We start from the raw sequence: 72,089 nt of genomic DNA on the forward strand, positions 1-72,089 counted from the left end.
AATTTGTATCCTGGTTTTCCTAGGTGGCTTACTCTTTTTCTGCCATTATACAACGGCGTTATATGCTGGCTTAAGCCAGTACTGCATGAGGCAACACATTGGATAGGCTCCGACAGCAGAGAGGCTGGCAATATACAGTAAGAGAACCCTGACGGATGTCTTCCAACATCGGAGCTGTAGAGCCTTAAATCGTAATGTCTTCACAGGTCAGACAATGGATTGCAAAGGGTTAATCATTACTTTGACTAAACTGAAAATAATCTAATTGGGGACTTGTTATTTGTATAGCGTCAACTTATTCTGCAGCGCTATTGGAATTTTTATGAGCGCAGTTCAATATGAAAAAAAATTAGATTTGCAGTAATATATTTATATACAAAATGCAGATATTAAACAATTAATTTGTGAAAAAGAACCTTATAATAAACTTAGGGTATGAGTAGAAGTTTAGTCGCATTCTTCAAGTTGTGATTGCAGGTTGAGACAAGAAGACAGCTGATTCAATACTTTGCTATAAGGCATGATGTCAATAGGTTGACACTCTCTAAAGTTTCATGACAAGATGGCTAAAGGAGTTGTGCCAAGATATAAAGTTATCCCATATCTACAGGATGGGGATGAACTGTATGATCAGTGGGGGTCTGACCTCTGGGACCCGCACCAATCCTGGGAAGTGGGGTCTGGTTGGTCGCCGGGTGAATGGAACAGAGAATATGCAAGTGCGCTGCCATTCCATTCACTTAAATTACAATGCGCAGATAGGGCTGGATGATGTGGCCTAAAAATAACATTTCAATATATGGCCACAGGTGCAGCGGTGCTACAGAATCTTTCAAAATACATTTAGTTTAATCATTAAACTATAGAATAGATAGGTTTCTGCCAGATTACTTGTAAAGTGAGCCATTAAAAACTTATCTGCAGCCCTAAGAGATTTGCCGATTTTAATTTTGGCACCTACCTACTGCCAAGATCTGCAGGCCTGATAGAGAGTGATATAGATAATGGGTAAAAATAGGGGTGTGTAAAAGAACTGACACGAGGGGCTGTATTGTGAATTGGCTTGATATACGTTGTGCAAGTATTCCTTTTGCCATGACTCTTGCTCTGTTCTACAACTTTACCCCTGTCTACGACTTTACGAAAAACCTGACCAACTGCCTCAGCTGCCTTTTAACTGAGTCTATTTCTAGGGTAATGGTCTGGAGGTTCCTACAGATACTGATTGGTGGGTTAAGGTATGGGAACCCCAGATGCTGCCCTTTGATCTGGCCCCAAGTCAGCTCTGAGGCACAGTGGATTCACATTCTCTGCTGTGACAGTATGCACCATGTTAAATATTAGTTTACTTAAATTGTGATGCTGCTATTCAACAAATATTAAAATCTCTATAACTCCCAAAGAGAAAATCTCGAAGGCAGATCACTATATGCAGAAGATTATTACAAATTGAAGAAAGGGTAAAGGAGCACTTAAGGCTCATTTTGCAAATGACAACATGACCATAAATGCCAGGGCATGCGTGAATAGTAATGGAAGCAAAGCTAAGCATAAGGAACAATGAACAGAACTGATGATTGAAAGGAGAAGCGCTTACAGCTGAGAGAAGATATTGTATTATTTCAAACCAAAGTTTCAAAATATCAGCACTCGTGTCGGACAGAATAATCCTCAGCTTGCTTCTTTATGTATCCACATAAGTGAATTTCCTCAAAAGATGCTTTCACTGATTTACACACCTGTGCTGGAGATACCGAGAGCAAGCACCATTATGGCTAGAAGTGTATGGCCATTAAGAAAGAACATAAGGCGGTGACAGTTATCTGCTGTAAAACACCTTTCAACTTTAAAAGGCTCTATACAGCCAATTCACATGAATGACATCCATTCTGAACATTAAAGGGAGTTTTATGGAAAAACAGTGCATGGTAAATACTTCCCAGAGAGTTGACAGATCATTCATCCAGACTGTTTGATGAGTGTTCAGAAAGTCAAAAGCCTGTACTTTATTTAACCTTCTGATGGAAGATTTTCGAAGCATCTAGAAGAATTCATGACTTGGCACTTTCACAGGATTCCCAAAAGTAGCTTCTCGCTTACTTGTATGAATAAAATAGCCGGCAAATTGCAAGTTTTGGCACTTTTTACATTTAGATGTTTAGTTCATCTTGATTGAGACTTTATAATATTTCTATTGGCTTAAAGTTGAGAAGATACATAATCCTATATCCAGGGTGATGTCAGCAGCCCCAAGGTCAGGCAGATGCCGGGATTCACTGTTGGATGGAGGCCCCACTGCTGCTCCAGCCTTATGAAACTTCATTTATCATGCTGATACAACATATCCGCACCAAGTGCATACCTGTCTGCCTTCTCCTGCTGTGGTTTGCTCTTCAGAGCACCTTAATATACAAAATGGAGATGTGGAGAGGAGTGCTAGATAAAGGAAGAAGAATCTGTTAATGCAGTGCTGTTATGCATGGCTCTAGACAGGGTTTTGGGGAACGGCGGTTATAGGGGCTAACAGAGTTGCCACAATTACACTGTAGGAAGCAAGAGAGGGGACACAAATACTTTCTGGGGGGACTGATAATTTGTAGGGGGAATCACACAGCGGTCACATTTTGCAGGGGAGAACACAGTTATGTTTGAAGTGGGGGCACAGAGAGAACAAGTAATCTGTTGGGGCCCACAAAGTAGTCACAATAGAGGGGCCCACTGTGACTTGATTACCGAAGGGCCTACCTAATCCTGGTGCCAGCCCTTCTTATTTCTACTCACATTCTGGAGAGAGTTTTTGATCACCAATAGCATTGCTAAGAAGGGAGGGGGGGGACCCCATTGTTTTTGGTTACCACTCACAGTACTGTTGAAAGAAAATTCAGGAGATTGCATTTACATAAAGAAAATCTAGGTCTCAACACCAGAGGAGTCTGCTATGCTGTCCATGGAAGAAGGGAATATTTCAAACTACAGTAAGTGACACTGGCACCTGAACTTTGCCCATCTTGTCTCTCACTTCACATTAATGCAGCAAGTCCAGCTTCTTATACTCACGCAAATAGCTGAGAGAAGATGCTGATGGAGAAATGTAGTATTATATGTGATTATTGAAATGGACGGCCAATGATGTAATATATTGAAATCTTAAAGCTGCCTGAGTGAGAGTTGCACTTTTGTTAACTATTGGCTGTAGTTGAAAGAGATGGTTCAGGAATGCAGAATCCTCCTCCATAATGTCCATATGTATTAAATGCAACTTAAACCAACTTGTGAACCAATTTTTTTTTTTTTTAATTTTAGCTCAACCTTTGTACTATAATTACACTGTAAACAATCTTATAGAACTAGAAATAATTAGGGGCTCAGTGCAAGAATGGCATATGCAAACCCCTGGCCAAAAGTGAGATTTCATCAATAAGGTACTCTTTCATCATCTACGAAGGTATTCTGTAACGATCAGTGATTTGGGATATGCCAAAGCTGTCCTACGCTCACCTTTACACAGGGTGGCCCCCGAAAAAAATTATCCCAGCACCACACTCTTATGAAAGCTGTATAAAAAAAAAAATTGCCTTTGTTTCTCGTAGCAACCAATCAGAGCACAGCTTTCATTTTGCATCAGCAATATAAAAGCCTCAGTTGGTCATTTTGGCATCATTGACTATGTTTGTCATTCATTATGTCTTGAGCAGTGGGTGAGTTGGTTAAGAGGGCCAGAATAAGAAAACTCTTTCATGTTATTTACATGATTCATGAAGGCATAAACCCGGAACCTAAAATCATTGGGTTTAAAAGAAACCTGTCATATCCCTACAGCACCATTAACTAAGTTGTGGTGCTGTTTTAGGATGTGACAGGGGAACGGGTGATGCATTTTTTTATACTTACCCGCTCCTGCAATCCAGCGCTGTCGCCCTCTGAAGATTGTGTGGCGTAGAAAATCTGGCTTTTTTCAGAGTCTCATGCCTGCACTCTCCGATACAAGTCTATGGGAGAAGTGTGCACATGGAACTCTTTTCCAGCCCTCCAGATCTCCCCCACCGTCGACCCCCGAATCTTTTGAGACGAGCGGGCATGTACTCGAAAATTGCAACACTCGCTCAAGTCATTTGCCTTAGTGAGTATGCTCGCTCATCTCTATTAGGGATCATTAAAGGGGTTGTCCCGCGCCGAAACGGGTTTTTTTTTTTTTCAACCCCCCCCCCCCCCGGTCGGCGCGAGACAACCTCGATGCAGGGAGGTAAAGAAAGCTTACCGGAGCGCTTACCTTAATCCCCGCGCTCCGGTGACTTCAATACTTACCGCTGAAGATGGCCGCCGGGATCCTCTGTCTCCGTGGACCGCAGCTCTTCTGTGCGGTCCATTGCCGATTCCAGCCTCCTGATTGGCTGGAATCGGCACGTGACGGGGCGGAGCTACACGGAGCCTGCATTCTGCACGAGCGGCTCCATAGAAGACTGCAGAAGACCCGGACTGCGCAAGCGCGGCTAATTTGGCCATCGGAGGGCGAAAATTAGTCGGCACCATGGAGACGAGGACGCCAGCAACGGAGCAGGTAAGTATAAAACTTTTTATAACTTCTGTATGGCTCATAATTAATGCACAATGTACATTACAAAGTGCATTAATATGGCCATACAGAAGTGTATAGACCCACTTGCTGCCGCGGGAAACCCCTTTAAGTGTTTGGTGGAGTACCACTTTCAGGGTTCTTTCACAAACAATGTTTCTTTGGATACCACCACTGCAGTTTTAATGCAGTTCTTTCGAGTCAAAGCCAAAAGTGGTTCAAGCGGGAAGGCAAAGTATAGATCCTACCATTATATTTCTTACTCTTTTTGAATCAGTATCTGTCTTTGGCTCAAAAACTGCTACAAAAACAGCATATTTTTCCCAAAAAGCTGTGTGTGAAATCATCCTAAGAGACAAGTTTGCAATCATATTTGTTGCACAGCAAATCCTTACTTGTGATTACTTTGATGGCAACTCAATGATTTTCTGAAGTGAACATATCAATTATATTTCTTTTACTAATTAAAACCAGAGAGTGAAACGCATTCTGTTTTTCAAATGTGTTTTTATTTTCCAATTGTAGATTTTTTAATTCCATTGTCTGTGCATGTCTGTGGGAGCGGCAATTGTGCCTGAGGTGCTTTTAACAGAATTTACAGATGCTTTACAGCTAGCGATGAGCATCAAACAAAGACAAAAAAGTGTCTGGAAAGTGCTTTGGGGAGTGTATTTTGTGTGCAATATGGTAGCAATAACATGGGAGTATCTTACTAATGATGAGATAACTTTAAATAGTCTGGGTCTACCGGTCCGTCGAACTTTTGCTGAAAGATCACTTCGGTCTGAATTAGTTTGACCCAAACCAGAATTCACCAAAACCCCTAAAACTGCTGTACAACACTGTTGAAGAGCCGTAAAATGCTGTATAAGACTCTGAGAGCGTTTATAGCTCTTACACTGTGTTATACACCAGTATCCAGGACTAGTGTTGGGTGAACCAAACCTGTAGAACCGTGCTTCAGGTAAAACATTACTAAAAGCTCACTTTGGGTTCATGCCAAAATGAGCTTTTTACACTATTTCCAACAGAAATCATGGGCCATTAACACAATGGACAGAAGGGGATGTATTGACTTCTATGCTCTGTGACCTGTGCAGACATCAGTATACAGGAAGGGGGAGGAGGTGAGCTGTGGACACATTTATTGAGAATGGTAAATCCTGTGTTATCTATATGCACCAGTTTACCTCTCATTGTTATCCTGCCTGTGATGATAATGAGATGGCTGCAGCAAAGCTTTCCTCACAGAACAGGAAGTATTAAGGCACATTTACATGTAATGATTATTGCTCAAAATTCATTCAAACAATCGAAAAGGCGTGATAAATTAATCATTACATGTAAACTCAGGCATCGTACGGTTTTCATTTGAACAATGATTTTAAGGTGAACTTAAAATCCTTCATTCAGACACTGAGAGATAAAGTGTCTCTCGATAGACAACATGCAGTTATCTCCACGGGAGGCGGCAGACAACATTGTATTCTGTAATCACATGCTGGGCTCTGCAAACAGCTCCCGGAGGCCATTTTTACAAGCAAATGAAGATGATAAAGTGTTAATGGCCATTGATAGCCATTAACACTTTATGCAAATAGATCGCAAAATCTTTCATTCTTTTGAAAGATTATCTCTACGTGTAAATGGGTTTTTAAATTATTATCAGACTTAGGGGGCAGTGTGAAAAATGTTGAATTTTAGGATTTTTTAAGGACAGATACTGAGATTGAAAATGTAAAAAAAAATCTTTAAAAATATGTTTAACATAAAACCTTGATTTATAAAATAGGTCATTTTCTGATGACACCTTTCCTCTAAATCTTTTGCATTTCACCATACAATGTTTAGAACCATTAGACTAACACAATTTGTCACCGTGAATAATTTCCCACCCTGTAAAGTAACTCTGCTATCCCTATTTTATTGCAGGGAGAGCCTGAGTGTTAATTGCCCTCTCTGAAATGACCTGACATAAGCATCATTATCGGTACTGAATTTTCAAACACTGAGGCCTTGTCGTTCATAGGTACAAAGTTCTTCCCCTCTGTGTCATTTTCACAGTGAAGCTGCCTTGATGCTTATCCACCCTGCAGTTTCTCCTCACTTCATCTCCCAATAAATAAAAGTTTAACTTGCTTATTGAATTGTATAAGAAACCAGCCTTCACCCTCCTGCTGCTCTGGTGAAGCATTGCAAAACCTCCCCATAGATTTACCTCCGTTTCTTCCAGCTGTATGTTAGTACCTTTTTATATGCAATTTTTACTTCATTTAGTCTTTAAGGTTGTGCCTGGGGTTAGTTTAAAAGGTTAGTTAAATGTTAATGGATGTTAATGCTGCAATTAAATTGTTAAATCAATTGAAAACTGTGGCTCTATCTCTGTCTCTGTTAGTGCCGGCCTGAGCTACATCGGCGTATAAATTAAAAGCTGTAAATCTACTGAAGTCTAATTAGAGACCACATTTCTCATTTATCTTATTTTCACAGGACTGTAAGCACTGATAGATAATCAACTGAGGGCTAAAAGTTTTTTACATTAAAAAACTATTTTATCTATTTTAGGATTCAGGTGACTGATTATAATTCAGATCCAATTACTGTGAAAGGTTACGTGTGCAGGGATGTTCCTAGAGACACAAGTTTTATTCTGTAAGTTAGTATACAAGTCGATTCTGCCTTCCGCTATAAGAAAAAATGGATATGTTTCTGGTTTGCTTTGTGTAAATTAGTACTTGAAGTAGGTGGCCATTTTGGGTGAGGAGGGGGGGGGTGCACTTTATTGATTTAGAAAAAAATTAGCGCAATTCTCGGCCTTTACATTCCTATGTAAAATCAATTGTCACTGTATCAGACTTATTGATAGTGAACTTCAAGGAAGGGTAATGGACTTGTTTTTTGTATAGCGCCAACTTATTCCACAGCGCTCTCAGCTGGGTGCTCGGAAGGATGGAAGGATGAGTTAACCTTGAGTTGGCTACCTGAACCATGTAGGTATTGAACTCACAACCTTCAGGTCACGAGTAAGAGATTAGGACTGCATTCTGCTGCCTTAACACTCTGTGCTACAGAGGTCAAGAGTGGGTGGTGCAATCTGATACCTCTGCCTTGGGCACTAAGAGACCTTGTTCTGCATCTGGTGCCACCCTCCACACTTAAATTTGACAATAGAAATGCATCTTCAACATACATGGAGTTCACCTCGGTGTTGATGCTGTTCCTCCATTCTAGTCCCTGGTTCCACTCTTGACAAGATGGCTTCCACTGTCTCAGAGTTCCCGTTGCGGAGAGCTGGAGGAGTGTTCACTGCCCTTAGTTGGACCATCTCTTCTGTGTCTTCCCCTGCAAGTCCCATTACGTGGATTCCAGCTGCAAAAGGTCCATCTGAGAACAGTAGAAGGGGGTGCAGATCCTAAACTCCATTTACATGTTGGTCTTGTTGGTCGCTCAGTTTCATCCACCATTAAAATCATTCCCGGCTCGGACACATTGTGCTATTTAAACACTGTGCATTTAGTGTTTCACATAAGAATGTGAAACACTAAAGATAAGTGCCCGAGGACTGAATTGCGCAGTTTAAATGGGCTGCCTTAGCAGGAACGGGCAGGTCATGATGTCAACACCTCATTCCGTCGGGCAAGAGAGAATCGTGAGATTCTTGGCCTGTGTAAAAGGGCCATTTGACTTACATGAGGAAGTCTGAGGAGGTTTGTGTTATCTTTTGAACTGTGGCATAAAGGGAGAAAACATCGACACTGATGAGGGCACTGGATATGTTGACTAAACAGTATTGTGCAAAAGTCTTAGGCAGATATCGAAAAATGTTGCAAAATGAGAATGTGTTAATAGTTTATTTTTGTCAATTACAAAGTGCAATGTGAATGAACAAAAGAGAAGTCTAAATCAAATCAATATTTGGTGTGACCGCCCTTTGCCTTCAAAACAGCATAAATACTTGCACACAGTTTTTGAAGGAGCTCAGCAGGAAGGTTGTTCCAAACATCTTGGAGAACTAACCACAGTACTACAGCAGTGTTATACGGTACTATGTATTTGCAATGTATAGCAAACGTTGGGATTTAAACTGGAGGGTTATTTTAGGGACTCCTTCAGACGTATTTGCGCCCTGCATTGCGCGCTGAATCCTAGCGTGTGATACGCCGAGAATAGAACCCATTGATGTCAATGGGTTCATTCTTATTAACAATTTTCTTGCGCTCATTTTGTGCACGCGAAAAAAAATAGAACCTGCTCTATTTTCCTGCGCATTGGCGGACCAAGAGTCCCCATATAGGTCTATGGGAGGTGCACAAATGCGTGCACAATGCACAAGGGGATGCGTTATATGCTGCACAACCCTGCCAGGAGAAGACGCATAGGGACCTCATTAACATTTACAGCCATTTAAATCAGGGAAACAACCCCACCCATGCAAACATGCCGTGCCTGCGCAAATACGTACAGTAAATTATGGAAGCACATGCGCAAACAAGCCTTGTTCACTGCGCAAATGTGTTGAGCTGAGGTGTGTGTATTGCTGCATATGCTTGCCTGAAGGAGGCATCAGTTGGCTATAATATGGCTTTATGGGGATAACTATCAGCGGAGGCAGACAAACCGTTTGTGTTGGTGGTGCAGGTGTAGAGGAGGCCACTGTCTACTTCTGTAGAGCTGATGAGGCATATGTCCTATATGGGAGTGGTGTATATGTGGCATGTGGCCAGCATGTGAGTGGCGTATATGTGGTATCTCCCCAGAATGTGAATGGCACATTGTTTTCCCATTATTCATGCACTGCAGTATCATTATATCGCCCCTGTGCTGTAAGAACATTATGTGCATCACACTGGGATGTTCTGCGATTTTTCCCCTTGCTATGATTTTGCCGTGTGCATGGTTACTATTTTGAGTGCAACATTCCTGTTCTATGATATCAATGTGTGCATTATATCTATACTGTCACATTACTGCAGGCAGTATTCTTGTAATGTGTCATTCCCAGGCTTCTGGAAAAAATTATCCAAATGGATCATATAAAGAGCATAAATGATACTTCTGCCGCTCGTGATACTGATATGAATGCTTTAGTAGCATTTGCTATGAACTGTAAAATCATGGTAATTGCAAAAAAAAATCATGGACGCATCTTTTTTTTGTTTTACAAACATTGAAAAAAGTGTCCCATTTTTATGGACTGTCCAGGAATTTACAATTGGCAACCTTGGTTATCCCAAACTTCATTGTTTCATTGCCAACTGTCTTGGCCGGAGTATTTACTGTAGATACAGGTCGAAGGTATTGAACTCAACCTTTGCCCAAGGTTACAGAAAACCTGCTCCCATATATTGCTTCAACTCCAGTGCTGCAGCAAGTGTTGTAGTAAAAAATACTATCAGCATGTGTATTATTGGGGCTTTCCAGACAAAAAACTGTTGACGACCTATCCTCAGGATAGGTCATCAATAGTTAATCGCCAGGGACCCGCTACTCAGGATTTCCGGCAATGAGCTGATCGCTTGGCTTGCTGTCAGTGCAGTCAGACTGGACATCATCATAGGGTAGAGGAGCATCAGGTCTCTGGTGATTAACTATTGATGAGGATAGGTCATCAATAGTTTTTGCCTGGAAAACCCATTTAAATGTGCCTCACATATTCAGCTTTACACAAATCTATGAAGATCTGGATGTGTCACTTTTTTGTGGTCTTCTTCATTGATCAGGAACAGCCTAAACATATTCAGATCTTTACTTGCCAAACAGTAGGGCCAAACAACTATTGCTTTCAGAGTTTTTTTAAATAATAGAGTGATGTCTAGTTCCAGAGAATGCAATACATTCCTATACAATCACACATCCTACAGCATCCTACAACATCCTAAATTGTGCTGCATACAGTTGCAAAGCAAATTTTCATACATGATCTAGCCCCTTGGTATAATATGATGCATTTCCTGTGCTACATGAAAATTTGTTTGTAGCCCCTTAGACCACCCTAGAGTATTATAGTACACACACACTAGGGTACTATGTGATCACTGTCTCCTCCCTCAGTGGTAACATCATCACAGGTCCTGGAAGCTGATGTCAGCTCTGCCAGTGGGGGTCTGTGTGAGACAGCTGTGACGTGAATGATAGCAGCGGCTGTGCTCTCCTCTCCAGGATGACTGGGGGGATCTTCTGCCGGCATCCCTTCCTCCTCCCCGCAACAGCTACACACTGGTGGTGACCAGCCAGCCAAGCACTCAGCGTGCAATCTCTATATCGCGGGGGCCGCTGGGTCCCCTGACCGCAGGGGCCCTTGCTCCCCCTAGCGGTACGCCTGTGGATGTGTTGTTTGAACGTTTATACACAGGATGGCCTCCTCCAGTTGGAAAAGTTGTTTCAATCACCCAAATGTATTTTGCTACATCTGTGGAGAATAAACCCTACAAGAAAATAGAAAACCTATATCAGACTTCGTGAAACAGGTCTACCATGCATACTTTGGCGTAAAGCTTGCTGATCCAGACAAAAGTTGGGCTCCACATGCTGTATGCAAACTGTGTGTTGAACACTCAAGACAGTTGAGTAATGGGAAAAGAAGAAGCTTAAAATTCGGTGTGCCGATGGTGTGGAGGGAACAAGCAAACAACATTGATGACTGTTATTTTTGTAAAGTGAGTATTACTGGACTGAATCAAAGGAATCGCAGCAAGTGGACATATTATGATTTACCCTCTGCAAGACGCCCTCTCCCACACTCAGATGACGTGCCAATTCCTACTTTTCATGAGTTACCAGATCTTTCAGAGGATGAACTGACTACTTCAGATGTTCATTACGATACAGAACATGGCAGGAACAGTGACTATGTCCAACTTTCGGCATGTCCCCAACGTTTTAATCAAAGTGAATTGAGTGACTTAATAAGAGACCTTCACCTTTTAAAAGAAGCTGCTGAATTACTTGCTTCTCGATTGAACGACAAGAATGTACTTTAACGTGGAACAAAAATAACATTCTACTGTACGAGGGAAAAAGATTTGCTACCATTTTTCTGCAAAGAAAACAATCTTGCATTTTGTAAAGATATTAAAAGACTCATAATAAACATGAGACATCCTCAATATGTTCCCGACGATTGGCATCTATTTATTGACAGTTCAAAGCGCAGTTTGAAATGTGTTCTTTTGAACAATAGAAACATATATGGGTCAATACCAATTGCCCACACCACCAAAATGAAAGAAGAATAGGAAACCATAGCTTTGGTCTTGGAGAAGATACACTACCATGAGCATCAATGGGATATATGTGTTGATATAAAAATGGTCAATTTCCTATTAGGCCAACAAAGTAGGTACACAAAATATCCATGTTTTATGTGCCTCTGGGACTCTAGGGCCAAACAAGACCACTGGGTGAAATGACAGTGGCCTGTGAGGGAGAACATGGTTGTCGGTGAAAAGAATATGTATGTGAGAACCAATGGTTGAAAGAGACAAAATAATCCTGCCCCCACTTCACATAAAGCTAGGCCTGATGAAGCAGTTTGTGAAGGCTCTTGATTATGATGGACGATGCTTTCAATATATATGTGGGAAAGTGCTTGGCCTAAGTACAGAAGAATTAAAAGCTGGCATTTTCGATGGTCCACAAATCAGACAATTTATAAATGATAGTGGCTTCGTCGACTCCATGAGTAATGTTTAGTGGAGTGCATGGATGTCATTCGTTCAGGTTGCTAAAAACTTTTTGGGCAACCACAAATTATGCTGAGCTAGTAAACAATATGCTTAATACTTACAGAGATCTTGGATGTAATATGAGCATTAAGGTTCACTACCTTCACAGCCACTTTGATCATTTTCCAGATAATTTGGGTGACTTCAGCAAAGAACAAGGTGAAAGATTTCACCAAGACATTAGAACCATGGAAGATCATTTTTAGAGACGATGGGAAAAACATATAATAGCTGATTACTGCTGGAATTTGCAAAGAGACTCTCCTACCAAAGTTCATTCACGAAAGTCCCATAAAAGACGTTTCCTAAACTAATGTCCGTTTCATTTATGGTTTAATTTTCATTATTTGGAATAATAAATTGTTACATGGTCCGCTTTGTTTTGTTCCTTGCATCATAATATTGTAGAAAATAACACTAATTTGTACGGTACACGTATTTGTTTAATTCTATCGATCATATGTGTAATATGGAATAGGGTAATAAAATTCAGTCGGTGCCTATATCACAGAAACTAGTGCTGATAGGGGGAAATGGATGGCATATTTGAAATCAGACCACGAAATATACCTTCTATCAGCTATCAAACGCTTTGCACCAAAATACGTGTTGGCCAGTGATATGAATGGCTATATTTGCTTAATGCCTGAAATAATGAGGACTGAATGGTCAAAATTGCTCCCCCCCATCCCCCCATACTCTTTTTTAGCATGCTGTTCCCATTCGGTCCTTCCACTTTGCAAACTTGCTCCTGAAATGTGTGTTGGTTGTGTGCAGTGTAGAGATGAGCGAACGTGTCCGTAACGGACACATCCGCACCCGGACACCGGCTTTAGCGAACACTGGAGTGTTCGCGCGTAAGTGTCCGGGTGCCGCCGGGGGGCGGGGAGATGCGCGGCGGCGCGGGCGGCAGTAGCGGGGAACAGGGGGGAGCCCTCTCTCTCTCCCTCTCCCCCCCGCTCCCCGCCGCACCCCCCCCGCGCTGCCACGGCGGCCCCCGAACTTTTTCGCCCGAACACCGAGGTGTTCGCAAAGTTCGGTGTTCGGGCGAAAAAGGGGCGGGGCCGAACGTGTTCGCTCATCTCTAGTGCAGTGTGATATTGAGATACTCTCCCACAATTCTGCTCCCCTAGCCTGTGTGTTATAGCATGCTGATCAGCTAGTTTAAAGTATAGAGAGTGACAGTGGTGCTCACACATACACAGAAGCTTAGGAAGTTCAGAAAGAACAGAGGAAAGAATCCAAACTATGCATGCAAGACCAACTAAGAAGATTGGGAAGGGTGGATGCTACTAATGGCAACTAGATTAATATCTTTCCAACAATACAATATCAAAAATGTATGTAAATTAGAAACATGCTTATTTTTACATTATGCATCACTTTAACATTATAGTATGCAACTTAATGAGGAACCCCTTTAAAGAGAACCTGTCATCATGTTGGAGACCCATAAACTACATAATGGTGCTGAAAGGTGATGGAACAGGGAGTCCGGGAGCTGTGTTTCTTACTCTTCAAGCATCCTGTCCTGGCACTGTGTCACCGCAGCTTGACTCTTTTTTCATGCGCATCTCCCATTTATCTCTATGGGAGATGCACACACAGAAAGAGTAAAGCTGCTGGAATGCACAAACTTTGCAGGAATGCAAAGCTGGAATGGGATGCCCAGTGTGAAACAGAGTTTCCTGGACTTTGCGTTACATTACCTTTGAGCCCCATAATGTAGTTGTCACGTCTCTTTCATCCGTGAACTGCATAAATGCAAACGTGAAGCATGGACAGATATAAAACAACATCTGGCAAATGCTCAAGGCACTCACCATACATACCTGTACACATAACAGATAGAATTGCTGTAGAATGTATGAAGTATTAGTTCGTGAATTGGACAAAACACTTAAGCCCGCGAGCCCGCTTCAAGAGTCCTTGTTGTCTCACGGGTCCCTACTCTAACGAGACAACTTCCACATTTAACATGCCTGCATGTGGAGCAATCGTCCCAACAGGGACGGTCCCACATTGGAACCTAGGGACCTAGAGACCTACCTCATCCTAGATGATAAACGATCCACAGCAGGACACAGTTCACACCAACACGTCTGGGATTTGCACGCAAAACAGAACAGAACTATACATACACCTTGTCTAGCCACCTGCACAGACCCAATGAACACATCACTGTTCACACACAGAGCAGACTGTTCACACCTCATGTCTGGCCACCTGCACAGACATACAGAACATGTCGCTGTTCACACAAGACACAGAACAGGACTGTTCATACACATACTCTGGCCACCTGCACAGACCCACAGAACATGATACTGTTCACACAAATACACACCAACACCATGCATGGAGCAAATACCAGGGTGTTGGTATATATATATATATATATATATATATATCAGAGGAGCATATATATATGGTCTGCTGTAAATATATATATATATATATATATATATATATATATATATATATATATATATATATATATATATATATTTACAGCAGACCATTGGGAATTGGCGAGCTGGAGAAACTAAACTCCCAGCCAGTTTAATTATCCCACATCTGTGAAGGTGTGCTCTTGGAAACCAATAGAACAACAGTTACCAACATCACAACCTAACAGTAGTTGATTCCCATTCATTGGAATAGGAATATGTGCCATTGTTTATACAGCACTGATTCTTCCATGCACAGATTTGACGTCTGCATTGTGAAAAAAAAGATATGACCTATCACTTCTTGATTCGAATTCCCTACAGAATCTATATCATTATATATGCACATGATTAGCCCCATTGAAGCATCTATAAATGCAAACCTGTAACAGAAATCCGAGGCTCGGCCGATTTCTGCCCCAAATTATGTGGCAGATCCATGTCGGAAGCAGATTATGCTGTCTGAATGTGTGCAAACAGTATGCAAGAAGAAATTAAGAGGCCTGGAAGGGGGTACATACTTTTTTACAGTATGTTTCTGTTTTTGATAAGGTTCGTTAAAAATTCAATAGAGATATGAAACTGTACGGCGGCATCACAATTTTTTAGCCAATGCAAAATACTATTTTAATTGTTGTTTAGCTGCATAATGGTTGCAAACAAGAGAATGGAGTTTGGTGTATCGAGCTTGTGGTCTGAGAGGAAGTCACAAACACTGGAACTGATATTTTGACTATTTTGAAACAAAACTCTCTACAGTCTTTCCAGCTGGGACTAATAGCGCAACGAAAGGGGAAAAAAGCTTCCTGGGCCTGCAGGTTTCAGACAGGAAGACTCAAGGGGAAACAAGAGAAACCCATTAACTAACCACAGTATTATCCTGATCCTCTCAGAAAAACGAGTGAGGGACGGCTAATGAACTAACCTTAACGTTTCAAACTGAATGCACCTCAGGGAGCTCTGAAAGAACAAACAGTGTGACAGATCAATGCCTGATTCCTATATCAAGAGAAAAGGTTATTTGCTCCTCTAAGGAATAATGGGATTGGTACTCCTCTATGATAGCATCTCTATCCTTTCAAATACAGCTGGCCTTGTTATATCCTTATGTTGTACCTCCTCATATCAAAGCTCATTAGCGTGAACATTGACAGCAACATTATTGTTAGAACTGGGCATCAGGTTTGGCAAGGCTCAGGACTCCGACACTCTTCTTAAAATTCTAAATCCCGTGGTCAGCTGGAACTTTGTAAAATGCAAACTTGATATTTGTCAGTGCCCTTCTATGGGAGCAATGATTGACAATTCCAAACGAACGGTCTTCAAGGTGAAAGCGAGACAGGTGATAAAAAATATCGAGGTGTTAAGTTAGTTACACAAAGGTGTGAATTACATTTTGTTTAAGCATTTCGAGGGCTTTCTTTTATCTTGATGTGTTGTGATTTATTTCCCAGTCAAGTTAATTAAAATTCTGGAAAAAATATTTTGATGTCTTCTTGGAATTACCTGATTGAGAAGATGAATGCAACTGGACTGCAGACCAATGCAGGAATGTTTAAGATGTTATATTGTCTACCATAAGCATATGCAATAATATATTAGACTCTAGGGAATTAAAGCGGTTAGGCCACTTTCAGTTGTTTTACGGCAGGAAGTAGACAGCTCCGTACATTGAACACTGGCCTGGGTTGGCACTGCAGGCTAAGTTCTATTGAAGTAATATTGGACTCAGCCTGCAATATCAACCTGGTCTACTGCACAATGTATGGATCTGTTTACTTCCTGCAGCAAAAGAGCTAGAAGTGAGACAAGAGCTTTAATGTGTTTTTTTTTCTACCAAGACAAAATGTTACCATTGCTTTGGTAATGGATGGTTAAGACTAATGTATGTAATGTATAATGTCTTACTGCAGTGGAAGGATTTGGAGGTAGCAGGGGAGTTTCTGGCAGTACCTTCATTCTAGGGTTTCCCCCAAACCACTTATTCCTTCTTCAAATGTTATCTTTTAGGATTATGGCAATGGTAACTTGACTAAATAAAGCAAAATATCAATAGAAGATGTTATGGTTTTAAAGAACTCACTGGAAAATGATATGATCTAATGAAAATCTCTCCAAACCTTGAGTCATGGTGGAAAAACTGCTACTTATTTTAATTTCTTGATACATACTCATTAGTCCCAAGCCTTGCAACAATCTTACATGAAGATGTTAAGTTCCCGAGGTGATGGTCAGATGAAACCTTATTTATTAATAAGTTGACATTCTTGCATATATTGATGTTCTATATGAGAATCCTACATTATAGCTATACTTATTTACTTATTTCCTTAATATTGCTTTTTCTCTTTCATTGCCATTGAAGTGCCTTGAAGGATGGATTTGATCAAATCGTGCTCCAAGAACCTTGCATTTTTATGCGGTTAGTACAAAATAATTATTATGCATTTGTTTGCAGTTATTAAGTGTGTTGGGTGCTGAAGCTTGCATTTTTTACTGTATGTCTTGCAACCATGGCTTATTGTGCTCGTTCACACTTGATTCATTTGTTGGATGTGCAGACATTTATTTCCTTTATGTAATTCATTTCTGTAGGACTGGCTGCCCGCACTTTTGTCATACACTCCATTTTCCCATCTGTTTCAGATGGCTCAGTGATAGCATATAAGCCAAGTACCCAGCTTTCTCATTTATGTGAAGGCTTTTTAGTCTAAAGAGAGAAGCTAGCTATAGAGCTAGGTACCCATCCATTAAGGTTCGCCTTGACGTGGCAGATGGGCATACACGGATTTGATCAAATCATGCACCAAGAACTTTGCATTTCTATGCGTTCAGTACAAACAATCATGCATTCGTTTGCAGATATTAAGTGTGTTCCGTGCTGAAGCACATGTTTGTTCCTTTTATGCACTTAACCTTTTGTTCTCTTTACCACCTAAAAGCTCCACTCTTAAAAGAACACTGTCACTTTAACTCTGCCCACATAACTCCACATATACTTGACCTTGTTACAATATACTGTATTTGTTTATTAATGATCCATTTGGATTATGTATCCATTCATCCATTCATCTACTATTATGTTACACTGTGTAATAATTTTTATTGAGTTTTTGCAACAATAAATACAATATACTAAACAAATAAATTCTGGTAACAAGGAGGTCCCACACCTCAAGACCAACACACATGATACTATACAGTTGCAACACCACCTTTAGTAAAGGTATCACAATGCAAGAAAACCATTACCTTGGTGCATTTAATAAAGAAGAAGAAGACTATAGAGGGAGACCTGATAGATATATGTATATATATATATATATATATATATATATATATATATATATATATATATATATATATATATATATATATATATATATATATAAATAGATAGATATGAGACATAGATAGATAGATAGATAGATAGATAGATAGATAGATAGATAGATAGATAGATAGATGAGTAATAGGTAGGTAGGTAGTTTTCCTATACATGTTTGAAGTAGCAATAAAACACGAGTGTATTTGCTTGAACGCAAAGCATAGACCAACTAAGAGAAGCTTAAAAGTTTTCCGATAATTTGCAAGCGCTTTAACCAGAGAAAACACTGTCTTGAAACTGTCTATTTATAAAGCCATCGTGGTAGAGAATGATTAATGAATTCAATTGGGCAGTGAGAAATTCAGTTCACTGACCTATGTTTTCAGCACAGGTATTGATGTGAAGCTAATGAGAAATATGCTGGTGAAAATTTGAATGTTTATTCCAATTACTGAACGACATATTTAAATGGTAGAATCGCTATGTAACCTTAACCTCCCTTTTATATTTTACAACACACAGCTGCTGCATCCACCTTAGCAGATCAAATATGTTACATGCAAAAATTCCACTTAGAGACGTTTCATATCCGCCCCATCTTTACTAAGGTTTTACCTTTCCGTTTAGTCTGAATTCCACCCATTGTTGCATGTGAATTCCGAATTCTACTGCTAGTAAACGCCAACCTTCATTAAAGGATAACGGACTTCTTAGAAAGAGTCTACCAAAACATAATCTAGCTTCATGGGAATATTAGTGTCCAGCATTAAGCTACATTATTCTATGTATACTATGGATACACACATGCATTCATCATTTTCAAAATTGTAATAGGTCTATTTCAAAAATATACAAAGCTGGTAACTCAAATTTGATGAAAGTATGGGTTAAAAATAAAAATATGCACTCATTGAAAAAAAAAATAAATAAATAATGCACCAAGAAGGATTTATTGGAATTCGATGAAACTTTGTATGTGTCAATGAAGTGATATAAGTAAGCGAGTATACTCGCTAAGGCACTTTACTCGAGCGAGTAGTGCCTTAGCCGAGTATCTCCCCGCTCGTCTCTAAAGATTCGGGGGCCGCCGCGGGTGACAGGTGAGTTGCGGCGGGGAGCAGGTGGGAGCGGGAGAGAGAGATCTCCCCTCCATACCTCCCCGCTCTCCCCCGCTGCTCCCCGCCCCCCGAATCTTTAGAGGCGAGCCGGGAGATACTCGGCTAAGGCACTACTCACTTGGGTAAAGTGCCTTAGAGAGTATACTAGCTCATCACTAATTATAATGTTAGGGTGAAAAGATACGTTTATTGGAAAAACTTTACAACTCGAAAGGAGAGTCGAGTACCTTGTTGGAGCAACTCTAGCCTAATCATATAAGACCTGAAGCAAGCAGTTAATGGACGGAAACCAATGACTTTGGATGGCAGGCATCGCCAACCTCATCATGTATAGTCCAGAAGAACAAAATCCAAGTCCCCTCCGAAGGTTGCTTATCAAAGGGTAAGGCAATCTGAGCCAAAATGTTGCTGTTTTGGGTGGGATATGTGCCATTTAATCATATTTTGAATATGTATTTTAGATACTCATCCTCCCTCTATGCAAAGACTTGAAATGTGAATAATGGGGATATATATATATATATATATATATATATATCATTTGTATACCTAGAAAGAAATAGTTAAAAACATACTCATTTGATAGATTGTTCTTAATCTGCTATATCAAAGAAGAGGGAAAACTATTCCAAACTAATGCTTACATCAGTAACACTGACCATACATACAGTATGCAGCAAAAACTGTCGATTCTTGATTTGTTATGACTAGCACTAGAATGTATTCAGAGACCGTCTTGAGCTGCCACTGGTGAGTATTTCTCTGATCGCCGACTGCCTTTTTATATATTGTGAACCCTCTGAATGTATTTCACAGTCAGCTTTGTGTGACCTTCAGCAAGTCACTTTGTCATGTGAATTAGCATAAATTAGGAACTGCTGAGTTGTGGATCTGTCAATTGTCTCTATGGCTAAACTCCTACTAATATATGCTAATCCACTCTCTACTCAACAGTACCTGAAGACCTTTGTGCTCATAATCTCTCCCCTAATACACTCCTCGGGTATATATGCTTAGCTGCTTAGCTATTTATTATCACAAGAAAAAGGCCTCTATGTATATATGTGTCTACAATGTATTCCTAGGCATCAATAGAAGAATAGACGGCACAAATACAATGCAGTGAATGTACAATGCGGCAATGAAGAGAACACAAACAGTAATGGTGTAACAGTAAATTACAGCATCTGATCTAAAGACTTTCTATACAATAGTCTTATATTGGTTACTTTGATTATTATTAGGATGTTTGGCATCATAACAATCATTAGGGTAATTTTGAAAATAAATTGTGGGCTGGTCTGTGTGCCTGAAATTAAAACAACTGAGCATCAGAATGAAATATTAATTTGTGGTTGGATATCACGGTAAAGAGTGTTAAGACTTCCTGCTCCAAGCCCCCATTGGCAGCCACGACTCCAGACACCTCCTTCACGTCTTTTTCTTCTGCTGTGGCCCTGTCATATTGGGCCACTTCTTTTCTCCCCTACTTGATCAGTGGTGTCAGGTTGCAAAGGCATACGGTGCTCTAAGATCAAGGCAGGTCCTGTTGGCCATGTTCAAAGGGGACTCCACCTCTTGCACCTTGTCTGAAGATCAAGATACTTCTCTGTATAGCTATTTTTCCTGTTTCCTGTTGACTTTTTCCATAACTCCATCCTGATACTAGCCTTGACCTTGGCCTTCCACCTAAACTATGCTTCTCTTTTGATGTCCTAGCTACATTCCTGACCTCTGTACAAGTTCCTCATTACAGTACACCCACTGTCAGTCAGTGACTATTCTGGGGACCATGACATAAGAATCTATCAGGAAAATCCATACCTTGTGGCAGGGGCTTAGGATGAAGAACAGGAAGATTCCTTAGACACAGTACCCTAGTTTAGCTAGCGCCAAACCAATTGTGGCTTAAAGGATCCACTTGTCCAATGAGAAATGTAATACTTATATATGACAACAAATGTCAGTTTCTTTGGTACCTGAGAGCTAAAATCACACTTGCCTTCTTCTTGGTGCCTTAAAATTGTCAATAGTGAACTGAAATGATATGTAGGACTTCCACTCTCGAATGTTGAAGTAGCAGGACTGCCATGCTGAACTATATGCACAATTATAATGTATTATGTAATAATGCTCTTCTTGCATACACTTCAGTCGCCAAAAAGCAATACAACTGTATGTAATATCAAATTTACTAGTGAACGAGCCATCGATATGCCTCTGTGGATGTTTTTACTGGCATATTCTTGACACACTTGCTGTGACATTTGCATTGTATGCAGTCTTGATATAAATCTTTTCTATACTATTATTCCCAGTAAAGAAAATCTTATGTTTCTACAAGTCTATATTTACCCTTTTTTCATTATTTTCTCATACGGATAGGCAAACTCGACTTCTTAACGTGCCCTCCAATCTCTACCTGTAACCTTAATGTAACTGACTGTTAGATTTTATATAAATATTTTAAAGCCAAAAAAATATTGTCCACTTCACGTTAATGCTCAAAATACAGTTTTTGTCCCTAAAATTTATTTGCCGATTCCAAAGGAATACTCTAAAGTATAATGACCCGATGCCTATATATGTCTCACACTTTCATGGTCAGAGAGTTCATATCTCAGTGGAGTCTGGCCCGCATGACAGCAGTCATGCGGAACCAGTTTACTGGCTTTCAAATGCGCTCTGCAAAGGACGTTCCTCGTGACATTCCCGGCCTTGCGTCTACGGTACTCTGCTGGGGATATGTGAAAGGGTCTCGCTTGTTTGGTCTGATGAAGGTTGCTGTTCGGAGATAGCACAGCGTGACACTGATTTCACCTCCTCGGTTGGCCACACGCAAGTCTTTCCTCTTGGGATGATGGAAAGTTTGCTTCTGCAACTAGAACAAAGAGATTTTCCCAACAATGCAACCATGTAGTTTGCAATATAACCGTACATTAGGAAAAGAGGTATTCCAGAGGAATAAAATACAGGGGAAATGTGTTCTTTCTCCTTCTAAGCATACTAAAATAAGGGGAGCCCATATATATCTATTATCTATTAATCTTGTCCAAACTCTCTAACACATTACCAGTCTTTACCCCCTGGATGGTGTTGGCCAGACCCAGAAATCTACTGGCAAGATAACTGCCAATATCATCAAGGCATTCAAGCAAATAGCTACACCGATTAATAACCAATTAGTGTATGTTATATCTTGACAATAAGTACTGTCTCCCAGGTTTTTCCTAATGGCTATAGCAGCCATTCATCCTAGTTAGCTAATATTTCAATGTCCAAATTTCTAAAAAATATACATTTTTTAAATTTATCTGTGAAATCTACACAAAACTACTATAGTTAACGAATAAAAACTCCTCAGTGCTCCAGACCCTTGTTTTCACCTAATATTGAACAAAGATAAACAAGAATAAGCTGTAATTATTGTGTATCTTTATGTGCCATCTTCAAGAACACTACATTAGAATCACTGAAATGGTAATTCCAGTAAAAGTACCAAAGCTTTGAGTCTAGCATATCCAGTAATGACCAAGCCAGCATGAATCCTTTCTACACATCTATGGGAAAATTGTATTATTTTGTTCTAGTTTGCTTTCGGAAGTCTGTGGCCTCCAGTCTTGGCTTATCAGTAAGTTGTGTATTTGGAACAGGGCCAGATCAATACTGTATTCTCTCATACATCTCTGAACCCAGCGGGGAAGGTAATCACAGTGATACAGAACTCTGCACCTACTGGAACAGATCAATACTCTGACAGAGTTTGGCTTTGTTCCTTCACTAGCTTTGAGATGTTCTGCATGCTCTACATGATTGCTTAAAGGTTTGTTTTCGCCTTGTCCTATAAGACAACACAGCTCCCTCCCCGGTCTCACCTAATAACATCACTGTAATTGTCTTGACATGAAATAGCTGCACAAAACACAAAGCATTTTTTTTCCTCGCCACTAACAGCCATTGATATAGCTTAAATAGGTAGTCAAAGCCTTAATGTGTATTCTTGCTTATTCAACCAGGCTCAGCTAAGCTCCCCAAAATGATTTTACCTGTGGGAGATGCTCTGGTGAAAAGAAATGTAGTCCAATTTAAGCATTGGGAAATTAGTATAGGTCTGATGGTCTTTGGATCTTCTTGCTTGACTTGGTTTTCTACTGTATGTCACATTATTAATGGTTCTGTATTCTCTGGGCTGTAGGTAATCTTTTCCCAACACAGACAAATCCATACTGCTGTGTTTTTTTTAACATACGTAGTTGGTTAAATGAAAAATGCAGAGATATATTGTCCTTTATTTTACTCAGTCTTTTAAGATCAATACCAAGAGTAGGATACATAAAAAGAGAATAACTCCAGTAGCGTATACCCTATCATTAACTTATATTGATCGGACGCTTTCCGTTTAGATACGGTTATTTTCCACACCACTTGAATTCCTTTTTTGGGTTGAGAAGGACTCATTATATGAGTACAGGAAATTGCATTTCTATGCTTTATGTAACAATTCATAGAAGGCGCAAATATTGGAGAATACAAGCATATTAGTCAATGAACTCTACCGCTACCCGTAAGAAAAATCAAGGCAACACCATTTGTATTTTGTGTATAGATTGTTTCCAGTGTCTTTTTTTTGTAACTGTTGATTCATTTAGCACAAAAGAGTGGAATTTCCCTTTCCAATAAACTCATCTGAAGCATAGGTCAATGTTTCCTGTTAGAGAATCGAGGCCTTGAAAAGTAACTGGTGTTTCTTACTTCTTAAAGCAAAAGAAGATACGGACTCCAAAATTATACTGCTTCAAACTGACTACCTGGCCTTTAAATACTACTACATTAGGCAGTCTATGGTAGACTTACAGTTAATCCACTCATGTATTATCACATGCTCCGGATGATTCACTGTTCTTATATAAGTAAAGCTGCAGCTTTATCACAGATTGACTGCTTTGTATGAGCATAAATAGTAAGGCAAATGAGTCGCTGTAAGGGAAGAAGCCTTAAAATCAGCCTTAAGGCCTTTTACACAAAATGACTATTGCTCAAAAAATTGTACAAACGAGCAAAAGTGAACGATAATTGTTCAGTTTAGATGCAGCCGGGACTAAAAATGATTGTTGGGTCGTTTACTAATCATTTTTTTAAATAGTGATCATTCATTCGTTTTCATTCACTAAATACAGTGAATGAGAATGACTGAATGATTTCTTGTTTGAATGTATCTGTCTGTATAAACCCGTTTAAGGGTCCGTTTACACCAGAGGTTCCCAAACATTTTTGCTCTGTAGACCACTTGCAGATTTTCTTCGTTCCTGTAGACCCCCTGCCTGCCTAATATTGAATTTTCCTTAACTTATTAAAGTCAGTTGACCCAGTGATGCTCACTTAGATAAAGTATTTTGTAGAGTGGACAATTGTAAAAAAAAGAAAAACATGAACAATTTTTATTCAGATCTTTATTGAAAAGACACCAAATATAAGTAAATATTTGGATTTAGGAGGAAACAAATCAGAACCTAGTAAAATTCTTCCATTAAATGACTCCACAAATAATGCTGTTAATGGGAGGGATGAGCCGGACGCTCTGATAGCGATTGGTCAATATTTGGCTTCACATTAGTGAGGTAGAGTCTCACATCTCCACGTCCAGTGATTTGCAATCAATTTCTTTTTTTCGTAAGAAGATTGGCGACCGCGCTAAAACCCCTTTCCACGAGGTATGAAGATGGAAAAGCTATTAAAAATGTTCTTGTGATAGTCCCTAATGCAGGATAAGCCACAGGTACGGCGCAATGCGTAGCTGCCGGTATAAAAACTTGTAAATACTTGCACATGAACATAGCAGACCGCAAAGCAGATGGGTATAGTTCACGCAAAACTTCTTGGACTCTGGCAGATTACGTGAAAATGATGCGCAGTAGAAACTTCATAGGTAAATCAGCTGCTGCGCAGGTCTGTTTTGTCTATCGCCAGAGCCCAAGAAGTTTTGCACAATAGACAAAATAGACAATTTATGAAATATCAAAGAGGTAAGTAGTTTCTATGTCTATTATTATGTACACAATCTGTGTAAGATGTATTATGTCATTTACAGAATGCCTAAATGTTGATGATGAACTGTCTAAATGGAGTCGGCTCACCTGAACCTTCATTTACATCTTGTGCACCCACAATTTTTTTTTCTTGCTGATCTGCACCCCAAGTAAGTCCAAATTGAGCCCTGGGGGTCCATATAGACCACTTTGGGAACCTCTGGTTTACACCAACCAATTTATCATTTGAATGAGCGAACAATGTCAGAGTTTGCGTATTCACTTATTCAAACAATAAATCGTTTGGTGTAAACAGATCTTTAAATGGGTTTTTGTACCAAAAAATGATCACCTATTCACCCATGCATGTGTGATCAGTAAGGTCCTACTGTTGGGTCTCCCACTAGTCACTAGAAAGGAGGTTCATGATCTCCTTATGCCTTCTTGCCTGCATAACTATGAAGTTTGAATGGGGCAGCAGTCAAGTACAACGACTGCCATTCCATTTCAAAGTTGTTTTGAGGGTGACATGGAATGGGAGATTAGTTACCCTAGAATTCTAGTGATCGTCAGGGTCCCAGCAGCAGGTAATAATAGGTGATAATTGTATTTAGTGGGAGAAACACTTTATATTACAGGTACAGAAAACAAAAAGAAATATGTGAATCACTGAAGAGAAATTATTAGTAGTTTTCATAAGCAAAACTTAAAATTTAAAAAAGGTATTCAGAAAGGTTGGCACAATTAGTCAAAATTATTAGGATTTACACTTTACAAAAAAGACCTGCTAGAGAGAAGAGCAGAGGCCTGACCCATGTATGACAAAAAGAGCCTTGAGGTTGGGTTTGGGAGCTACGGTTTTAGGTTCCGGTAAACATAAGTGAAAAATTAGAATTTCAGTAAATTAATAGCTGCTTTAACTCTGTGTGAACCCATAACAAAAATGTGAAATGATGCAGCTCTTTATTCTAAAATAATGGTTATTTAAATAGACTCAGAATCTGCAAACAATAGTCCAGTACAGCCTACATCTGATAAAAGCAAACAGCAATCTGTCACCAAAATTGGCTGCCATAGCAACCATGGCATCAACACCAGCGAACACGGTAATTATTTTATCTTAGCAATCACACCTTCCGATATAGCAGACTACAAGTTCCTTCTGTATAATTTTATAATATTCATTTATTAACCAAATGATAAAAGGAGTTAAGAAGATTCCTGGATATAAAAAATGGAAAGCATTATCAGAGCTATCAAATAACAAAGACACAAGTATTTACAGTGATAGAAACAAATAGTAATAGGAAAAAACTGTAAACAAATTATATATATATATTTACGTATACACACATAGGGTGGCTTCACACGAGCGTGTGTTTGTGCATACATAGGTGCGTACATATGTGCACACCCCTGTACGTGCAAAAACACGCATGTATGCATGTGCGCATTGCGCATTGAAGACAATGGTCTGCTGGCACCCCGTAATTGTTTTCCAGGGAAGGGCTTTAAATATAAGCCCTTCCATGAAAAACAAGGCATACTAGTTTAAAAAATAAAAAAAAAACGCATACTCACCTTCCTTCAGCTGCCTGGGCTCAGCTGCGTCCTCTCTGCGCTGACCCCAGCTGTGCAATGCAGTTCTTTGAGCAGGCGGGGAATTAAAATCACCGCCTGCTGAAAGAGCTGCTTCTGATTGGCTGGGGCGCTCAGCAAATCACAGGCAGCTCTCGCTGAATGAATGACAGGCAGCGCCTCAGCCAATGAGAAGCAGCCCCGTCAGCAGCCAGGGATTTTATTTCTCCGCACACACTCACATTTTTTCAACTGATCCACTTTTATTAAAAACAGAAGGGAAATGGAAAGAATCTGTACAACTTACATTCATTTACATCATTTACAACGTCATGGTGGCGCCTCTACAATGACTGTGGCTTAGCAGTTAGCACTGTTGCCCTGCAATGTTGGGGTCTTAGGTTCATGTCTCATCAAGGACATCATCAACTTTGAAAAACTCCATACAGCCAGCAAGAAGAATAAACACAAGGAGGACATAAAAAGCAGTTCTAACATGTAAGCCACCACACCTTGTATCACTAGGGTTGTAGGTTCATGTCTGACTACACACACCATCTGCATGGAGGTTGTATGTTCTCATTGTGTTCATTCTTCCCAGGCATGGTAGCTCAGTCATTATCGCTGTGGCCTTGCAGTCCTGGAATTTTTATGTTCTCTTTGTGTTTATCCTTCCTGCTATTTTTTTCTCTGGCAATGAAAGGACAAGTGTGGTGGCTCAGTCATTAGTGCTGCTACCTTGCAGTACTAGAGTTGTAGGATCAGATCCAACCAAGGATGATGACTGAATGAAGTTTTTCAACGTTGATGTTGCCCTTGATGAGCTTTGAACCTAGAACCCCAGCATTGCAAGGCAACAGTGCTAACATGATAGTGGATACATAGGAATCCGGACACGTTGAATGATTTTTCTTTGCTTTATTTTCTTCTTAAAGGGGTTGTCCCGCGGCAGCAAGTGGGTCTATACACTTCTCTATGGCCATATTAATGCACTTTGTAATGTACATTGTGCATTAATTATGAGCCATACAGAAGTTATAAGAAGTTTTTCACTTACCTGCTCCGTTGCTAGCGTCCTCGTTCCCATGGAGCCGACTAATTTTGGCCGTCTAATGGCCAAATTAGCCGCGCTTGCGCAGTCCGGGTCTTCTTCTTTCTTCAATGGGGCCGCTCGTGCAGAATGCCGGCTCCGTGTAGCTCCGCCCCGTCACGTGCCGATTCCAGCCAATCAGGAGGCTGGAATCGGCAATGGACCGCACAGAAGCCCTGCGGTCCACCGAGAGAGAAGATCCCGGCGGCCATCTTCAGCAGGTAAGTATAGAAGTCACCGGAGCGCGGGATTCAGGTAAGCGCTGTGCGGTTTTTTTTTTAAGTCCCTGCATCGGGGTTGTCTCGCGCCGAACGGGGGGGGGGGTTGAAAAAAAAAAAAAAACGTTTCGGCACGGGACAACCCCTTTAAGCTTGTGTAATCAGGTACATGGTACAACAAGAACGCGTTTCGGCGTAATGCCTTGTTCACCAACAGTGCTAACCACTGAGCCACATTCATTGAAGAGGTACCACCACAAATCTGGAAATGAAAAACAGATGGTCTTCAAGTTCCATCCACCGCCCAGTGAGTACAATGCAATAAAAAAGACCCATCTGTATTCCGTTTACAAAACTAGAAAAAAAAAAAAAACACATCAGTGTGCGCTTTTTGATCAAGTGTAAAAAAACGGAATGGAGATGGAAAACCCAGAAACGGATTGAAACTGAAGACCTTCCGCTTCAATACTTTTCTGTGGGCTTGTAAACTGAAGGTTTTCTTTCCTTTTTGATGTTAACCAGATTTTCAGGGTTTTATTTGCCCCTGTTCTTAGCCATACACATGCTGAAATCCGACTTCCAATATGCGATACCTGCATATGAGTATTCGAAAAGTTATCTTAGTCATGCAGGGAAATGTCAGAATAGTGAACACATCATTCTGGACCAGATAAGTGACATTTCCTCTTATACCTGAACTAGAGTCATAATTACCATTCTTCCCTTATGATTCTAATATTCCTATAATGCCATAACTTGTTTATTGAGCTGTGCTCAGTATTCCTATGCCTGCATGCATGCTTACATAGGTTTATTTTTAACACTACATATGTTGCTTTAACCCATACTTTAATATTATGGTCCTTCATTCTGCATTTCCCCTTTTACAGTTCATTTGATTGAGGTTACGGGGTGAATTACTGCAGATTTCCAACAGACAGCAGCTGACACAGTAATGGTAATCGCAAAATGCTGGAGAAAGATGAAATGGTTGTAGCTGTACAGTTTATATTGTCCCAACGAGCCAAATATGGCCCATTATAATGTGCTTTTTCACTATTTCTGACAAATATAGACCATTTTGCCATATTTTTCTGCAGAACTTTAACAGAATGTGCACCATTATTACTGCCCTGATACTTCCAGCACGCACCGAGAACACGATAAAACGGAGTCATACTGAGATAATGTATGGTATGTTATTGCATTTTATTTACTGTGCTTTCTGGAGCCATCTCTATTTTCTTTCTATGTCATTTTTCTGCCCAGGCTCTCTGTGAAGAATTCCTCTATGCCTTTATGTTTGGAATGAAATGAATGTGTACAACAAATACGCAACCTGATAGATTCTGTTCTCTTCCAGGGATGAATCTAAGGTTATTTCTACAGCTGTAATACTGAGCACTGCCATAGCCAGAAGAATATACCGAAGAAACTAGCGAAGAGTAGCTGTGTATGAGGTCAAGTAGTCCTCAGGATAACCTGTTTTACTATCTGCTGTTGTATTATATGTTTGTAGTCCAAAGGGACATCACTTCACTATTTGAAGCAATGCAATGGGTCATTTACCACCAGGCAGTAGAGCCTTATTGCTCCATCTGTTATTTGTGTAGTGGGGTACCGCTCGCAGCCCCCCCTAAACAGTAGGATGATAATGTTTTATTTTGAGCAACTGTATGTGTTGTAAGAAGTCAGTCTGGCACGTAGCAGCCATTTGACACAGCGGAATGCTTTTTCTTGGTTTTTATGTTTTAAATGAGAGTTCGTTGGAGGCTGTCACATGGAGAGTAGCGGAAATGTGGGGGATAAAACACTCAAGTGCATGTGTGCATTCGATGGGAGATTTGTACTTGAGAGAGGAACCTCTGTTCCAGATCCCTCTTCACAAGCCATGCTACTGCCCAATGTCCGATGGTAGTGTCTTTTGGTAGTACTACTGCTGTTTTTCGCAAAGTAAAGTCGAGCTGTCCATCTTTAAGCCAGCATCCCCGAACCAGAGTCCTGGCAGTATCTGATCCCACGGCAGGCTGCGCGCTCTCCACTCCATCCTCACACCTGATTTAGCTCCACTGTTGAACAAAGGTTCGAATTCCAAGCATGAAGAAGACATGGTCTCATGTTGATGTCCCCTGCCAGGGGCCTTTAGCAGGAAATGCACTTTTGTAACAAGGTCCACTATGCTCAGCATCTCCTCACCCCAGGTACCTACATATACTTCCCCAAAGACTCTGTGGTGTCTCCCTGGAAGACCTACCTGTGGCCCCTTTACATCTGAGGGGCCACTACACTCGCTTGTAGATTTATCAAAGGTTGATCAACAGTTTGGGTCATGTCAGAATTAAAAGAGTTGCCTTGTCAGTGAAAACCTCTTTAAGAATGTGGTCTCCAGGGTAAGAAGCTGTTTGCCCTAGGTCCAGATCCCAGTACCCCAGCAAACAGCTGATTTTGCCTGAAAACCTGAACCCAGCTAAGCAATTTACCTGCAGGAGCTACTGCTGGGAGAAAGTAGTATTACATGATAGGCATTCAGATGAATGGCTGTGTTTGTGATACAAGGATAGCTCAATGTTTACCTGAACAGGAGGCATTCTTACTGAATGACTGTTCATTCTGCATTCACAGAGTGGGGTCCTGAGTGGGAGGCCCTACTTTATGATGCTTATATGAGCCAATGAAGTAAATGAACAGGAGATGTGATCTTGGGATATATTTAGAGGCTCTGCATGTTCACTACACCTTGCTTAGTGCTCTTGTATGTAAGATACAAATCAAGCCATTGAATCTTCTCCATTTGTTTTATGAAATATTGTACAGTCTTATTGCCCAATCCTTATTTTCTTTAGGCTACACCCACAGTTTTGGAATGCAGCATCATACAACCTCCAAGCTGCTATAATATGGCATTTGTAGAAGCCTACCAAGCCAGTGGCATAGCTGTAGGGATCACACCTGTCATAGCTCTGATTGAACCCCTTGCCACCATGGTAGGAAAGGCCATCATCACAGGACCTCTTGTGGCCTGGCCCACATACTGGAACTCAGCATCATCACTCACAAATTCACTCACACAGCACTGTTGCCTGAATTGTCTGACTCAGCTCATGGCTTGTATTCTACTGAGAACCAGAGTCTGAAGGGAAGAGTCTGCCACTCTTGTGAATGTTGTCAATGAAGATACTGAGTTGCGGTACGGAAAATTGGAAGGTATCACAATTACTTGGAAGCACTATAGCCATGTGGAGACACACAGGGGCCACTGTAGCCATGTAGGGGCACACGGGGATCAATATAGTTGGCAGGCACATAGGGTCATCTATGATTGTGTAGGGACACAGAAGAGTCACCATGAGTTCTGCGGGGACACTATGTGATGTGATATTATTATCTTGGGTCTCAAAAAGAAACTTTCTGGAAGTCACTGAGAGTAGAGGACAGTGGCAGGATGGAGAGAGTGTGCTGAGAACAGTCATAGCTACAAGAGGTCTCCATGGCAGTCTGGGCCAGGATAAAGAAGAAAAGCTGTCCCATTAGTGCTAACATGCTGCCCACAAATAGGCTGGCATGATAGTGCTGGTAGATCTGCTTTAGAAGGGATCTCAAAGAGGTTTATTCATCAGTAACATGAAATTGAAAGCTTCTAATGTATGATAGCTAGAGATGTCGCAGTCTTTTGTTTGAGTCAACAAGTTGAATACAATGAGCATTAAAATGTAAGCAATAAAGCAAATTCTTGCACGAGAAGTTTGCTTGTGTAACTGTGTGAGGGCCATGCAACTGGTCATTGGCCTGTACTTCGGAATAAATAACAGGCAACAAGTGTGAGTTTGTGAAAGTAATTACATGAAACTTGTGGCTGAAACAAAATCCAAAAAGATATTATGTCTTTCAGAACATACACAGCTGTGATGTCACAGGCACAATGCAAATAATAAAATTTGACTAGTGTGGTGTCAACCACACGTTTTCCACTTTGTCTACCATTTCGTGTAATTTTATGTGAATCACCTCATTAGGGAAGGAGAGCGAAAATTGGGGTCAGGGTATTTAAAGATGACCCGTGCAAAGGGCAAGCACTGCCTAAGCCCACCGAGGTTTCACTTCAGAGCTTGTCTGGACCACCCTTGCGGTGACACCAATTCAGGGCTCATTTTATAAAGGCCTTATTAATTATTGTCTCTATAATGATGAGGAGAAGCCATATAAAGAAATGTGTCATTCTCAGAGTGGGAGTGGGAATACAAAAAAAGGAGGAGATAAAGAAATACAACATCAAAAGACTGGCTTCCTTTTTTCCTTTTGCTTTTCATGGTGTTCAACCTCAAAGGAGGTTGACGAACAATCAGGCTTAGCGGTCTGGTGTTCTTTCTGGCAATTACACTCAGCTGATGGGCTGAAAGGAATTGAATAGCAGGGTTCAAGGCCTTCTCTACAAATTCAGACAACGGGCTTTCCAAAGCAGCCTAGCTGCAGACATGACTGAAATAATTTCAAATGAAGACTCCCAGCCAAGATTCATTAATTCACTGCCCTAAACAATTACTGGAAAATGTAAAGTCTTTATATACACTTTCATAAAAACTGTCATCCAAAGCTTTCGTCTTTTAAGATATTTTTTTTTTTTGTCTGTCAAGAATTATTTATTCTTTTTTAACTCTTTAATGTGTTAATTTAATATTCTAATTTATTGCATTATTTCTATTTTTTTGCATTTCCTATGCAATAAAGTAAGGGCTAACACAAATATAGTATTATTTGAAGTATACAAATGTATCATAACTTTAATGAAATGTTACATATTGTTTACAAAACAAAAAAATAATTGCATTTTACTAATAGCCAAACAGAAAAATTAACAAATTAAAAAAAAAAATCAATAATCAGGAAGGCTTTGCTATATTCGATCAGGAGTAATAACCTTGTATCTTAACAAGCATGACTGTAATTAGTATGTTCTTTTGCCAGGTCAGTCCTGATTTCACCAGATGGTATGATTTTGTCCCCTCCACCTGTCCTAATCTATTGTGTCCCAAAGCAAGTGCAACAAGCATAAAGACTTCTAACAGTTGCTAATACAAAAACTCCACCCACTAGACCTTAACAGGTCAATGCAAGTGCGACATTCAATATTTTTTTTATCAAAAGCGGAGAATTGAGATGCCATTTTGAAACCGGCAGGTCAAAAACAGAGAAAGAAAATGGAAGAGAGAAGCGTTGTATCACATGTGCCCAGCTTTTCCAAGGACTCAATTAAAAAGGAATCCAAGGATACTTCAAGTGACTATTTTCCTATCATTGTTTCAGTTGCACATACGGTATAAAGCAGAACAATCATTAGTCTAAATTTTATTTAGGTGTTAGAATACAGATATGTTGTAACAAAGGGGATTTCATCACATAATGTACTAATGATCGAATATACATTAACACTGACTACTAGGAGAGTTTTAAACATGGTTCTTTGTTGAGTCAGCTTCCATCCTAAAGTAAGTCCAACCAAACACATTAATAATACAGGTGCAAATGGGTGCTGTGTTGCCTACGTAGTGCATTAGTCCATTACCATGTGATAATGTGTTCTCTGGAAGGGTGTTAATTTTTTCAATGATGTTTTCACACTTTTCTTGGGGATTCTGGCTTTGTCCCTTCTGACTTGGAGGCCCAAAGAGAAGAGATAAGTATTTAACATGCATATTGTAAAGTTTTATGTTAGTGCTGATTACAGAATATTAACTTTTCTTTAGTTAAAAGATTATATTATGTCTGAAATAGTTTATGTTTCTTATCTGTTTGGCAGATAAAAGGTATCTATTTAACTTTTAAAGTTTTACTATAATTTAATACGTAATACAGTTTTGCTACAATATTTTAATGTAAAACACTAAGATTTATTTTAATCAGTTCCAAGTTATCTATTTTAAATCCTTATGATTATATATATTTTTTATTTTTTTATTTTTTTAGGTACTATGCATTTTAGTTACTCTGTTGCCATACCACTTTGTCTTTAAATGGGTTGTCTGGAAATATATTGAACATTAGACGAAACAGTTTAAAATACTGTATAGGTTGCTTAGGGGTCCTTTTACACAACACATAGCCGAATTTGCCATGGGGAAAATTCTTCACCAAACTCCACATGCTAAATGATGCGGAAATGCAGGCACATTTCTGCCATTTTCAATTCTGCATAAAGATCCACATGTCAGGCTTGCAGATTTTGGAGTGGAATTTGCTGCATGGTGGTAAATTCCACTGTGGTATGGTGTTGTAGAGCTCTTTTCTTTCGGGAGAATGGGGGCATCCTTCTACCCCTGATGATGATGATGATATTTATCCATTCAGTCGCATCCGACCTTCGGTCACTCTATGGATCAGTTTTCTCCACGCATTCCTGTCTTTCACTGCTTCTTTCAGTTCCACGATTGACAGGTTCTAACCCTGACAGCACTCCAAAGATCATGTTTGCATGTGACTCTCTTCATTGTGGATTATGGGCATTGTGGTATGTCACAACCCCAATACTGTAAAATTACAGTGAAGGAAGTTGCATGCAAGGATGGCCATCTTTAATTCATATACGCTTTTCTGGAGTGCCAAACAATAATTGTGGGTCCCCATTCTCCTGATATATGGGGACTCCAACAAATCTATACACAGTGTAACATTAGTACTTGTCTGTTCCTGCTTCTGATTGATGTACCTTCTGCTTGATATGGAGTAGCCCTACATAAACAAGTATTTCTGTATCCAGATAGTTAGAGGCCACGCAGAATGGTATTGCAGGCCACAGGTTATCCATCCCTTTCCTAGAAGTACTACATATTAGCAAATGAGGGGTCGACATTTTGCGTAAGAGTCATAAAAATGTTGCGTAGGGGAACACAACTGGCCTTCTTGCCTTAAGAGGCAAAACTTGGAATTATACTAGGAATTCCAATTTAATTTTTGCATCAGATGTTTTTATATCACTGCAACATTCTGCAAAAATAAATCAAAGTAATAATCATGAATTTGGGGGTTTATATTATGCACATGCTCTGATGGAACAATGCCTCTACAGCGCCACCTATTGGAAGTCAGCATTCCTGCAAGTCAATGTCAGACCTTTTAACAAGCCTGGTCACAGTGACTGTGAATTATACCAAAACCAGAGTCTTCTCCAGTAGGAAAAGAGGACCATGCACACACAGAATATTTCAAGGTATTTGCCCCTCATTAGTGTACAGTAGGTAGATTTTTGGCTTAGCTGGTGAGAGGCCTATAATGATGCTCAGGAAAGGTATAGTTTCTCCATTGGGAAGGTACCTAGTGAGGAGGCTTATAAGGCCATCCATGCTCCGAGAAATTTATGCAAATGCAAAGATGGAACAAGCTTTATATTACATTGCTAACAATTTAAAAAGTACATCTGGCCAAATGTAGTCAGTCAATCAGTAAATTTGCTTATTCCTTATTAGACTAGCAGAAAATATATAAAGCATTCTTTGCTTCAAGCGCGTAATTTTTATCCCCAATGTGCTGCAAAGACATTCAGAGAGTAACATGATTTGGGGCTAGCTATGTATAGTCTTCTCTAATGAGGATCTGTGAAATTCTACCTGGATTCTAACTCAAATTAAACTTTCACCTTGTATTTTTCTCCTATTGAGCTCTAGAGCTACCAATAGTTTGTGACATCGCATTAGTTTCACCGCAGGTACAAATAATCGGTTCCAATATGCTATTACCACCAAAATAGTAGAGGTAAATGTGCCTGTAATGGGATCAAAATCAAATCACTTTCACTTCCACTATAGTTTACTGCAAAGCGTACAGATCCCCAGGGTAAGTAAATATAGAGAAACACCTGCAGTCTCTTGCTGAGGTCCATGGATGAGATAGAACATGACAGTACTATCTAGGGGAACCATTTTTGAGTAATGTCCACAGGCACAACTTCATCAACTTGTGCTCACTTGGAAGGAGCCTTGTCCTGACGTACAACTGATGTAAACCATCCTGAAGCAACAAAGAAACCTCAGACTATGCCCAACAATAGCTGGATGTGCATTTGTTTCCCTGAAGCGACCTCAGCATCAAGTATGATTTTGCATCCCTGGTCACATTTAATATGCCCTAAAGTTATCTAGTATCTCTACAAGGAAACCGTATTCTATGATGGAGCAAGGAATATGAAAGTGGTCTGAGAAGGTTTTTGCCTTCCGAGTTCAACCTGGCAGAGGTAGTTCTAATTGCTAGTACTATGGCTAACGTCACATAATCTCTCTTTATGTGTTGTTATATATGCAAATGCATAAAAAGATAGATATAATGCTGAGTATCAAAGACATAACTTGTAGCTCTTGGACCCCAAGGCAAATTCTTTAATAGGGCCCCTAGATAACTGGTGTATTTTATAATACTGGTTTCTTCTTACATGGCAGGGCAGTTTGGGCACCAGAGTTAAGGTAATATGATTAATTCTGCACTTCCTATAGTTATGCCTCTGCTGGCTGTAATACAAAATACAATACTGATTAAAGGGATTGTCCAATTGTAAACTATTGGTGGCCTATTCTCAGGATTGGTCATCAATAGTAGCTCGGTGGGGGTCTGTCACCAGAGACCCCCATTGATTAGCTTTTTGTAGGGCTGGTGTGCTTGTTCACTGAGCTGATTTCTGCAGGAAACAGATAACTCCATCCTCACTGTAGTGGCTAGGCTTGGTATTGCAGGCATTAAAATGAATGGGAACTGTGCTACAATACCAAGCCTCACCACTGCAGTGAGGACAGAGCTTTCTGCTTACTGCAGGGGAATCACAGAGGCAGAGGGAACTAGTTTTTGTAAAAGCCCAAATCACAGAAGGAAAGAAAGAGAAAGAGGGAGAGTGGTGTAGCCTCCTGTCCTGATGGTGGGTAGGTGGCCAGCTTAATAGGAAATACTCTCTACTTAGCCTTTATTACCCCGAAACAGGGGACTAGGCAATATTTTCTAGATAGAGTGATACTTAGACTAAGGGGTATTAACCCCTTCCTATGCTGAAGTTTGTAAACCCTAGGCTCCAATACTCAGGTAATTAGAGCAACCAAACGTATTTTGCCTGGTAGTAGAAAGTCTAGCTATTTGTCTGACCGATCTCTGATCATTTAGGAGAGAAGTCAGACAATTTATTTGACAACTATCTAGCGAGGGAAATTCAATCACCACCTAGTATTATACATTAACCCTGAGATCTTTGATCTTCCTTTGTTTTGGGAGACCAGGGGATACTAGGAAGTGCTTTGGTTCACACAAATATCAACTTTCTAGATACATTTTCTTTGATATTATTCTATATATGTCTGCCAGACTGACATACAGACAGACATATTAATATCTCACAGATCACTGACCATACGGTTCTTGATAAGTCGAAGGTCCGACGGAAATGCATCGAACCCTATACTTTGAATCTTGATCTAGTCGTTGATTAATTGACCATTCTATAAAGTTGAACCGATTAAACAAGAATAAAAGTGCTCACTTAAATTCAAATAAATAGACTGGGAACAGACAGGGTGGCAAGACTTGATCTCACATAACCACACCCCTGTAATCTCAGTTATATATGTGAAACAATTCAAAACACAATATTGACCGTCTGGGAAGCTATTCGCCATCTGAGAATCATGCAGTCACATCATATCTGCACGAACTCAGCTGCGATGTGAAACCTCCCGTGTATGGTTGCACTTTGTCCTGTATGAGCACATGTGTTTTATTTGTTGTCCTGTCCCTGTCCTTTCATCAATTGATGATTGAGCCCAACGTGTGTATGTTTTTTAAGGTATCAAAATAAAATATTATACATTTTAAGGGATCTTCTGCTTACTGCAGGAATCAGCTCAGCGTTCCAGCCTAGAAACAGGTGATCAGCCCACATGGTAGACCCCCACTGATCTACTAGTTATGACTTATCCTGAGGACAGGCCATCAATAGTTTACAACTGGACAACCCCTTTAAAGATCTGATTGCAAGTAGGAGGTCAAGAATTTGTCCAGTACTTGGCGAATTTATCTATGCTGGCCCATGTGCATTTTAGCCCTCCAAACCAATAATAGCCATGGTTAAAGGGAGTTTTATCTGGAAAACTCTTAAAATGAAGCCTCAGCAATCACTTAATTGAAGTTAGCTTTTCTAAGCCCTGGCAATCAGCTGTTACTGCTAGAAAAATGAGCAAGGGGAGGGACAAGTTCTCTTAGTATTCAAAGAAGGATTTTAGAATGTGCCCCCCCATTCTCTGCAGTCCATAAATGTCTATATGCTGTCATGGGTATACTGGCTTGACATTATATCACGTTTATTGTATTACTGTATGTGCATACTGATAATAATGATGATTTCCTATATTTGCAATGTGCTTATGTTGTAGTGTTCACTATTATTATCAGAGGTCATTGGTGCTGAAGTTATATAAGGAAGCACAAAATAGATGGGGAGTGTGGCTTAGACCACATCGAGTGGTAGAGAAGCCTTCTGTTGCTGGTACCAGAAGGAACTGTTTGGCACCATGAGTACAGTAGTTGGTGTGTTTCACAGAAAGAGAAGCTGTGGGTCATTGTAGGAGGAGTCAAATATGTGGTAGAGAGACGGGCAGGGCTAACAATACTGATTAGCCCAGCAAGGCATAAATTGCTGAAAGAATGCCAGGCACGGCAAAAGATGCCATTGTCAGTATTGTCATCGACTTATTGATTGTGTGACATATCATTGTTACAGTCGAGAGACTGACCAATTACAGGTGGAATCATCTTGTGCAGTGCAAGGAGAAACTTCTGACGAGCTGTCATGGTGTCTTATATAGTCACATGTCATTTTAATGTTGTACACTTGCAACTGCCAAGAGGTTGTGCCTCACAGTAGTGTGCCTTTAAGATTGTGACTATTGAACTTACTATAATGTATTTCCCATTGGAACAAAGTTCTTGTTTGGCACCAGCCTGAGGGTCCGTGTGTACTGCATCATTCCCCTGCTGGGGCAAACTAAGCAATGCTCCTTAGTCTTACCACTCCTGCCCAGTAAAGTCAAATAGACAAACATGCATTTAATTGACTCTATTCGTAGTGAAGGAAATGTTCATCATCCTCCTAGCATGAACAGTATTATCAGCAGTTCAGACAGTGTCCAATTGGCTGAGCAAGATTTGAAGGTAGATCATTGTTTTAGCTTTTTTAGAACACAGATTGTACTCCCTTCCCAAAAAAACTGATAGGCAGCCTCCTTCCCACTTACCCCTTGTACAGTCTTTCTAAGAGCCATTCAAATGAATGACTAATTATACAATGCATAGTTGCATTGACTCTGCTTGAAGTTCTGCGCATCGGAGATTGTCTGTATATTTTGGGGTAGAGCATTCCAGAGGAACGGTGCTGCTCTAGAGAAGCCCTGGAGGCGAGCGTGTGAGGTTCGTATTAGAGGGGTATTTGGTCTGAGTGTGTTATCGGATCAGATTGTGCGGGCTGAGTGATGTATGGACAGGAGGGAGGCGGTGTACGGTGGCGCTGTGCCATGGAGAGCTTTGTGGGTGAGGGTGATGAGTTTGAATTGGGTTCTGTAGTGTATGGGCAGCCAGTGCAGTGACTGGCATAGTACAGAGGCATCTGATAAATGTACATCCTTCACACAATCCAATGGCAATATCAGGTGTGTGCAGGTTTAGTATGGGGTGAACTTGGGAGCAGAGCCCACTCCATATACAATGAGTGTGGGCTGTCAAAAACAGCTGATACTCTTTAAATGTTGTGGTAGTCACTGACAACACCATTTAAATGGTCTGACAAAGGTACAAGGCTCACTCTGCCCCCTGTATGACTCGCCACAAGATTGTGGGGTTGTCATTGCAGTCTGGGGCCTTTGAAGACTCTCAGGGTTGTCATGGACTCCAGATTATCAAGTTCTCCCTGTGGCATTGCCTAATAGGATGCTGGCAATATTCAACACACTGCATTGCAAAAGTGTTGCAGAATACTATGAAAGCAATCAAGCAATCACAAATTCAAGTCCTCTATGGGGGCTAAATGAAACAGTAAAAAAAAGTGTAATACAGTTTTTAAATAAAAAAAATAAAAATAACTTTGTGCGGTTAACACCAATCAGAAAAACAAATACGCAGTGCCAGAATTATGCTATTGTAGTCACCCATAAAAAAGCCACAATTCACATGTGAATAGAATCAAACTTGAGAGTTTTCTATTCTTTATGCAAGGTCAAATGACTAGACCAATCTGCACCAAATTTGCCACATAGGTAATTTAGGTGCTTCAGAAGGTTTTAGACTGGGTGTCAGCAATTTAGGACCTACCTTTCTCAACACAATCACAATAAATTAGAATACAAATGTAGCGGCCAAATGACTGCTCCAGTCTCACCAAATTTGCCACATAGGTAAATGAGGAGGTTTGGAAGGTTTTAGATCAGGTTTCAGCTCTCTAGGACCTAACGTACTCGACATATTCATAAAAAATCGAAACGGAATATTAAAGGGGTTTTCAATTACTAGATAATCCTGCTTCAATAGGACCCCCTATATTAAAATAATAAAGTGAACTATAATTACCCCTCCAGGGCTGCCACAATCCAGCACTGTCATAATCCAGCACTGTAGCCTCACTCTGGTCCCAGTGATTGTTGTGACAGATGATGACGCAGGAAATCAGGTGACTATTACAACCAATAAGAGGATGTAGTGTAACGTTTTTGAACTCCTAGCATCGTGGTGCTTAGGATTTGAGTGCTGATGCCAAGAGAATGAGCATTGATGCTACAGCTTGTCATTGGCTGCAGCGGTCCCTTTATTTCCTGTGACATCATCTGTCGCAGCAATTATCGGGATCACTGCATGGCTGGAGCGCTGAATCCTGGTGGCTATGGAGGGATAAGTATAGTTCACTTTATTATTTTAATACAGGGAGTCTTATTGAAGCAGAGTTGTCCAGTAAGTGGACAAACCCTTTAATTGAAATCTCTTTGAGATACCACTGCTGAGATATCAAATTTCTGAGCATAGCAACCCAGCAATTTTACATCACTCGCAACAAATAGACTGTACTTTATTATGTTGGCTTGATATCAGTGACAAACAAACTTTTAACCACACACAAACAACAAACAGTTACACAGAGTAGAACTGTGCAAAGCGGGGTATTTCTGCTAGTTATCTTATACATTCTAGACCTTCTTAGATCTCATTCAATTGCTGAATGAAATATGGTATAGTACAACAGACGCTGGCCTGCTGATGCAGCTCCAAGTGAAAGGTTTTGGTTGTGTTTCTCAAATATTCCCAACATCGGCACGTGGAACGTCTGTCGCATGAGCACGAGCAAATTGGAAATCGTAAAAAATGAAATGGAAAGGCTCAACATTGACCTGCTTGATATCAGCAAGCTTCACTGGACAGGCAACAGCTTTTTCAATAGCGATGATTACACTGTTTTCTATGCAGGCAATGACATCATCAGACGCAATGGAGTGGCATTCATTGCGAACAAGGCAGTCGCCAAAGCCATTGTTTCAATGCCATATACAATAGAAACATATCCATACACATCAATGGGAATCCTTGCTCGATCACAATTCTGCAAGTTTATGTGCCCACAACCGATGCAACAGAAGAGGACATTGAAAAATCATATGTCAATCTCCAGCAAGCAATCAATCAGACCCCTGCCAAGGATATCACTTTTATAACAGGGGATTTCAATGCAAAAATTGGCTCTGGAGAAGACCTACTAGTCACTGGCATATTCAGATTGGTGAGCGGAATAATGCAGGCAATCGTATGGTCCAATGTTGTATGGAAAACTGCCTATCATTCATGAACACATGGTTTGAGCAGCCGAAATGCCATCTGTACACATGGACGGCCCCAAATGGTGTACACCGAAACCAAATCGACTACTATCTATGTCAAATGTGTTGGAAAAGCTCAATTCTGGCCATGAGAACACTTCCGGGTGCAGACTGCGGCTCTAATCATCAGCTCCTATTTGCAAAAAGCTCAGATTCAGCAACATTAAAATGTCACCAGCAATACACCGTTTCGATTTGGACAATATCCCTTCACGATACGCAGTCCAAGTGAATAGCCAATTTGAAGCGCTTAGCACCACTGGAAAAGACCCTGATGAATTATGGGAGGAAATCAAATCAATCACACGGAACACAGCTAAACAATTCATCCGTTTCAAAAAATCTGCAAAATGACCGCAATGGATGTCCAATGAATCCATCAGAATTGCCAACAAGTGCCAAACAGCTAAAACAGCGGGCACCATCATTTAATTCAGACAGCTAAATGCGGAATTTCAAAGAAAAGTCAGACGAGACAAGGAGCACTACTGGAACGACCAAGGCCACACCCGAGCTCTCTTCGCCCATGTGAAGCAGACCCTGCCAGCGTTCATACCACGCAAGGCAGCAACTATCAAAGACTGAGATGGCAAATTATTATAAAAAGAAGATCAAATCAAGTGTAGGTGGTGAGAATATACAGCAGAGCTGTATGCAGGCAATCAGACAGACAACCCGTTGGATCACATACATCAAGTAGAACAAGAACTTGGCATTCTGGAGAAATAAGTCACGTGGACACTGAAACAATGAGCAAACAGGAAAGCTCCAGGCATTGATCACATACCAGCTGAACTACTCAAACCAGTGTCAGTCAAGATCCTAACTGACCTATGTCAAAAGATCTGGAGCTCCAAATAGTGGCCCAAAGAATAGACAAGATCTGTCTTCGTCACACTGCCCAAAAAAGGTGATGCTCAAGAATGTTCCAATTACTGCACCATCGCCCTCATACAAAAACACATCATGACAATTGTTGAACGAGAACTGCCGGACGTTCATGCTGGCTTTCGCAAAGGTCGTGGCGCCAGAGACCAAATCGCAAACTTGCGCTGGATCATGGAGAAGACCCAAGAGTATCAAAAGGACGTGTACATGTGTTTCATCAACTACAGCAAGGCATTTGATTGTGTTGAACATAACAAGCTTTGGAAGTGTCTGAAGCAAATGGGCGTCCCAGGACATATTGCACAGCTTATAAGGTTACAACCAAGAAGCATTAGTCAGGACAGCTTATGGAAATACAAGCTGGTTCGGAATCGAGAAAGATGAATAGCAAGGTTGCATTCTATCACCAGTCCTTTTCAGAGCTCAGTCACACGGACGCATCCGGGCGGCGATGCGCCCATGTTACTGCAGGATAAGATGGCCGCACTGCAAGAAAGAACACATGACCGGGTCCATTGCAATGCGGCCGCCTTCCTTGTGCAGTAACACAGGCGCACCGGCGCCCGAATGCGCCCGTGTGACTGAGCCCTCAATCTGTATGCAGAAATGATCACGAGGCGATGCAATCTGGACATTAGCATTGCAACAAAAACCAGACTGGTCAATGCAATCGTCTTTTCCATAACTACGTATGGTTGCGAAAGTTGGACGCTCAGAAAAACACACAGAAGGAAAATTGATGCGTTTTAACTATGTTGCTGGAGGAGAATGCTACGGATACCTTGGACCGCCATGACAACGAACGAGGTAGTGTTAGATCGCGTCAAACCAAAAATATAACTAGAGGGCAAAATCATCAAACAGCGACTTTTTTTTGGCCGCGTAATGCGTCCTTACTCACTGGAAACAGTACTAATGCATGGCAAAGTCGAAAGAGACGATCAGGATGATAAAGAACAAGATGGCGAGATACAATCAAGGCCACCACCACCATGGCAATCGCGGAACTGAACGAAGCGGTGAAAGACAGGAATGTGTGGAGAACATTGCTCCATAGAGTGACCGAGGGTCGGATGTGACTGAATGGATAATCATCATCATTATCATCACTTCATAAGTAATAACAATAGTAATTACTGTTAATCTGAAATAATCCAGCAACTAATGGTCTGAATATTCTATTAAGGCATTAAAATAGTCTTATGTCACATGGGTATATACTAATGACACTAGACTTAAGAGGTGGATAAGTGATAGCAAGTCCTCAGCATCATAACATGGTGCTATGTGCTGTTTATTACAAGGGAAAATGCTTAAATCTCTTTCACACGGGCGCTGCGATTTTCGGCTGCCCGCATCAAGGCTGAAAATTGCATGAATGCGAGAAAGTTGCGACCAAGTTGAGTAGGGGGGTGGTTGGTGTATGACTCACAAATTCTTTTTTAGATGTTCTCTGAGTCCCTGTGGCATACACTGCCCTTTTAAACATAACATTGTGTATAGGTTGTGCCCAATAACATGCAAGTTTCTTGAACAGTTTGCATGTGCACTAAGGTAAGAGTGCATATTCAAGGTTCATGACTTATTTTATTAAAAGATAGTGAAACATGTTTATAAAAATATCTGAATTCTCTATTACTATTACATATTGCCATGCAGCATCCTATAAAAACAATCATCGGGGTATAGAACCATGATGCATTGCAATTAAGGAACATAGCAACATTGAAAGCTATCAGGCAAATGTTCCGGTGAGCATGACAGGTGTGTGTGTGAACATTTCCTTCAAACGTACCTGACAGAGCAATGAATAGTGACAGAAATGTCGCTAGAGAAATGAAATGCCAGATCTTACAATGCCAATGTGCAACATTTCACCCTTTAATCAAAGCATTCTACAGCTCAGAGATATTTATAGCTAGCCAATAAGTTTTTGGTCTAGAAAATGGTAAATATGTTTTATGATTGAGACAGCTGTTTGGGACTATTTTGGTGATATCCACAAACAAAGAATTACTGTTTAATTTTCCAGAACATTATATTAAAATTAATCCTAGAATATTGTAGTTTTCACCCTGGGCAGCAGTCATCTGACCATGTCAGAGTATAATCTGCTTCCCCCTTGCTTTGCAATCCCAAAAATAAATTCAGGAAAGATAGAAGGCAGGTTCAGCCTTACTTATATAGAAGCTTGGTGGGCTACTGGTGCATCTTGTCTCCACCGGAAGCTAGGGGTTTGACAGCCTTTGGTGGGAGGGAAAGCCCCTGGTAGGCCCCTAGCTTCTGATTGGCTGCAGTCAGCACGCTTATGCATTGCTGGCCAGCCACTAACACACTGACAGCAGCCAGCAGGCTGTGGAGGTTGACAGGGAGACTGAGCGGCTACCCATAAACTTTCTGCCATGGAAGTGTACCTTGGTGCTTTCGGCCTGTCTGGCTATGAACGCAGTGACAGCGGACCAGGGAGGATGCTGCATAGCCTGACACAGTTACACCGCAGCGCCCAGCAACCCAGCACCATTCTGAGACCAAGAGGGAAGAGTGACCGGCTGAATGTCCAGAGGCTGCCACCGGTAGGGACGAGAGGAAGTGCGCAGGCATTGTATTGGCCCCCATTCAAGCTTTGCATCCATTGTTAAACCACCGGGGAGCAGGTCCGCACAGACTTTGCATGACCACCGGCAGCAGAGATCCGAGGGTGCCAGATCCATTATAGGCTGCCGGCCAGCAGGTGAGCAGAGACATGTGACAGGTGACAGAGTCCGAGTGCCGGCCTCGGGTGCAGGGCACTGGAGATGGGACAATGTCACATCAGCTGCGTTGTCCCAAGGGTAGATGCGAGGTATCGGACACTGTCAGGAGCAGGGATGGGAGAGCAGCGGGGAAAGTTACAGGCTGCAACAGCCAATCATCATCTGTGGGCATCACCAGGCCATCCCCTGTATCTCAAGCAGGCTAACCCATGTCTCCACCCATTCTTCTGGTGGAGCGAGATGCACCAGTACCACTTGGTGGCTACAACATCCACAAAAAGGAGGCACACTACTGTACTTTAAAAACAGTTACTTTGCTGGTGGTAGCTGTTGTTACTCCACGTGCTGGCTCTTTCTTTCCCTTAGTTGTTATGTTGAGTTCCTCTCCATTGGATATGTTTACTCATGGCTCATACTGCAGATACTAAAACTTCTGTATTTCAATCCAGACTTCACTTTTCCCTGGATCTGAAGTTTCACTAAATCTTTCACTCCATTCTCAGGTAGTTCCTGCTGGCCAAGCTTCTGGGAGTCTTTCCACTGCTTGTCCTTTTGGGCACTTTCTCAGGCTGTCTTACCCTCTATATTGCCGTTTCCTTGGTATTGGTCCTATATACCAGCCAAGACCATGGACCTTACACCAAGCCATTTGTATTGCCAATTGTGGGACTAACAACTTTCTTACTACTCTAAGTAGTGGCTCTCAAATAGTCTTTGCCCTCAAGCTGTGAAGAACACATGTGGCATTACTTAAAGGGGTTGTCTCACGGCAGCAAGTGGGGTTAAGCACTTCTGTATGGCCATATTAATGCACTTTGTAATATACATCGTGCATTAAATATGAGCCATACAGAAGTTATTCACTTACCTGCTCCGTTGCTGGCGTCCCCGTCTCCATGGCTCCGTCTAATTTCGCTGTCTTCTGGCGTTTTTAGACGCGCTTGCACTGTGCGGTCTTCTGCCTGGTGAACGGGGCCGCTCGTGCCAGAGAGCTGGTCACCGCGTCATCATTGTAGCTCCGCCCAGTCACGTGTGCCGATTCCAGCCAATCAGGAGGCTGGAATCGGCAATGGAACGCGGAAGACAGAAGAAGAAACTCCACGGTGCACCGTGGGAGAAGACCAGCGGCGCCATCTTTAAAAGAAGAAATGAAGAAGCTGCAGAACGCTGATGCAGGTAAGCGCAATGTGCTTTTTAAAAACTAACAAATGCTTTCTTTTTCACAGGGCATAATGCAGGGGTCCATTTAAAAAAAAAAATTGTTTTTGCCACGAGACAACCCCTTTAAACATCTTATCTGTGATGTAACTGCCTTGCTAATCTTACTGTACTATGTGTATAACTAACTTTTGCAAATGAGGAAGATGCATATATTACCCAGATGAGCATTCATGGCCTTATAAATCTCCTCACTCACCCCTTAGGTGTCTCCACAAACCTTCTGGGTGTTCCCCTTGGGGAGAGATGATGCCACTCCTGACCCTCTCACCCCCTAAGTGTTTCCACACCCCTTCGGTGAGAGACGACACCCCTCCCTAGCTAACTTTTATAACCTTTGCTCCTCTGACCATGTTAGCATAAGACTAGAGAAATTCCCTCAACTGCTAACCCTCTAGCTGCTGTAGCATGTCTGAGGAAAACCAGCCACCGCCCGTAAACATAATTTACAGTATCATAAACCATTAGAAAACATTGTAAAATCTTTATTTAACATTACAAAGACATCATAAAATCTCATGAAAGCGTCATAAAACAGTTATGCATCACTATTCTTGGTGAGCACAACTTTGGGCTACCAAATGCACATTGCCAGGTATCACAAGATTGGTGCAAATTAAGAAAAAAATATTTACATCTGCTCATGTCTTTAGAAAAGCCCAAGATGCTATAAATGTATTAAGATGCACTGCGAACAAATTTGGCATGTTTTGCTCCAACATAGTAAAGATCAAAATGCCCTCCAATTATGAGGTTTTGTTTCGCGACCAAGAACATAAGGGAGTCTTCTTTCTTTTCCTCTCTACTCCTTTTTCATGACTCTTATTCACCACTGTTGTGAGTAGGTGGCAGGGGCGTAACTATAGGGGATGCAGTTGCACCCGGGCCCATGAGCCTTAGGGGGCCCATAAGGCTTCTCTATTCATATAGGGAGCCCAGTACTATGAATAAAACATTATAGTTGGGGGCCCTGTTACAAATTTTGCATTGGGGCCCAGAAGCTTCAAAGTTCGCCTCTGGGTGGCATCACAACGCAGATTCAGGATATGATACTACAGAAGTAACAAACATATCTAATGTTTATTTATGATCAAAGAAATGTAAGTGAGTAATTTTGTAACAGCAAGTAAGCAATTCATCTTTTACCATATTTTTACTTAACACTAACTATAATACTTTATGCACAATAAGAAACAATAATACTTTGCACTTAGTACAAGGTAATAACAACACTGGCATAGACGTATCACTGATGTTGTAATTAGATCAGTCCCATTGATCAAGAATATAAATCATGTAACATAACACACAGTCCGCTTATAAAGGGTCAAAACTTAGCTATTATCGACACAGTGCAATATAAACATAGTGTGTAATCTCAGATGCAATTGTCTTTTTTATGAAGGCTTGCCCCACTATATCCTATCTCAGTCCATAATGAGGAGCAGTGAAACTTCACTAACCATTCCTTTGCTCTGCTATCCTCTTATGCAACTGGCCTGTTTTCTACTAGCTAAGTCTCTAATGGAGTACACACCTAATATTTGAGGCTGGCCTCACTTACAGTTCGTTGTGTGGGAATCGCCACTACCACTGCCCTAGACTAGTCCAGGTTCAGGAGCACAACTCTTTTCATCATGGTTTTCTTAGATCTTTGTCACAGTACAGTGGCTTTGACCAGGCTGTGGCTGTAGTGTGGCCACTCTCTACCTCTGTTGGTTTCAGGCAGTAGGCAGCCTCTGGCTTCTCAGTCCAGTGTTCGCTGTCCTCCAGGAAGCATATATTGTATTTCAGCCGCACTTCAGTAGCGGTGAGCGATTGCAGCGACCTGATTGGTTGTTGGGTATACACCCCCCTTTGGAGATGTGCACGAGTGCTACTTCACAAGACCAGCGGGGGTTTAGGGTTAATGGTTTAGGATTAGGGTTAGTTGCCGACCCTCCTACGGCCCTGCTGCTTATTTAACGGGCCGCCCACTCGTGCACATCTCCAAAGGGGGGGGGGGGGGTGTACCCAACAACCAATCAGGTCGCTAGCATCGCTCACTGCTACTGAAGTGCGGCTGAAATACCAAATATGCCTCCAGGAACCTTCTCTTAGTCAGGCTTACAGGCTTTCACTTTCTTTATCTCTCTCTGTAGACTATTGCACCCCTCACTTGGTCAATGCTCCAGTGACTCCTCTGCTCACTGTCACAGTCCCTGTGCTTTCCTGCTTGCGGCAGAAATTGTTTTTACATAGTGTTCATAGCACTGAAAAAGGTAAGGCTCATCTTGAGATGGAGTTTACACACGCAGCACTGACAAGTACTAGTCTGCGGCACTTCATGTGCCTAAATTCACTACCATGCATCGGAATCTGGCACGCAGCTTTGTCCTTTCTCCACTTCCCCCTTCCTTGCCTGATTAGGGGGGGGGGGGGGGGTGGAGCGTAGCACAACGTGGCCAGGAGCCTCTGTCATTGGTAAGAAGGGAGTGGGGTAGCACTCTCCTCTCTTACACCCCACTGCTATCTAACACTGCAGGTCTTCTGTAGAAGGGAGTCCAGCACAGGTTCCCTTCAGACAGTAGCAAATTGCACAGAAGAAGACAAAAATCTTGCTACCCATCTCCAAGTGTCTTACAGCAGCCACATGGTCTGCCTCTATGATACGTACACCCATGAGACCAAGAGATTATGCAATCTTTGCCATACAAATTTAACCCTCTCCAATCCACTGTCTGATGTCTAAAGACATTATGATTTAAGGCTTTACAGCTCTGATGTTGGAAGACGTCCGTCGGGGTTCTCTTACTGTATATTTCCAGCCTCTCTGCTGTCATAGCCTATCCAATTCTGCTGCTGCAATGCCTGATTGTTGTGGAAAGTAAAAAAGTTGTATCACACTACTTTACTGTTCTCCCTGTGTTTATTGTTGGCATGGTTACAATAAGTGCTTTTGAGATCACTGCATCAGTTCCTTCATGTATTACAATGTATCTTTTTAATTTTATTTGGTATGGGACCTCTCAAAGGGATGGAATTACGCCGCAGGACGTAGCCAGATCTGCAGTTACGGAATTGGATACAGAATTGCGGTCAACTTTTAAGTCATTTTCAATTGCGCATCGAAATTCGCTGCGGATTTTGGTGTGGAATTTACCACGGCTTGCGGTGCGTTCCGTCCCTTGTGGACGGTCCCTAAAGGCATTTGTCTCTTGAAACATACTGAACAGTATACACGTGCATCTTCCCTTTGCCTTTATTCCACAGAGACGGACAAAATGTATATCATTACAACAGAGCATTTAGAACACGAGAGAGTTGAACCAGTGACTGCAAGATTTTTTTTTTGACTAATTGGGTTTGTAGGATAATAAGAGCTTTTTAATAAGGTAAATATCACTTACAATATTGTTAATGAAATGTGAAAGCGATTCAGTACTCGGAGAGATAATGGGCAACTTGTTTTAATTGTTAACATTCTTACTGGCTTGCAGTGACACAGTCATTATTTTGCAGTCACCACTTATCGGGAAATCCAGGAGGATTAATGGTTTCACTTATTCTGGCGAAAATGTTTAAGCTGTCCCTATTATCAGTGCACTTCCAAAGAATAATGCTTATTTGTCATTGCGTTTAGCAGAAGAATGAATTGTCCGTAGGCCAAGAGTCCCATTAACCCTTTGAGGAGACGGTAATGGAATTTATTGCCATCCCTGCTAAATGCAGTCCTCTGTATGTAAGATTAACATTGTCCTATGAGTCATTACTACAGCGACACTTAATATATGACCAAAGACTAGAAATCTGGAGTGACCATATGTGCAAAACTGTAGTATAAATCATAATGTTAATTAATTGTACTACGATTCTCTTTTACCCAGGGAATTCAAACAATGTTTTATTCTGATTTTAAATATACAAAAAGCTAAGAAATATTTTAAATATATTCTCCATATGGTTTGTGATTGTACTGTGTATAGTATATGAATTTAGTTGCTTATAGCACTCTATTTTATGTTGCTTTTATGGTCCACGAATCCTGGACATTATGAAATATAGACGCTGCACTGCTGATGTAATTGAAATTAAAGCAATTTAAGTAGCCCTCTGGCCCTGAACAAACAAAGATGGCCGCATCAACTTCTCTGACTACTTGTAGTCTAAGACTCTACATCTGATCTCAAGAGCAGTGCTGGCCAATCAGATCAGCATGTAGTGTTTTATGGTGCTTTTAGATTATATGATTATCATTCAAAAAATTGTTTAAACGAATGACAGTGAACGATATAATCGTCCAGTCTAAACGCAGGCCAACGGCCAAACGAGAATTGTGCACTTCTCGCTCGTTGTTCATTTTATGCAGGCAAAAAAGTCATCGTTGGCCCGTTACCTTCTGGTTCAGTTTAAACACTGATGTTTCAGTGTTTCAGACAGCGAATGTGAAACACTGGACGATATTGAATGATTCTCGTTGAATGAGTCAATGACGAATCTGCTTGTCTGAACAGTCTGCATGAGAGCGAGTGAACAGGTGATGACATCACTGGCTTGTGCAAACTAGAATCATCGAGTCTAAAAGACCCACAAGACTAGGTCTTTGTCAGGCTTGACAAAGACCTAGCTGCTGGTCGAAACGTCGTTGCATTTTTTAGTATTATGGGAGAATACAGCTTAACACTATTTTTTGCACCGATTGATGCTGCCACCCTACTTTCTTTCGTCTGACGTTTGGACATGGTCCTTGTCATTGCGGCTGCTACATCATCAAGAGTTCTACCCTAGTTTGGGTTTACTTGTGCTGCTGGTAAACTTTGTTTCAGAAATACTGGCACCACACCTTTGGGCACAAATAATCTGCCTCTCAAGTTATTACATTTACTCATGATTACTAAATGTTGCCTTCTGCTGCACAGGGGAGAGGTCTGCAAATTATCTGAGGATACATTGTGAGGTTCCCTCCTTGTGGTTCTGCAATACTGATCACAAAATGTCACACATCAGCTATTCCTAATGTAGTGATCATACAGTGTATATGAAGTCTAGAGATAGGACTAATAAGGCAATGAGGCAAGAAACTAGACCATACACTCAGCAATGGAGCTGTCCAGGATCACCAGTTGCTCAGTGAGAAGAGCTACTGCCTGGAGCACAGGAGCCTCCAGGTCAAATCCTGACAAAAGCCATGAGACATCTGTCCTTGTATTATCAGCCTTACAGTTCCTCATGGGAACATGTATGAATAAATAACAGTAAGTCAGAGTTTGATTTATGTCAGAAACCATGAGCTTGAACTAAAGTCTGTTACAGACCTTTTGTATATTTAATATTCTTGGCGTAGGGATTAATTGTACTGGACTATGTCCTGTATAATGTCTTTGGTTAAAAGTAAAAATGAATATAAATGATCTTTTAGAAGAGTGAAACAATATAGATTCTGTTAAAACAACATGAGGCATTAGTTATAGAAGTTGCAATTACAGAGCATTCATGTTTATAGAGATGTTCTCGTCTCCATTCTTCTCCAGTGGGAAGCAGCTCTGTGTAATGGGCACTTAGCATGAAGTGGACAACTGTTAAATTACTTGTGTCAGATACAAGTTGTGCTGATTGAGGGCAGGAAATAGCTCACACTGGGTCCCCTCCTTGTGTTATAACAAACTCATCTCATATCCATGAGGGGCATTGAAGAGATTGGCAGTTATTAGATTGTGAGCAGCATAAAGATGTTACACAGTGTCATAGTGTGAAGAAAGCTGAAAAAAAGCACAATTAAAGACAAACACCCAACAGATCAACTTCTAAAACATACTATTAGATTTTATTTACTTATTTTTCATTTTAGATCATTTTCAACAATCCATATTGCAGTTACATTGAAAGACCATAATCCATTTATCACCAGTTCTACTACATTGCCAGAGCACAAATGTTAGATGTCCATCTTATGTGTCACTTGACTTAGTTGGCGTTCGGAACAGGGTTGCTTTAACCAAAGGCACAAGGTCCTCTTGCAACAGTACCCCTTTCAACTTTAAGTGCATCTTCAGGATATGTATACAGTTGAAAAGCATTAAGGAGCTAAACTCACTTTTGTGTGCCCTTACCACTCTGTCCACATGGTCTCCACTCACTTCCAGGTCCAGTAGTCATGAATAGTTTTTTCATGTTTGATCAGGATTAGAGATGAGTGAACGTACTCGGTTTCTGGTGTTTTTGGACCCGAGCACCGCTTTTTCCAAGTAACTGACTACTCAGAAGAAAAGATTCGGGGGGCGCCGGGGGTGTGTGGGGGGTTGCAGAGGGGAGTGGGGGGGGGGGAGAGAGAGCTCCCCCCTGTTCCCCACTGCTACCCCCCCTCCACCACGCCGCCCCCCGGCACCCCCTGAATCTTTTTGTCCGAGTAGTCAGTCACTCGGAAAAAGCGGTGCTCGGTTCCAAAAACCCCCGAACCGAGTACGTTCGCTCATCTCTAATCAGGATTTTTACCTCCATGTATGCTGCTGTCCCGTTGGGCTCTTCTTTCTCACCCTCCCTGGTCAATCTGTATGTTGCAGTGTGGGAGGAGTTATCCATATGTTTGGATGGTACTATCCATGTGGGGGACATTGTCTTGTACGGCAGATACATAGACGACCTCTTATTTATTTGAGGTAATCACCTGTCGTGCTGGACTTCGTCTTCCACATGTAAAGCATTGTTATGAATCTCCATTCTACATTTAATATGTCTGCAGAAAAAAAACACTTTTCTTAATTTGTTACTTAGGGACAATGTGTAATCAGGTACAATTTCAACCAAGTTGTACAGAAATCTGGTTATTAGGAAATTTTTGTTACATGTGGAAAATAGTTACCTGGCTCGTATTGTAAAGAAACTGTCTGGGGGAAATAACACATTCTAGGCGTTTGTGTAATGATGACACAGATTATATACAGGAAAGTCATTACATTGCTAGACGATTGCGGAAGACAGGATATTCGGATCTTTTGATCCAACAAGGACAGCATACCACATTGGAAAATTACAGTAATTAAAAGTGAATTTGCCAGCGGTAAACCGCCGGCGAATCACGCCGGCCGAAGCTTTCGGCTTCTATCAGATAGGGCTGACCGTCGGAGATACAGCGGTGGCTCCTGCTCCTGGGTGGCAGAGATCTGCCGCAGGACTTCGCTATGCCCATGGACAGGGGACCTAAGGGTCAATTACAGAAAGAATAGGTTACATTGGTATCCCCATGTTTACAACACAATAGTCCACAGATTACAACATACTAGTCTCTGTAATTAAAAAATATTTACCTAGCCTTCACAGGATGATAAGCTCAAGAGGATATTACAAACAGGTTGTAATTCTTCTGTAAAGAGAAGTATGACCATAGGAAATGTCCTTTGTCCTTCAGTGATAGAAACAAGGTCTAATGTGAACACATGGCGGAGGGGAAAGGACTTGTTATTTGTATAGCGCCAACGTATTCCGCAGCGCTTTCAGGTAATTTGTTTATTACCCCCCCCCAGCAAGCTAGGTACTCATTTTACCAACCTTGGAAGGATGGAAGGCTGAGTCAACCATGTGGAGATTGAGCCCGCAACCTTCAGTTCATGAGTGAGAGTTTAGGGCTGCCCTCTGAGCTACGCAAGGCCCTGTGGTCAACTACTTAAGGTTCATATAGATGTGGCATCCAACAGTCTTGACAGAGTTCCCAGAGGTGTTGAGCATTTGTTGGCTACTCTTTCCTTCAGTCTGCGTTCCAACTCACCTCAAATAATTTCATTAGGGCTTAGGTTGGTTGGTTGTGGAATCCATGTTTGATGACACAGCACTCCATCATCCTCCTTTTAGGTCAAATAGCCCATACATAGCTTGGAGGTGTGTTTGGGGTCATTGAGCTATTAAAAAATAAATGATGGTCCGAGTAAGTGCAAACTGGATGGGATGGCATGTCACTGCAGAATGCTTCTGGTAGCCATGCTAGTTAAGTGTACCTTGAATGTTGAATAAATCACCAACAATGTAACCAGTAGAACACCCCCCTACCATCACTCATCTTCCGTTATGCTTAACGGTGGGAAACACACAAGTAGGAACAATCTGTTCACCTTTTCTGTGCCTCATAAAAACTTGGCAGTTAGAACCAAAAATCTCACATTTTGACTCATGAGCCCAATTTACAGATTTACACTGATCTAATGTCCATTCCTTGTGTTCCTTGACACAAGCAATTGATGGACTGTCTTACTTAGTTGAATAGTTCTTGCAATAATGTGGATTAGAATAGTAGTTGAATAGGACTTGACACTGTATGGAGCTGAGTACCAACCCCACCTCTGCACAACACAACTGATGGTCTCAGACACATTAAGAAGGCAAGAAATTCAACAAATTAACTCTTGGCAAGACATACCTGTTATTTTGAAAACCATTCCAGGTGACTACCTCATGAGGCTGATAGAGAGAATGTCTAGAGGGTGCAAAGTTGTCATCAAAGCAAAAGGGGGCTACTTTGAATAATCTAAAATATATTCTGGCCTGTTGAACATTTTTTTGCTTACAACTTAATTCTATCTGTGTTCCTTTACAGTTTTCATGTCTTCAATATAAATCAACAATAGAGAAAATGAAAAAAGCATGGAATGAGAAGATGTGTCCAAAATATTGACTGGTACTGTATCTATGAGAAAAATATTACATTGCATATTGTATTATGAAGGTATTCTACTCTAGAAGATTTACTTCTTGGAAATTATATACTGGCTCAAGGAATTATCATAGGATAACACATAGAGTGCCTATGGTTTGTGTTACAAGTTCTGTACAGACAGTAACCGTTAGAATCATACTGCACTGACAGCTTCCATCCTTACTTTCAGGCAACTATTAGTATTAGAGATGAGCGAGCACGCTCGTTTAAGGCTGATGCTCGAGCGAGCATTGGTCTTCTCAAGTAACTGATTACTCGTCCGTGCAAATGCGAGGGGGCTGCGTGGGGCGACGGGGTGGAGCAGGGGGGAGGAGAGTGAGAGAGATCTCTCTCTCCCCCCACTCACCTTTCCCCCACCCCGCTTACCACCGCCGCCCCCCTGCATTTGCTCGGACAAGTAATTAGTTACTCGAGAAGACCGATGCTCGCTCGAACATCAGCCTTAAATGAGCGTGCTCCCTCATCTCTAATTAATATACATGGTCCTATAGCGGGAGAGAATATTGAAAGAAAATGTAAAGTCCCACATTACAAAGTATGTGTAATAGATTTTGCACATTTTGTAATAGCAAACCTTGTCTAAAATGGTATTGCAGATACCTGCACTCTCCTCCCCAGCATGTTCTTGCCTTTATATGTCCCACCACACAGAGGTATACATGGCTGACAGTAAGATAGTTCAGAGTTCATTAGAATTTACCATTTACATTTCACTAAGGTTAGAGACTGGTGAGTGACTTTGCCAGAATTCAATGCATTTCTACAAGGTCTATCCACTGGAGTGATGTAAAGGATTACGTAACGGTAATGTCAGTGACAGGTCACAAGGAAAACCTCATTCTTTCATTTGAGTTCATGACCACAAAGTTTCTCATCTAGAACAGACTCAGCCATTACTCTGCTGTTCTTTTTACTACTTTAAAGTGTGTTTGAAATACGAAGGGCATTCAAATATTCCATAATACAACCAAATAATGTTATTTCATACTAAGATAAGATATAAAGATAGATCAAGATAGATAGATAATATTTAAAGATAGGTGGTGATATAGCATGGCAGTAATGGAGGCAAGTATGTTTGTGTAGAACTTAACTTTTTACTGTACATTTTTATATACAGTATAGAGATTCGATAGGAAGACACATATCCTTAAAAGTCACTTACGACTGGTTTCAATAAACAGGCCCTACAGTTACATGAGTTAATCTCTATACACCACAAACTTCTCTGACTTGGTCCGTGGCTCTGAGCGGGACCTTCCTGATAAAGAGGCTCCATTACACAAGTCTCTCCAGCCTATTGAGCCTCTAGCTTGGGTCTCAGGCAGCTCTGTTTCACAACCTCTCAGACACTGAAGGGGCATCTCTTCAATTAATCTGTCCCTCCAACTCCAGTAGCCCACAGGGGCAGGTGTATGTGTTAAAGTAACATCCACATGAATGCTAAGACCCAAGGTTTCCCTGCAGAACCTTGCCTAGACATCACACCACATCCACTGGCTTGCCTTCTTCCCATAGTGTATCTTGGCACCATCTCTTCTGCAGATAAGTGACAGACACACATGGCCATCCACATGATGTAAAAGAAATTGTAAATCATCAGACCAGATCACCTTTTTCTACAGTTCCATGGTCCAATTCTGATGCTCACATTTACAATGTAGGCACTTTCCGTGATGGACAGAGGGCAGATTGGGCATTCTGAGTGGTCAGCGGTTATACAGCCCTGTATATGTAACAGGCGGGTGGTTGCAGGATGTGTGATGATGTGGCGGTGACAGAGGCAGAGGCGGTCTCTTCTTTCAAAATAACTATACTGAACGACGTTAGCATGAAATTATTTACACGCCATAGGAGGTTTTGTCTAGTGTAATGTTACGCAATAGTACTCAACATATGTTCTGCGACTCAAAATGTATTTCCTCATCAAATGGTGTCCCACGCCAACATGTACATCTATTCTCATCATCTCTTGGCAGTAGCAAGGTACATGACCACACTAAACTATCAGCATCTTTTGCAACTTCTCTTGTCTGTGGTATAACTGCTACATACATCATCTATGACCATAGGCCCCAACCTCAAATGCCCCATAGGAGTAGCGTCCCTACACACAGGATGCCTCACATGTTGTAGACGTCACTAACATCCAGAGATTGTCACATCATACTGACAGCCTAACTCCTGCAGCACATCAATCAAATCCTCCTTATAGCTCTACTCAATGTCATGTGCTTTACTGTGCCATTACACATCAGCATCCACTTAACATCATATATTACACATATGCATAACACTTTACATAACCTCCCATCACACTACAATATAGCATTCTATCTGCATGGCCTTGTATAATTCTACTCTATGGCACCATAACGATGCTATGTTAATGCTAACACAGTACCATGAGTTTATCATGCCCACCCTAGCCAGGGTTTTAACCTTAAGCAGTCCCAGGTGTCATGGACCTCTTTTGACGTTTGCTCCACTCTTTGTCTATAGTATTCATGACAACTCTTCAGCATTGCTGCCATGATGTCCAGCACTACATGGAGGGAGACTCCCTCTAATCCCATGCTCTGCAGGGCACTTCACCCCAAGCTCTCTCATATTTGGCCCTCATGACATCAGGGTGCTTTTGGTGGTCTCTCTATAGTTGATTTTTCCTGCTATGGGAACAGTGCTGCTCTGTTGTCCCTCTAAAATGGTCATCCCCACAAGTCTATCTCTGAAGCTGGTTTTTTCTAAATTTCCATTTATATGCCCCTGGCTGCATGTCAAAACCTTTTCCCACACTTGGACCTATGATGAGAATATATATTGTAGTAATGCAGTACAAGAGATAGCCTGCAGGGTGCTGGAGAACCACACAGAATATTCTGCAGGGGACTTGAGAACAGGCATACTGATTGCCGATTAGAAGTGACAGCTGTAGGGTGTGGTTGGAGAAGTTAAAACCTCCAGCCACATTGCTGCTCATGTCTACTTCCTGGAACCAGAGATAGCTCAGAAGGAGCTGAAAGGGCTGCAAGCCTGGGGTCCAGTGTGGATGAAACTGTAATGCCTCGAGTCTGACAGGGAAGGACGTCTCTAGACTGACACCCAGTTGGGTATGGTATCTACCATTGTAGACTGCTGCTCTTTGGTTGAAAATTTGCTGCATGTTAGAAGTAGCTGAAAAAAACTACTGTCTAGTTAGGGCCTTGACGAGCAAGTGTTTGTTCTGTTTACTGCACTGAGTGTACGTGCTGCCAGTGGCCACTGCTTTTCCACTGGGTTTTGGTATTTGACTGAAAAATCAAGAAAATAAGCTGGTTGGACTTTTATATGGACCGAGTGAGCAATTGTGTCTTCACTGACCTAACCCCCTACACAGACATTGCATATATATATATATATATATATATATATATATATATATATATATATATATATATATATATATATACATACACACACACACACTATTCTGCCAAAAGCAATTAGGTACTGAGCAAGAATCAAAATCAGTGAGGCCTTCTTTGGCCATGATGACATTGGATACTGTCCATGGCACTCTTTCGAATAACATCTGGTTGACTTCAGCTGGTATTTTCTTTAATTAATCCTTCAAACATCTGGCATGTTCTCTCAAGAAAGATGGCTGCTGCTCATATTTCATGACTTGACATTTCAGTTCATTCCAAAGGGTTCAGGTTGGGACTCTGTGCAAGCCAATCCAATCGTTAAACATCCATATACTCAAGCCAGCATAAAACAGCGTCAGATTTGTGACAACATCTGTTGTCTTGTTGGAAGTATTGCTGACCATTCCCAGAGTATTGTCACATTGTTAGAAGCACATTATTGTTTATAATGTCAAGGTATACCTTCCTGTTTAGAGTTCTTGCCTCTACAACCAACGGACTGAGACAATGCCATATAAACATTCCCTATGGCTGATTTGAGACACCCCAGCTGGCTAATTTCTGTAAGTGGACAGCTGCTCACCATTAAAGCCTGGCTGATTTTGTGTTTCTTCTCTGGAACACCATGATGTTGGTCTTCTTTGGATCAATGGGCATTGTCCATGTGATGCTGAATCCTTCCAAAATTTGCAGGTTATCCTGCGGTCCTGGAGTTAGTGATAGCAGCAACAGGTCATCTGCAGAATTTCTCCTGGGCTCTTCCAGCATCTATCAGTATTTATCAGAAACATGTATTGTGGCTTTGGATGCTGCGGGAGTCCAGGGTGCCAGTGGGAATGGGGTTCACCTGCGGGATGCAGGGCAACCCGCTGGATTCAAATAAATATAATAATAATAATCTTTATTTGTATAGCGCCAACTTATTCCGCAGCGCTTTCAGGCATGGATAAATGCAAAACAATACAACAATTACAATATAAGGTACATTGGGTTAGACACAAATGGGTTGAGGGTGGTACAGGAGGTGCAGGGGGTGGGGAACACAGGCAATAGGAAATATTATGTACAGATCATTTATCAAAAGGCAAACAGGGTGGAGCACCATAGTGAGGGGCAGGGGACTAGGTCAGGAGATTTGGTATGCTTCCCTGAAGAGGTGCGTTTTTAAGGCACGTCTGAAATTTCGTGCATCGGGAATTGTCCGGATGCCTTGGGGTAGAGCATTCCAGAGGATGGGTGCTGCTCTAGTGAAGTCCTGTAGGCGAGCATGAGAGGTTCGTATTACAGGGGTGTTTAGTCTGAGGGTGTTAGCCGATCGGAGTGAGCGGGCTGGGTGGTGTACTGACAGTAGGGAGGCGATGTATGGTGGTGCAGCGCCATGCAGAGCTTTGTGAGTGAGGTAGAGGAGTTTAAATTTAGTTCTGCAGTGGATGGGCAGCCAATGCAGCGACTGGCATAATGCAGAGGCGTCTGAATAACGACTGGATAGAAAAATGAGTCTAGCTGCTGCATTTAGTATGGATTGGAGCGGAGCGAGTCTAGTGCGGGGGAGGCCAATGAGTAGCGAGTTGCAGTAGTCAAGCCGGGAGTGGATGAGCGCAACCACGAGCGTCTTTAGCGTGTCCGTGGTTAGGAACGGACGTATTTTAGCAATATTTCTGAGGTGCATGTGGCATGTTTGGGCCAGAGATTGGATATGGGGGGCAAAGGAGAGGTCAGAGTCCAGTGTAACGCCAAGGCATCGGGCATGCCGTCGGGGGGTTATGATGGTGCCAGACACTGGAATGGAGATGTTGAGGGGAGGTCGGTTAGAAGGTGGAAAGACAAGGAGGTCAGTTTTAGAGAGGTTTAGTTTGAGAAAAAGGGAGGACATAGTATTAGAGACAGCAGACAGACAGTCGGTTATATTTTGGAGGAATGGTCCAGAGATCTCACGAGAGGAGGTGTATAGTTGGGTGTCGTCAGCATAGAGATGGTATTGGAGGCCGAATCTGTGGATGGTTTGTCCAATTGGGGCAGTATAGATAGAGAAAAGAAGGGGACCAAGGACCGAGCCCTGGGGTACCCCGACAGCGAGAGGAAGTGGAGCAGAGATAGAACCAGCAAAGGAAACACTGAAAGAGCGGTCAGAGAGGTAGGAGGAGAACCAGGAGAGAGCAGTATCCTTTAGACCAATAGAGTGGAGCATAGTGAGAAGAAGATTATGGTCGACCGTGTCAAATGCAGCAGACAGGTCAAGGAGGATTAGTAGAGAGTAATATCCTCTCGACTTTGCAGTCATCAGGTCATTTGTTACTTTTGTAAGGGCAGTTTCGGTCGAGTGTAGAGAGCGGAAACCAGACTGGAGGGGGTCGAGGAGTGAGTTGTCAGAGAGAAAGCGAGTAAGCCGGGAGTAGACCAGGCGTTCCAGTAATTTGGAGATAAAGGGGAGGTTTGAGACGGGTCGGTAGTTAGCAGCATTAGTCGGGTCCAGGGTTGGTTTTTTAAGCAGAGGGGATATAATGGAGTGTTTGAATGAGGAGGGAAAAGTGCCAGAGGTTAGGGAGAGGTTGCAGATTGTGGTAAGGTGAGTAATGAGAGCTGGGGAAAGGGAGCGGAGGAGGTGAGAGGGGAGAGGGTCGCTGGCGCAGGTGGTAGGGCGGGCAGTGGAAAGGAGCCTGGAGACTTCTTCCTCTGTCGTTGGTTCTAACGTAGATAGTGAGTAGGTGCTGGGTGCAGTGCTGATGAAGCTGGGATCAGGGCTAACCACGCAGCTTTCAGAGATTTCTTTTCGAATGTGGTCAATTTTTTCTTTGAAATAGGCAGCTAGCTCTCCAGCAGTCAGGTCTGTCGCAGGGGCCTGTTCCTTGGGGCTGAGGAGGGAGTGAAAGGTCTCAAAGAGTTGTTTGGGGTTGTGGGATAGTGAGGAGACAAGGGAGGTGAAATAAACTTGTTTGGCATGGTGAAGGGCTAGGTTATACATTTTAAGCATGAATTTGAAGTGGAGGAAGTCTGCTGGCAGCTTTGACTTTCTCCACAGCCGCTCGGCGCACCTCGAGCACCGCCGGATGAAGCGTGTTTGGGACGTGAGCCAGGGTTGCCGTGGTCTGCGTTTGAGAGCTCGCGTTACGGGCGGTGCCACTTCATCCAAGGCACGGCTGAGGGTGGTGTGGTAGTATTCGGCTGCCAGGTTAGGGCAGGGGAGGCGAGAGATGGGCGATAGGGAGGACTGAATAGCTTCGGCAAACTGTTTAGTGCGGACAGACTGGAGGTTCCTAGAGGTGCGATAGATAGGAGGGTCAGGAGAGATGCTAGGGTGCCTGATGGAGAAAGAGAGAAGGTTGTGATCCGAGAGTGGAAGTGGGGAGTTAGTAAAGTGAGAAGCAGAGCAGAGACGGAGGAAAACTAAATCGAGAGTGTTACCATCTCTATGAGTGGGGGAGTCAGAGATTAGCGATAGGCCAAGGGAGGAGGTAAGTGTTAAGAGCCGGGAGGCAGATGAGGAGCTAGAGTCGTTAGTAGGAATGTTGAAATCACCAAGGATGAGGGTTGGCATTTCACAGGATAGGAAGTGGGGGAGCCAGGCAGCAAAGTGGTCTAGAAACAGGCGGGTAGGACCTGGAGGGCGGTAAATAACTGCGACACGCAGAGGCAGTGGGCGGAAGAGTCGCAGGGTGTGGACTTCGAAGGAGTGAAAAGTAAGCGAGGGAGCTGAGGGAATGACCTGGAAGGTACAGTTTGGGGAGAGGATGATGCCTACTCCTCCACCACGTCTGTCATCCGATCTGGGGGTGTGGGAGAACTGCAGGCCATCATAGGACAATGCAGCGGGGGAGGTAGAATCGAATATGGCATCATTAATAGGTTGTAAGCCTGAATGGTTCACTACATATACCATGTGGTCTGACACCATGCATCTACTTTTTGTGTAGGAATGAACACTAAGCAGCCCCCCTGCCCCCCCCCCCCCTCCCTCAGCATAAGGAAGGTTTGTAAGTGGCTGTCTAATCAGTGTCCTTCATATGTGTAAGTTGCTCCTCCATTTAGCATTCTGGCTGTCTGCAAGTTAGTGTATATTTCTGCCCTCCTGTATCAATATATCAGTAAGTATTTGGCCACTCTGTGATTTTTTTTTTGTCCGTTTTTAGTATGCCTTTCCAAAATGTCTTTGGGTTAGATCTTAAAGTATGTGAAGACACAGGCTTCGGTATAAGTTCAGTAGTACTTTCCCACTCTAGTTGACTGTGCTGTCATAGGTGTCTTTCTCAGTGTGTACTGGGATATATATATATATATAGCCTTGTGTGGTGCAGAGCGCTAAGGCAGCAAAAATGCAGTCCCAAGCTCTCACTCATGACCTGAAGGTTGTGAGCTCAATCCCCGCCTGGCTCAGGTAGCCGTTTCAAGGTCCCTTCATCCTTCCAAGGTCCAAAAAATGAGTACCCTGCTAGGCGGGGGGTAATAAATTACTTGAAAACACGGGTTAATAAGTTAACACTATACAAATGGCTAGATTTATTTTATATATATATATATATGTGTGTGTGTTTGTGTCTGCAGAAGTGCTATCTACTTAGAGCAGTAACATAAACAAATAAACATATTTTATGATATTATGTAGCAAAGTCATTTTCTTGCAATAAACCAAGAGGACTTTAACCATACTCTGCATCTTCTTGGCATTACCACTCATTTAGCACCACTGACGATTAACTGACACTAATACAACATTTACTGCTATTTGTTGATTGTTGCTAGCATATAATAACATGCACTACTTGACACATTGACTGCGTGACACCCTAGAGTTATTTCAGAAGTAGCACATAATTTTATCACTTGATCTACAACACACATTTTGATACAGAGTACAAGAGGTGACAATGCACCACTGAGCCTTTTAATTTATTAAATACCAAGCACATACAGATAGTGAAAGCCTTCACATGACATTTTACGGAAATGCTTCTCTGCATATTGAACTGAAAACCATAATTGAGAAAATATTTCTCATTCTGACAAGTGTGAACTGTTACTTTGCTTATCTAAGAACAAGACCAATCTAGATTGAGACAGGAATATTATTTTTACAGTAATTATTAGAAAAACAAGTGACAATATTTTGCTTTCTGGCCTTATTAAAGGGAACTATTCCATATATGCTACTGAAGATTATGTATAATGCATCCAATGTCCATATAAAATAATCACTAGTTATATTCAAAGGACATTAAAGTTATTACAGCACATAGAAGACAAAATGGGTTAAAACACAAAAAAAAAAACACTGCAGTGCTATATATCATATACCTGCCATTATAGGCAATATTCCCTTTACTAACTCCAGGAAGTACAAAATAGAATACATAGATAAACTCCATGCAAAACAGCAATATCTAGATAGGCTTTGGTACCATCAAGAGCAATACAAGCAGCATGTTATGTGGATACATTCAGGGTAAGTATGGATTCCCCATGCATATTGTCACCCACCATGGCGTTCTTAGGCGCAGTAATAAGGAAACTTTTGAAAAGTTTGGTTTGGCCAGTTCACCGAACTTTTGCAAACGTTCAGTTGAAACCAGTTTGAACTGAATCAGAATTTCACCAAAACCCATAAAATTGATGTATAACATTGTCTAAGAGCCCTAAAAACTCAGGGCTTTTAGGGCTCTTAGACAGTGTTTTATACGAGTGTTTAGGACTAGCATGTTGAGCGAACCGAACCAGTAGAGCTTTGTTTTACGTTTTGCTAAACGTTCAGTTTGGGTTTGGGCTAAATTAAACTTTTAGGGACCTGCCACATTCTGGGAATATTTCCGCAAGATAGTAACATAGTATGTTAGACCATAAAAAGACACATGTCCATGCAATTCAGCCTATTATTCCTCCAATGTTGATCCAGAAGAAGGCAAAAAAAAACAACTATGAGATAAGCCAATTTTCCTCATTCTAAAGGTGGATTTACACACACAGATGATCACTCAAAATTCATCAGAAACTGACAGTTTTGAGTGATCATTTTGCATTAGCTACTAATGGGCTAAATCAGCCCTTTAGTCCTTCATTGCATTATTTAGAGAACAGTGGGTATTCTATTCTCTATACACATTGCTATTGTTCTCCTGCGGGACAGTGGCTGTTAACAGCTGTTAAAGAATGTTAGCAGCACTGCCAGCGGAGAACTCCGCATTGGGTCCATCTTATCTTATTGTCCTGAGGGCCGAGGATTTCATGCGGACCTCAATTCAGTGATGGACGAAAAGTGCACGGTAAGTGCACGATGGGCGCACATTTACACACAATGATTATCGTTTAAAAGATGGATTTTGAGTAGAGATGAAAGAGCACCAAAATGCTCGGGTGCTCGTTGCTCAAGTCGAACTTTTCGTAATGCTCGAGAGCTTGTTTCGAGTAACGAACCCCATTGAAGTCAATGGGGGACTCGAGCATTTTTTATGGGACCGATGCTCCGCATAGGTGATGACTTGTCAAACCCCAGAAAACATCAGAAAGTCAAGGAAACACCACAGAAACAGATAGGGAAGGGCAGGGGCAGCATGCATAGGTGCATCTGAGGCTCCCAGGTCCCACTATTAAGCCAAAATGGGGACAAGAGTTTGGCGTCACCCCCCGAACAATTTACTTCGGACAAACCCTCCCCCCCGCATGACCCTGTGTCCACAGCACACACAAAAGTTTCCCTGCACAGCATTCAGCTGCGCTCATGCCACACGCTCTCTCTTCATAGCAACACTGCAGAGGGTTGGCAGGGCCAGGCAGCGACCCTGTTTGAAAGTTTGGGCCAGAGCCCACAATGCTGTTGAGAATGGATGATAAATTGACATACGATCATCATTTCAATCCCGTGCCACCTCCGTCACAAACTTGTCAGCAGCCGCAAACGTGGGCATAAAGGGGACTCAGGTGCCAGCACTTCTACACATCTCCACAATGCAGCAATACTCTGTGTGGGAAGCACATGAGCGGGCCGAGGGTCAGGCTCAGTCCCAGCCTCCACCTTGTGTGACGCAAGGTGCTGCGAGTTACATAGCAATGGGAAATCCATGTGTCCCCACACAATTCATTCTGTGTAGGTGTCAGATAGCTCAACACCGCTATGGGAAGTCTTTGAGTTCCTTGGGCTCGCCTATGCTGTCGGTGCACAAAGATGGAATTACACAGGAAGAAATCAGAGCTCCCAAACATGGCAGAGTTTCACGCCGCCAAGGACCTCGGTCCTCATTTCTACCCTAGTCAGTCAGTGTATTTGTGCCACACAGGTAAAACACCGCAATGGGAAGTCTTTATGCACCCACAGCATAGGCAGACCGCAGTAACATTTCTGTAGCAAGAGAATATGCGGACCCCAGTAACATTTCTGTAGCAAAAGTATAGGCAGACCCCTGTAACATTTCTGTAGTAAAAGTATAGGTGGACCCCAGTAAAATTTCTATAGTAAAAGTATAGGCAGACCCCAGTAACATTCCTGTAGCAAAAGTATAGGCGGACGTCAGTAACATTTCTGTAGCAAAAGTATAAGAAGGAGCATTGGGGTTCTTGCACGGAGGATCAGGACTGTATAACTTTCCCTATAGAAGTGGCTGTGTCCCTAAACTCTGCGTTATGCACTGCACACACAGAATGGTATAACTGAAGTAGTTTGTAGTAGGCTAGGAAATGTTAGAGTGCAGTTTCACGTTGAGATCTGTTGTACGGCACTGCAGGCTGAGAACGCTATTACTGAAAGGCTGGGAACAGGCCTAGATGCGTAATACAAAAGTTGATGCACTACTGCTCCCAGCCAGCCGCAACTATAATGCACACGGTGAGATGTAGCCCTTAGAAGGACCGTTGGGGTTTCTTGTACGATCAGGAGGACTGTATAACTTTCCCTATATAAGTAGCTGTGTCCCTGCACTCTGTGTTATGCACTGCGGACATAGAACAGTATAGCTGAAATGGCCTCCCAAGCCCTAGATGCTTAAAAAAAAATTGGTACACTACTGCTCCCAATTTACCGCAAGAAGAGAAGCAGCATCCCAGGCGTCTTTTAGTAGAAAAGTGACAATTTATTCCTCCATATAAACGCTACGTTTCGACCCTCTTGGGGTCTTTTTCAAGCTTGAAAAAGACCCCAAGAGGGTCGAAACGTAGCGTTCATATGGAGGAATAAATTGTCACTTTTCTACTAAAAGACGCCTGGGATGCTGCTTCTCTTCTTGCGGTAAATTGGATCCATTATTTGGGGTTTCCGTTGGCTCTGACCCCCTTTTTGCAGCGTGCATTCCATGGACGGTCTTGGGTCGTTTGGTTTAAAAATCCAGAGGTGTGCTGCGAGTGAAGACAAACGGAGCACTACTGCTCCCAGCCAGCCACAACAGTAATGCACACTATGAAGAGTAGCACTAAGAAGGACCGTTGGGGTTCTTGAAGACAGGATCATACGCTAACACTATCCTTGTATAAGCAGCAGCACTATCCCTAACCTCTGCCAGCATGCGTCTGAGGCGAGCCGTGGGCGGGACCAGTTTAAGTACTCAGCGGTCACCTGATCGGCCCAGCCACTCACTGCTGTGGGGGGGGGGGGGTGGCTGGCATGTCACAGCAGGAAGTGGTAATACCGTCCCCGCATGTCTATTGGCTAGAAAATGGCGCTAAACATGCAGGGAAGGAAATGGAATTGACTCGAGTATCTCGTGGTGTTTGTCTCGAGTAACGAGCATCTCGAGTATCCTAATACTCGAACGAGCATCAAGCTCGGACAAGTGTGCTCGCTCATCTCTAATTTTGAGCAAACCTTGAGCAATCATTGTTGTGTAAAAGGGCCTTAAATTGGCATTCATTTGAATAATCCCTGGATGACCAACCCTTCTGAAGTAATTAGTGACTACAACATATAATATTTTAATGCTCAAAAAACAGGTCCAGACCCCTCTAAAAGCCAATTTACATGTAACGATTATCACTCAAAATTCATTCAAACGAACAAATTTGAGTGATAATCGTTAAGTGTGAATGCAAAAAAAATTGCTCACTTGTCGTTCTCAGTTGTTTAAGCTGACTTTTTAGTCAGTTTAAAAAACCCCGTTGGCTTTCTTGCTTCACGTTCTGTGTAAATGCTCCCTGCTCAGCGCTTCCCATAGGAGGTGAAGCGTAGAGCGAGAAGCAGACAAGAAGCCCGCACTCGTGCAGTCGTTTAAAAGACTGTCAGCCCCTGTAAAAGGGCCTTTAAACTCTTTTATCAAATTCACCATCACCATGTCCTCAGGCAGAGAGTTCTGTAGTCCCACTGCTCTTACAGTAAAGAACCCCCTTCTATGTCGGTGTAGAAACCTCTAGTCATAGAGGAAGCCCCCTACATGCACAGTCCTTGTTATAAATAGGTGATGGGAGAGATCTCTGTATTGTCCCCTGATATATTTATACATAGTTATTAGGTTGCCCCTCAGCCGTCTGTTTTCTAAATTAAATGACCACAATTTTGATAACCTCTCTGATATGTCCTCCTTGAGTACCTGTACCACATGTGATTTATAAAGAGGAAGAACAATGTTCTCGTCGTAGACCTCTTTAGATGCACCCCATGATCCTGTTTGCCTTGGCAGCAGCTGCCTGACACTGGTTGCTCCTGTTAAGTTTACAGTTAACTAAAATCCCCAAGCCCTTTTCCATGTCAGTGTTCCCCAGTGGTTCCCCATTTAGTGTGTAATGGTGACATGTATTTCCGCTGCCCATGTGCAGAACCTTATAATTATCAGTATTAATCCTCATTTCCAACTTTTCTGTCCAAGCCCGCAACATGTCCAGATCCATTTGCAACCACATTCTGACCTCTCTTGTGCTAATTACTTTACATAGTTTTGTGTCATCTACAAATAATGGTAATTTATTGTACAATACTTCCATCAGGTCCTTAATAAAAGTCATACTGAATGGAATAGGGCCCAGTACTTCCCACCTGTGGTACTCCACTGGTAACAGTGACCCAATCAGAGTATGTACCATTTATAACCCCCCTCTGCTTTCTATCACTGAGCCAGTTACTTACCCACTTACACACATTCTCACCTAGACCAAGCATTCTCATTATCTTTAGTCATTGACAGAAATTTGCTACCTTTATGAGATCCACAGGTTTTGGCTTTCTAGTTTATATCTGGATAGTTAAAGTCATCTATTTGCCTCAGTAATAGATTTTCAGTGACTTCTGTCATATTTAGTGGTCTGTAGGACACCGTTATGAGAATTTTATTATTTTTTCGCCTTCCATGTATCTCTACCCATAGAGACTTTACATATTCATCTCCCTCACATATATCTTTCTGTAGTGTGGCCTTAAACAGGATTTTACACAAAGACAAACTCTTCCGCCTTTCCATTTTTTATGATCGCCTCTGAACAGACTGTAACGCTGTAAGTTCACTGCCCAGTCACAGCTTTCATCCAAGCAGGCATCAGTTAATACTGCTATGTTATAGCTTTCCTAAGGCATTATTACTTCCAGTTTGTCAACCTTACTGGTCAGACTTCTAGCATTAGTCACCATACAGTTTAGGAGGTTTTGGTTATTTTATTTTTTAAGAGTATGCGTATTAACTGTTCTCCAGGTTCTAACTGTACTTACCCCTCCCACCACTTCACCCCCATCTTCATTACTTAGTGCCAGGTCCCTGTCTATCTCTGTGATTGCCCACCCCCAGTCCTTAGTTTAAACACTCCACCAACCTTCTAGCCAATCCTCTCTTCCAGCACAGATGCACCCTCCCTATTGAGACCTCCATCCCTATGGTAGAACCTGTAGCCAAGACCAAATTCGTCCCAGTTCTCCAGGAACCCAAACCCCTCCTTTCTACACCAACTCTTGAGCTACTTGTTTACCCCTTTAATCTCCTATTGCCTTTCTGGTGTGGCCCATGGTACAGGTAGTATTTCAGAAAATAGTACTTTGGGGGTCCTTGCCCTAAGCTTACATCCTAGTGCACTGAAATCGCTTTAAGGACCTTCCACCTACCTCTAAGTTTATCATTAGTGCCAATGTATACTATGACCACAGGATCCTCAACAGCCTCTCCTAGTAATAGGTCAACCCAATCCATGATGTGTCGAATTTGAGCACCACGAAGACACCATTCAATGATCCTGGTCTTTATGCCAGAGTGCCCTGTCTGTCCCCATCATAATTTACTCCCCCACTACCAGGACCTGTCTAGCCTACCCTCTGCTCCTATTCCCCTTCTTACTGGAGCAGACCTCCCCCTACTGGTCAGGGGGCATGTCCTGCCACAGCAGTATTATACCTGTAATAGCATTCCCCTCATCAGCCAATTTTGCAAACTTGTTGGGGTGTTCCAGTTCAGGACTAGCCTCCCTGGATCTCTTCCCTCTACCCCTCTCTTTATCTGTTACCCAGCTAGCTGCCTGCATTCCCATACTACCATCCACCCCTACATCTACCCCAGTAGCAAATTCCTTTCCATGTTGCCAATGGATCTCAGTGTTGCAAGTTGTACATATAGATCCAGAATCTGGGCTACCAAATGCATCACACTCACATCTCATAAAGCAGTATGCACCCTTGCACGGCTGTTCAAGGACCGCATACATGGCGCAAGATTTACAGTACACTGGATAGCATTGTCAATCATGGAGCATTCTAAATGGGGATCATACAGACAGATTAGATAAAAGTAATATATGCAAAAATGCATATGGATAAGCAGCAATTAAATAAAAGTGACTCTTTCAAAGTCCCTGAATCCAAAGTTACTAATCATAAAACATACAATTAAGTGACAGCACACTTAGGCCTTAGTCAGACGGGCGATTTTTTGCGCGATTTGCGCATGCGCATGCGTCCGGCGATTTTATAAAACCATTGCTTTGCAATGGTATCGGACACATGAGCGCTTTTTATGCGCTGGTCCGATAAATTATAGAACAAAAAATCGCAGATCGCACCTATCTGCGATCTGCGATTCCTGTTCTCTTCTCTATATGCGCTCAATGGGGCCGGCAGCAGCAGCGCCGACCCCATTGAGAACATATAGAAGACAAATCATTCTTCTCTGCCACAGCTGTAACAGCTGTGACAGAGAAGAACGATGTTTGCCCATTGAATTCAATGGAGCGGCAATACAGCCGCTCCATTGAAAGCAATGGGCTGCCGGCGTGCGCGGGGTGTATTGTCGGGAAGGGGTTAAATATATAAACCCTTCCCTGCAATTCATTCTAAAATGTGTTAAAATAAAAAAAAATTGTATACTCATCTTTCCGCTGCGGCCGGAGTCCAGCCGCGGCCGCTGTCAGTTCTCCTGAACTGCTTCTTGGCACTATTCAGCCGGCGGGGCTTTAAAATCCCTGCCTGCTGAATGATCTGCCTCTGATTGGTCACAGCCCTGACCAATCAGAGGCTGAAAACACTCACACACCCATTCATGAATTCATGAATGGGTGAGTGACTGCTGCCTCTCAGCGCTGAGCCAATCAGGGGCAGCTCTGACTCACATCCATTCATGAATTCATGAATGGGTGTGAGTGAGGCATGCTTCTGATTGGCTCAGCGCTGAGCCAATCAGGGGGCAGGTCTGACTCACACCCCCTTCACACCCACTGCAGGACGGCCACGCGGAGCTCCGGCTGCCGGGAGAAGGTGAGTATACAATTTTTTTTTATTTTAACACATTTTAGGATGGATTGCAGGGAAGGGCTTATATATTTAAGCCCTTACCGACAATTCATCCCGGGCTCGCCCGCAGCGCATTGCTTTCAATGGAGACGGCTGTATTGCCGTCTCCATTGAATGCAATGCGCTGGACAGCTCAGGCCCATTTCTAATGAAACGCGGCTAGGAGCAGATTTTCGGGCGATTTGCGGGCGACTTGCGCGCACCGGTCACGCGATTTGCGGATGCGCATCCGTCATGCGATCCGCAAATCGTGCGAAAAATCGCCCGTCTGACTAAGGCCTTAGAATACAACACACTCACTCAGCTTGTTTGCTCACTTATGTTTGCTCTATATGGAACTTATCTGCAATACTTCCGCTCCTCCTCTGCTTGGAAAAAATGCAATTAAAGATGCAGCCTAATCCCGTTGTGTCACACATATAACTCTATACATCCTGACTGTATAAACCCCATGCAGTTAGCTCATACATAGTCGTCCACAGCCTATGTTGTCT

The 72,089-nt window shown here is 41.9% G+C and overlaps 1 long non-coding RNA gene across 1 annotated transcript; it reads left to right on the forward strand.

Annotated features, from left to right (window-relative positions):
* The first annotated feature begins 17,111 nt into the window (after positions 1 to 17,111).
* On the forward strand, positions 17,112 to 29,825 carry LOC136610784 (uncharacterized). The gene is made up of 3 exons (XR_010790169.1): positions 17,112 to 17,169; positions 29,206 to 29,299; positions 29,469 to 29,825. It is a non-coding gene; the product is annotated as an uncharacterized lncRNA (long non-coding RNA).
* Positions 29,826 to 72,089: the final 42,264 nt, after the last annotated feature.

Source organism: Eleutherodactylus coqui, chromosome 2, assembly GCF_035609145.1.
Source record: "Eleutherodactylus coqui strain aEleCoq1 chromosome 2, aEleCoq1.hap1, whole genome shotgun sequence".
Classification (NCBI taxonomy): domain Eukaryota; kingdom Metazoa; phylum Chordata; class Amphibia; order Anura; family Eleutherodactylidae; genus Eleutherodactylus; species Eleutherodactylus coqui.